This window comes from Mus caroli, unplaced genomic scaffold (genome assembly GCF_978045245.1).
Source record: "Mus caroli unplaced genomic scaffold, Mus_caroli_1 scaffold_9, whole genome shotgun sequence".
In the NCBI taxonomy this organism is placed as follows: domain Eukaryota; kingdom Metazoa; phylum Chordata; class Mammalia; order Rodentia; family Muridae; genus Mus; species Mus caroli.
Window position 1 is genome coordinate 21,160,288 of NW_028227264.1, and position 71,783 is coordinate 21,232,070.

At 42.6% G+C, this 71,783-nt stretch overlaps 3 protein-coding genes across 4 annotated transcripts; all 3 read left to right on the forward strand.

Annotated features, from left to right (window-relative positions):
* Window positions 1-846: 846 nt before the first annotated feature.
* LOC110303935 (vascular non-inflammatory molecule 3) lies at window positions 847-13,390 on the forward strand. The gene is made up of 7 exons (XM_021175176.3): window positions 847-1,187; window positions 1,300-1,430; window positions 5,486-5,678; window positions 8,048-8,339; window positions 9,219-9,589; window positions 10,676-10,849; window positions 13,066-13,390. Exons 1-7 carry the CDS (start codon window positions 975-977, stop codon window positions 13,192-13,194), a joined length of 1,503 nt encoding a protein of 500 aa, XP_021030835.1. The 5' UTR covers window positions 847-974; the 3' UTR covers window positions 13,195-13,390.
* Window positions 13,391-31,959: 18,569 nt separating this feature from the next.
* Window positions 31,960-42,548, forward strand: Vnn1 (vanin 1). 2 transcript variants are annotated; one of them, XM_021173955.2, is made up of 7 exons: window positions 31,960-32,213; window positions 34,432-34,562; window positions 35,491-35,683; window positions 36,651-36,942; window positions 37,793-38,151; window positions 40,582-40,752; window positions 41,673-42,548. In XM_021173955.2, the coding sequence occupies exons 1-7, from the start codon at window positions 31,998-32,000 to the stop codon at window positions 41,847-41,849; spliced, it is 1,539 nt and encodes a 512-aa protein (XP_021029614.1). In that variant the 5' UTR covers window positions 31,960-31,997; the 3' UTR covers window positions 41,850-42,548. The 2 variants fall into 2 exon arrangements, with proteins under 2 accessions (XP_021029614.1, XP_085698816.1); XM_085842690.1 differs by lacking the exon at window positions 31,960-32,213 and having other exon boundaries at window positions 35,513-35,683.
* Window positions 42,549-48,731: 6,183 nt separating this feature from the next.
* Window positions 48,732-58,688, forward strand: Taar1 (trace amine associated receptor 1). Its single transcript, XM_021175348.2, has 2 exons — window positions 48,732-49,071; window positions 56,439-58,688. The coding sequence occupies exon 2, from the start codon at window positions 56,497-56,499 to the stop codon at window positions 57,562-57,564; it is 1,068 nt and encodes a 355-aa protein (XP_021031007.2). The 5' UTR covers window positions 48,732-49,071; window positions 56,439-56,496; the 3' UTR covers window positions 57,565-58,688.
* Window positions 58,689-71,783: the final 13,095 nt, after the last annotated feature.

A 71,783-nucleotide genomic window follows, 5' to 3' on the forward strand; every position in this document is an offset into this window, starting at 1 on the left:
CCCTCTGGGGCTTTCCCCATCCCAGGTCTCTGACAAGTCCTAGAGACTCCTTCCCCCTACCATCAAGTATGGAAAACCTGGAAGGCTAGCCATGTTCTTGTATCAGTAAGCACACTCATTTGGACCTGGTATATCTATATCTATATCTATATCTATATCTATATCTATATCTATATATCTAGAGAGAAGAGGTGTGAGAATGGGGGTTGGATTTGTGTGTTTGAATAAAACACATTATAGACCTGTATGAAATTCTCAAATGAAACAAAAAAAGGATGGCTGGAGAAATGGCTTAGTAGTTAGGAACACTTGTTCTTTCACTTCTGAAAGATTTGGATTTGTTTCTCAATATCCTTGTGGTGGCTCATAACCCCTTGAAACTCCAATTCCACGGAGAAATCTGACACCATCTTCTGACCTTCCTGGATTTACCTGACCAGGCATGGACTTGGTACAGATACACACATAGAGGCAAAACACCCATACAAATAAAATAAGACAAATCTAATTAAAATAAAACCCTCAGGCTTTTCTTAGACTGTTTTGTCCCTATAGCAGCCAGAAGTATAAATCCTCAAGAAATTGTTGATGTGATAGCTGTCTTCTAGAACAGCATAGTATTTACTGTACTAATGGGAATGTTGGTGTGCTAGTATAATACCTTTAATTTAAAAATACACCAATTAAGAACTTGACCAGTGTGTTTAGTATGGACTCAACTGGTTGGTTCAGTAATTTCCCTTTTAGAGATGAGTTGGCCTCTGAGCAATGTCAACAATTGCTGCAAACCCATGCTCATGCAATTCTGTACTTCTGCCTGCCAATCTTGCATAACCCTGTTCCCCAATGCCGTGTTCCATAATATATTCACAGGCAGCTGGCTGACATCACGACTTGCGTCTGAATATTTTTTTTTCCCACTGAGATACAGTAGAAGAACCTTCTGATTTTCAGAGATCACTCTAATTTTAATTATGGCTTCATTACATTTTCCTCAATGGGCAGTGAGTTTTGTCCTCTTTGCCCAGGCTGTGGGGTCAATGGACACTTTTATTGCTGCTGTGTATGAACATGCTGTTATACTGCCAAACAAAACTGAAAGTCTTGTTTCCACTGAAGAGGCTTTGCTCCTGATAAACAAGAACATAGACATTTTGGAGAGTGCAATCAAGCTGGCAGCCAGACAGGTAACACACATTTTGTTCATGTCTGAGATGGGATATTGATTTGCAGCTAGACAAGAATGTAGGTATTTAAAAATGATGAGGAAACTTTTCTTTCCATGTCTGTTTTGAGCAGGGTGCACATATCATTGTGACGCCAGAAGACGGAATCTATGGTTGGATCTTCACCAGGGAGACCATTTACCCCTACCTAGAGGATATACCAGACCCTGAAGTGAACTGGATTCCCTGTAGAGACCCTAGGAGGTAACATCATGCCAAAGAGTAAATGACTCTGTCAACAAAGAGTTAACGATGAGCTAGAGCAGTAATGTCACCAGCCTTGACTTGTTATTTTTTCTGATGACTAGACAGTCGGTGGCACTGGCCTAATGCTTCATAGTGTCTGCTACTCAATGTGCCTTCATGTGGCAAATATCTTTGGATAAGAATACTTGATTCATTACGACAACAGTTCTCTTTAAAATCTAGCATGTGAACTGTTTCCCACAAGTATGTTTAACTAAGTTTCAGCCAAGTGAGAATGTTACTTCTGGAACTTGTGATCTCAAGCACAAGTCAGTGGGTTCGCCCAGGAGCCTTCATAGGAAGAGTAAAATGATTAAGGGGCCTGTGTGCCTTTTCCTTTTCCTTTTCCTTTTTCTTTTTTCTTTTCCTTTTTCAGTCATTGTTTCTAAGGTCCAGAGACACACTAAAGCAACTACCTATAACTGGCTGTAAAGACATGGATACAGACAGATGGACAGACAGAGCGATAGAGACAGAGAGACACAGAGACAGAGAGATAGAGATAGACAGAGACAGGCAGGCAGGGGCGGGAGGGAGAAAGGGAAGAGAGCGAGAAGGGGGTGAGTATCACGGCTGAAGGAAGTCCAACTGGAAACTGCTGAAAAATCTAAGGACAGCTTTTAGATAATATAAATATACCACCTGAGAGTCTACAAGAAGACACTGGTTAGGCTTGTGAGTGGATCCATAGGGCAGAGCACTGGGAAAACTGAACGGCTCCCAAGCTAACCCTTCCAGAGCCTGTGTTGCTAACACCGTGCCGCCGTCACCTTGGTTCCACAGTACTCAGTAAGGGGCATGGGAGTTGCAGGGGGCTTGGACAGGAAGCTTCCTTTCTGAGTCCACATCTTCCTACCTCCCAGCTGAGTGGATGGGTACACAGCACAAATGTTTCTCTGTCTATAATATGAGTGCAATGAAATCCCATCTCTATTTTCTTTATAGAATAGACAAGAATGTCAAATAAAATGGTGTGTGTGACCCTTTACCCTGCAGTGTTCTCTTTAACATCTCAGGTCACAACGACTTCTTTTTGGTAGAAATAGAAGAAACCATGTGTAAACTACTACAAACTTTTCCTTATAGAGATTTTAGAAATTATTAATAACTGTGGTTTGAGCATAAGTTCCTTAAAATATATATTTAACCAAGAAATTATGTTTATTAATTTAAATGAAGATGATCTAGATTATTTTTGGTGTAGCATAGTTCACAGGTGATTTTTTTTTTAAGTAGGGAAATTTTAAAACTGCTTTCAGTTGCTAACTTTATATCTGCATGTACCTGTTCAGACTCATCTCTATTGCCTTCAAGGCAGTGGTTCTCAATCCATGGGTTGTGACCCCCTTGGGTCAAACACTTTAACAGGGGTCATGTAAGACCATTGGAAAACACACATATTTACATTATGATTTATAACAGCAGCAAAGTTATAGTTAAGAAGTAGCAACAAAAATAATTTTATGGTTGAGGGTCACCACAACATGAGGAACTGTATTAAAGGGCCGCAGTGTTAGGAAGGCTGAGAACCCCTGCTCTGAGGACGAGCCTTTAGACATAATTCTGACCCCCTGAAGCCAGCTGGAAAGAAAGCCCAAAGCTCCCATACCTGAGCTCTGCTATTTGAGTCAAGCCTCACCTCGAGACCTCTACCTTTGGGAACATATTTTCCAAATGTCACATGATCTGTGTGTACAGGAAGCGCAGGAGAGTGACTCAGTGCCTTCTTCCTGAAAGCTTTTCCCAGCACAGGAGGCAGCCATTACTTGCTGTCCTTCTATTGCTTGCACTAACACATACCTCACTCTATGAGGTCACTCGAGCTGACACTCCTAAGAGACGGTGCCCGTAAATCCGGTAGTTATGCTTGCTTGAATTCAGTTAAGTCGGGAAGGTTTAAGTGGCTTATGAAATTCTAAAACTGAATTGTTCCAATGATAAACATTCAGCTCTGTAGAACAAAAAGGAGGAAATCAACTGGGTATCAGGGCTTATGACTAATCCTAGCACTCAGGAAAAATGTGGGAGAAATTGCTTCTCGACCTCAAAGGCAGCCTGGGCTACACAGTGAGATTCTACTTAAAACAAAGCAAAACAACAACCTGGAACTGTTAGGGAGGTAGCTCAATGGATAGGACACTTGCCAATTAAATGCGATTTCTGGAGTTCAGATTCCCAGAACCCACACAAAAGTCAGGCCGGCATAGAGGCCATCTGTAGTCTAGTACTTTGGAGGGAGAGATGGGGGATTCTCAGGGAAACTTAGCTAGTCACACTAGCAGGAATTGGCAAACTGTTTTGTGAAAGACCCTGTCTTGATAAACAGACAGAAAATGAATAGGCAGGACGCATCAATTTCCAGCTTCCACCTGGATACCCACACACAACTGCTCATGCGTGTGCACTTATACACATATGAACACACACACACACACACGCACACGCCATCTCTGTCCCGCTTGTCTTCTCATAATTACAGAAACCCGTAGATATGTTAGCTATTCTTTGTGAGTTTGTTGAATTCCAGTTGTATCTGGTATGCTGGGTGTATCCAATTTGCTTACAATAGCAAGGGTCACTATTTGTATGTTACCTATGAGGAGAAAAAAAGGGAGGAAGGCTGTGTAATTAGTAATTAGAGGACTTGGAATTATAGCCATTTGATGGCTGGGGAGAGGCCTCAGTCCATAAAGTGCTTGCCTTGAAAGTGTGGAGCCCTGAGTTTGATCCTCAGAACCCGTGTAAAAAACTGGGACAGACGCACACATGAAATCCTGGCAGCGGCAAGTTGGGAGGCAGAGACATTTTAATCCCTCGTGTTTGCTGCCAGCCAGTCCAGCTTTGCTTGGTGAAGTCCAGGGCCAGTGAGAGATGCTGTGTGAGAGGCAGGCAGCAGGAATGGAGAAAGGAACTAAGAAATGACACTCGGGCTTGTCATCTGATCTCACACACGTACGCCTACACACCCACACCCACAAGTGCACCCATGAGCATACTCATACATACCCATCACACAGTCATTTGCATTAAGCCATGGTAACTGAATAGACTTGTTGCCACTAGACTACATGATACTGAAAATTATAATAACTAGCAAATATATTTATTCATGAAGAGTAGTCTGCTTTCTAATATTTGCTACCTGATTTTTTTTTTTTTGCAAATCTTCCTCCTTATAATATTGGCCTTTGATCTGTCTTGTTGAGTAAATTTTTATTCATAACATCACACGAGAGATGTTCAAATATTTGAAGCCACATGTTGCCTCACTACACTCCTTTCGTAGTCTGTGATAAAAATAAAGACCATTTCATGAAAATAGAAAGGAGGCTGCATATCACATTTTTTTTTTTTGGATGTACTTTTGCTTACGTTCCCACTGCACACGCTCCCCATAGAGGGTGGCCTGCAGAGGACCAACTGTTTTCTGCCACTTGCTACTTTGTTTTTGACCACGGTTTATAGCCACAAATGTGTAATATTCTAGGTGCAGTGGTAGGCAAGGCCTTTCTCATAGAGGAGTTTGCTAACTTTCAAGTCCTTGCATAGCGTCTCACCCCATTTTAAGATACAGTATTATTTCCTCTTCAGTCTTCTCTAGGCTTTCATCCTGGACTCTGGCACAATAGAAGACACTAGCAACCATAAAGACAAACACTATGTTCTACTCCTGTTTGAGGTAGAGCCTCTCCGCACCCTGGAACCTGTCACACAAGGCAGGCCAGCAGACCCCAAGTCTCTGGGTTCTGACTCCCATCTCCTTATGGCTGAGATCATAGGTGCATGGTGCTGGGCCTGCCATTTACGTGGGTTCTGGGATCTGAACTCAGGTTCTCACACTTACAAGGCAAGCACTTCACTGAGCCATCTCCCCGGTCTGCTTGTGAGTTCTAAAATCTTTCCTGCCGATTCTTGAACTAGAGCTTTTGCGTTATAGGAAATATATGACATCACTGTGATATTTAGGAGGTCGCTGTCATGACATCCACTTGAAGTAACATCTGTTGGATTAGGTTTGGCTACACACCAGTACAGGAGAGACTGAGCTGCCTTGCCAAGGAGAACTCTATCTATATTGTGGCAAATATTGGGGACAAGAAGCCATGCAATGCTACTGATCCTCATTGTCCCCCGGATGGCCGTTACCAATATAATACCAATGTGGTCTTCGATTCTAAGGGTAGGCTAACAGCCCGCTACCATAAGGTAAGAATTACCCATGCCTTCATTAAACTTGTTTTTTTTCCTGTTGTCTGTGATGTAAATATATATATATATATATATATATATATATATATATATATTTGTTTGTTAAATACTGATGATATAACTATTGCAGAAATTTTCATAACTATTACCATTTCTAATTGAAAAGGCAATTTCCTTTATTTGTACACCAGTTAAGGATTCTCTGTGTGAATTAATCATAAAGTAGAATGTAGTAAAATGTTAAAGAAGATGTGAGAATAGCCTTACAAAGATCCTTTGGGAAAGGGAGAAATGATGTTCCATCTTTGAGTTAATATCAGAGGATCTGGGGGTACACAATATGTTATTATTTAATACTATGTTGCCACTTACCTCAACATGATGCTTTGATTGCTATGAAACAAAATCCCAACAGAAACTGACTCTTTAAAACAGAGGGAAATATCCATGTGTGTGTGTGTAGCTGAGTATACTTATCCCATAGGAAGTAGTTTCCATTCCTGGAGCAGCCAGACCATTTCTCAGAGACACTATTCCCCTCTCTAGGTCTGATTAGCAGCTTTTGCTCAGGGTAACTGTCTGTTTAGAAGTCACTTGGCTACAGCTGCACAGCACAAAGTTCTTATATTTATGAACAAAGTCCACAGAGAGATGTGTTTCTGTTACTTGGGAACCCTGAAATGGCCTCCTTACTCCTTCATCCTATTGAGGTCACATGACTGTCTTGAATGACCCGTTCCCTGTTCTGTGTAGGATGCACTACCACAAAGAGGGTGAGTGGAGGAGCCAGATAGCCTCAGGAACACTAGGTTGGGGGTGGCTGATGCCAGGCCGCTCCAGCGCACACATCAGACTGAGTAGAAACCAGGCCAAGTCAATGTTCTGCTCCTGCCTGGGTGAAGCAGGAGAGACCATACAAAGCAAGGCACACTCAGCTGCCTGAGGAGAATAATGATGTTGCGACTAATACTGAGGACAAACTGCTGTTAAACTTCAGGAATCTTCAGTATCCCTGTCTTAGGGTTTTATTGCTATGAAAAGACACCATGGCCACAGCAACTCCCTTAAAGGAAAGCATTTAGTTGGACTGGCATACAGTTCAGAGGTTCAGGCCATTCTTGTTGTGGTGGGAAGCATGGCAGCGTGCAGGCAGACATTGCTGGAGAAGGACCTGAGAGTTCCACATCTGGATCAGTGGGCTACAGGAAGAGACAGTGAGGCAATGGGCCTGGCTTCAGCATCTGAGACCATAAAACCTGCTCCAGTGACACAATTTCTCTTCCTAATTGTCACTCTTCCTACACAATTTCTCTTCCTAATTGTCACTCTTCCTAATTGTGTCCTATCTTATGAGCCTGTGGGGGCCATTTACATTCAAATCACCACAGCCCCCTCATGGCTGTCATCAATATAATACATACACTGTAGAGTTAACATTCAGGCTGAAAAAAATAAGATAACTCACAGCTTAGTGTTAGCAAGACTTAGCAATTCCATAGTAGAAATTAATTTTAAGTCAACTTCATTTAATTTATATAAAGGCCACAGCAGACATGATAAAGTTTGTCAACACATGCTAGACCTCACACAGGGAGTACTGTTGATACTTAAAGAACACTGTGGAAACAGTTTCAAAATTATAGGACTCAAGAGTTCATCCCGTCTGTGGGCTTGAAAGACGACTCAGTAGTCAAAAGCATATACTGCACTTACAGTGGATGTTACTTCAATTCCAAAGGCCATATTGGGCACCGACAACTGCTTATAATAATTGTAAATCCAGAGGATCTGAAAGCCTCTTCTGGCCATTGGACCCCACACTCACATGCATGTACTTACACATTGACTCTTAGATATAACCAAAAATAATGTAAATGATTTTTCATTCTGCAGGGTTTTTTTTTTTTTTGTGTGTGTGTGTGTGTGTTTTTTCTGCAGGGGTTTGTTTGTTTGTTTGTGGTTTTTCCAGACAGGGTTTCTCTGTGTAGCCCTGGTTGTCCTTGAACTCACTCTATAGACCAGTCTGGCCTAGAACTCAGAAATCCCCCTGCCTCTGCCTCTCAAGTGCTGGGATTAAAGGCATGAGCCACCACTGCCTGGCTCATTCTGCAGTTTTAAAGATTGAAATATTCACATCTTAGATGTCATTTGAGTTCATTTGTTCATTGATGCTTAAGCATAATATGTTTGATTAATGTCACAGCGAGGAAACTCATAGATAGCTTATGTAACAGGCATGGCATTTGCAAATCTTCATGGAACTATATGCACTTCAATATACACGGAAGAAAAGATTGAGGGTACTGACCATATCTACTGGTATTCGTTCCATACTAATTTCCCGCGTTTCTGCTTGTCTTTGACAGTACAATCTTTTTGAACCAGAGATTCAGTTTGATTTCCCCAAAGATTCAGAGCTGGTGACCTTTGACACCCCGTTTGGGAAGTTTGGCGTCTTCACTTGCTTTGACATTTTCTCTTATGACCCAGCTGTGGTGGTTGTGAAGGACGCCCAGGTCGACAGTGTTCTCTTACCCACGGCGTGGTACAACACCCTGCCCCTGCTTTCAGCAGTTCCATTCCATTCAGCGTGGGCCAGAGCCATGGGGGTCAACGTGCTTGCTGCAAACACCCACAACACCGGAATGCACATGACAGGTAACTTGGCCAGCCATCTGTCAGGTGGCAAGGGCTCTCTTGGGAAAGACCTCCCCACTGATTATCAACTTTTCCTTAGTGACTCTATGACTAACTCCATTCTCATAAAATTATTAACACTATGGGTTTCTGTTTTGATTTAGTTTATTTACTTATGGGTTTACTTTCTGAGGACAGGCAATCGATTGCTTTGTTTTTGAGACTAGATCTTGGCATATAGCCCAGAAAGGCCTCAAATTTATGATCCTTCTGCCTTAGCCTCCCAAGTGCTGCAATTACAGCCATTCCCTGCCATGCCTGGCAAGTAGGAAAAGAAGCAAATCTAATCTCTGTGCTTCATGAGGAAAACTGAAGTTATAACGAGGTCAGGGATCAGGTAATGGGGGGAAAAAGTGGTGGTGGTGACTGGGGAGGTGACTCAGCCATTAAAGGCTAGGTTTATAACCAAGGATACAAAGAAAAGAAGAAGAAAGAAAAAGTCAATGCTAGGAACATTCCAGTCAACATCTATTGGTAGTATTGAAATGAAATCTTTTAGTGTGATGACAGAATTACTAAGCTTAATTGGTTTTAGAGTTTACTCTTGTAGTATCATTGGAGAGCAGAAAGTATTCTTCATATTTGGGAGAATTTTTGATTTTCTTGTTCAATTGGCTTAAAAGGGGAATTATTTAAACAAAACAAAACAAAACCTTCAAATGATCATTTCAGTACTTTAAGCAGAAAGCACAGTAAACTGAATTAACATCTTTTAAAAAGTCATTGTGCTTTAATAACATTATGTCTAACTGTATTTAATTTCCCATGAGAATGCTCTCTTTTGTCACCATAAAAAGTTTAGAAGCAACATTTGCCATCTGTTATCCCTCTTGGCCACAGGGAGTGGAATCTACAGCCCAGAAGCCGTCCGAGTGTACCACTACGACATGGAGACAGAGAGTGGCCAACTGCTGCTTTCAGAGCTGAGGTCTCGGCCCCGCCAGCATGCTACCCCTGCAGAGGTTAACTGGAGCGCTTATGCCAGGACTGTGAAGCCGTTCTCATCGGGGCAGGCAGACTTCCCAGGAAAGATTTATTTTGATGAATTCAGCTTCACCAAGCTTACGGGAAGTGCTGGCAATTACACAGTTTGCCAAAAAGACCTGTGCTGTCATCTGACTTACAAGATGTCTGAGAGCCGAATGGACGAGGTGTATGTCCTGGGTGCCTTTGACGGACTCCATACAGTGGAAGGCCAGTATTACCTACAGGTAGAATGCTTGGATACCTTATAGCTATGTTTTCTTCTAAGTCACTGCTCTTTATAGCTGTGAAGAAAGACCAAGACTAAAAGTAACTTAGGGAGGGAAGGGTTTACAATTCATCACTAAGTCTGGGCAGGAACTGAAGGCAAGCACTAACAGAGCCCATGGAGCAGTGTTGCTTACTGCCTTGTTCCTCATGGTTTAGTCTGTTTCTTTTATACATCTTGAGACCACTGCCCAAGGGTGGCACCACCCATAGTGGGCTGAGCCCTTCCACATAAATAATTATTAATCAAGAAAATGCTCCCACAGACTTGCCTACAATCTGATGGAATTCTTCAATTGAGGTTCCACCTCCAGATGACCCTAGCTGTGTCAAATTGACAAATAAAATATAAAATAATCAGCACAGGTATCCTAGTTTTTCCTTAAACATTGAATTAAATTCAGCTAATTGGTATAATGTTGCATTTATCATGGATTTGTTTGCAGCCCCAGAACATTTAACTTGTTTCATTTTAGCCAGAACAAATTCTTTTTCTTGGCTACAAGGTGAAAAGCATGAAGCAGATTGACAAGGTTCTCTGCAGGCAAGTTCAAGTTAACTCACTGCAACTTTGATGCATCCTCTTGTGACTTTGGAGACCTGTTTTGAGGGCTTCTCTGCTGGGGGCTAGATTAATTTGTGACCCAGTATAGCACATGGATGCATAAGTGAATTTAAAGAAATTTAACTAAAGCAAACGCCTTACAAAACGATCTAAATCAGAAGTATGCAGAAGTTTGACCTTTAAAATTCTATTGATTTTTCCTTCATTAAAAGTGTAATTGCCAGGTTTCGGTGTCACATGCCTTTAATCTCAATGCTTAGGACGCAAAGGCAAGTAGGTCTCTGAGACTGAGGCCAACCAGGTCTACAGAGTGAGTTTCCAGGGCAGAGAAACCCTGTCTCAAAAATAAACAAACAACAAAAAGAGTAATAATCTTGCCCCATTAAATCTGACTTAGTATTTAACAAGTTGCGACTGCTTAAATGGAAACTGTTCTTTGAAACTGAGCTATGCCTACTTTTTGTCCCCTCCTTTTACATAGATATGTACACTGCTGAAGTGTCAAACCACCAACTCTAGAACTTGTGGGGAACCCGTGGGGTCAGCTTTTACAAAGTTTGAAGAATTCTCTCTCAGTGGCACCTTTCGGACAAAATATGTTTTCCCACAGATTGTCCTAAGTGGGAGTCAACTTGCCCTGGAAAGATATTATGAGGTAAGAGGCCTTCAAGGGGATACATTTCTTTTGAATACATGAAGTAGACCAGCGTAATAAGGATCTGGTCTTTGAAATAAAGGGCTGGGCGACGGTGGCTGATGCCTTTATTCCAAGGTTTGGGAGGCAGAGGCAGGTAGATCTCTATGAGTTCAAGGTCAGCCTGGTCTACAGAGTTCTAGGACAGTCAGCTCTACATGGGAAAATCCTGTCTTAAACAAACAAAAAGTAAAACAAAACAAAAAAGCCACCCCCCAAAGCAAACCAACCAAATAAAAACCCAACAAACAAACAAACAAAAAAGAAGAAGAAAGAAAGAAAGAAGAAAGGGAGGAGTTATCGCCTAGTCTATGGTAGATGGGTCACAGGTCACATTAACCCTGAAACAGAACAAGCTGTAAACGCAGATTTACCCTGTGAGAGACAAATCTGGGCGCATTGTTCTCCAAATTGTGAAGTCTTGGGGGAGTTAACCTTTTGTATAAAGGAGAATCTCAGGTTAACCAGTCCACCACACGGTGCAGCTCTGTGGGCCTAGGAGAGCTACCTGTAATCTAAGCCACATAGACGACTGAGGTCAGATGGCTCAAGACAGGCTCAAGGCCTGCACAGGCTACCAAGCGTGTCTGAGGCCAGTGGAAACTGACAAGTTGGTGAGACTTCGTCTCAAAATGAAACTATAAATACTCAATCCCAGCACATTGAAGGCAGAGGCAGGTGGATCTCTGTGAGTTTGTGACCAGCCTGGTCTACATAGCAAGTTCCAGGACAGTCAGGACTATCTAGAGACTCTTATCTCAAAAACAAACAAACAAAACACACACACACACACACACACACACACACACACACACACACACACACACTGAAGGAATGGTTCAGCAGTCAAGAAGCACTTCCTAGTCTTGCAAAGGACCCAGATGTGGGTCCCAGCATGCACATCCATGACAGGTATTACAGCTGTGCCTGTAACTCCTGCTCTAGGGATGCTAATGCCCTCTTCTGGCTTCCTCAGACACTGTGTGCACATGATGCAAATGCAAATGTGCAGGCAACCATTCATACACGTAAAATAAAAATTAATCTGAAAAGATGGTTTAAAGCACTTGTTGCTTTTGTCAAGAAGCCGGGATTGATTCTTAATTCCTACACGGTGGCTCATGCAGATCTGTAACTCCAATTCTAGTGGAGTCGTGTTCAACATCCTCTTCTGACCTCCACCGGCAACAAGCATGTGTGTGGTGAACAGACATACATACAGGCAGGTCAAATATTCATACACATGAGACCAATAAATAAATCTAAAAGGTAAACACACATTTTAAGGAGTTAGGAATCTATAGATCATGATAGAGACTTTGTCTAGCATTCACAGGACCTTGAGTTAAGTGCTAAGTACGGTGGAGAACACTGCTTAACGCAGGCAGCTCACTCCATGGGAGAGCTGGGAAGCTGCTCCATTGCTAGCAATGGTTGTGCAGTGGCTCATGACTTTAAAGGATACATTTCCATTTACACTTGTACATTATTTAACTACCCTTAAAAGAAATTACTTGCTACATTCTTACCCCATCCCTCTATAATGAGATGCCCTCTATAATGAGATGAAGGTCAAAAAGCTAAGTGTTCTGCCATCAAATCTTGTATACTATAGATATACCACTCACTCCTGCTTTTGGCAGGATGTTTCTTTTTTCTTCTTCCCTTCCCTTCCCTTCCCTTCCCTTCCCTTCCCTTCCCTTCCCTTCCCTTCCCTTCCCTTCCCTTCCCTTCCCTTCCCTTCCCTTCCCTTCCCTTCCCTTCCCTCCCCTCCCCTCCCCTCCCCTCCCCTCCCCTCCCCTCCCCTCCCCTCCCCTCCCCTCCCCTCCCCTCCCCTCCCCTCCCCTCCCCTCCCCTCCCCTCCCTCCCTCCCTCCCTCCCTCCCTCTTTCTTTCTTTCTTTCTTTCTTTCTTTCTTTCTTTCTTTCTTTCTTTCTTTCTTTCTTTCTTTTGGGGTTTTGAGACAGGGTTTCTCTGTGTAGCCCTGGCTGTCCTGGAACTCACTCTGTAGACCAGGCTGGCCTCAAACTCAGAAATCCCCCTGCCTCTGCCTCCCAAGTGCTGAGATTTAAGGCATGTGCCGCCACTGCCCAACTTGGCAGGATATTTCTGAAGGAGGTACAGCTGGAAACTGAGCTTTGCATTGATGTCAACCCTTTGTGATCTGTCTTTCATCAGGTCTCAAGAGACGGACGTCTGAGGAGTCGAGGTGGAGCCCCTTTGCCTATCTTAGTGATGGCCCTGTATGGAAGAGTGTTTGAGAGAGACCCTCCACGCTTAGGGCAGGGACCTGGGAAGCTGCAGTGATCCCTTCATTGGGGACCCCACCCGCCCCGCCCTGACACAAGGGGCTGGGTCTGCACAGGATTAGCCTGGCAGAGAGCTCGGCTCTAAGAGCAAGAACAAGGGGCTGCAGTGTTCCATTAGGAGATACGATGTAAGCTGCTGAAAAGGCAAAGCAAGTGAGAGGAAACAATAAAATAAAAAAGCAATTGTGGTGCTATGGCCTGCATATGGTTTGTTACCCCCAAAATTCATGATCAAATTTAATTTCCGCCGTGAAGGACTAAGAGAGTGGGACATATAACAGGCCCCCAGACTACAGTAGGTACTCAAAACTTAACACAACTGACTCGATGATGGAAGTACCGTTTAGGCTGTAAAACGCAGCACATAGACACTTGGCAAAATTAAAACGAAGGTCTAATCCATCAAAGCCCATACAGCCCTGGGAAGGTCTCAGAAGGCACTGCTTTGCTTTTGACCTCCTGTAGTTCGGCTTTTGCCTAACTCTTCTTGTTAACAGAACGTTTTGTTTGTTTGTTTGTTCTTTGCCTTTTTGTTTGTTTGTTTGTTTGTTCTTTGCCTTTTTGTTCGTTTTTGCTTTTTGTTTTCTTGTTTTTGTGCTTAAAAACTTGTTCTGAGAAAGACTCGGGGCTATACTAGGATCCCGAACACCCAGTGTAGCTGCCAAACAGGTAATAAAGATTTACTGTTGGCTTAAACCCACGTCTGAGCCATCTTCTCTAGTGGATACCCTAACAGCAGGACACTTAATTCAACCACGGTTTTTAGAAGTGATTCTTTCAATAATCAGGGTGGAGACTCATAGTTGAATACTGTGGTTTTGTAGGTGTATTTGTGGTGGGCCAACAATGGGAGCAGGGCCTGACACAAGAGGCGGGGTCTAGCACATAGCTCCATTTCCTACCATGTGACATCTAACACTACTCAGAGACTTTGTTAAGAAAAGAGTATTACCAGATGTGTGTGTTATAGAGTTTGTGACCCCTGAGAAAAGACCATAGAATCAATCCCATTATACTTAGAAAGATTTATTGATTAGCTGCTAACAGGAAGGATGAACAATCTCTGAGCCAAATCTGAGATTACCTGGAAGGAGGGGTTTGGGAAAGGCCTTTAAAAATTTAGTTTTTGAGGATGTGGAGAAAGAAGAACACTCCTTCATTACTGGTGGGATTGCAAGCTGATATAACCACTCTGGAAATCTGGCTGGCTGGTGATTCCTCACAAAAATTGGGCATAGTACTACTTGAGGACCCAGCTATACCACTCCTGGGCATATACCCAGAAGATGCTCCAACATGTAATAAGGACACATGCTCCACTATGTTCATAGCTACCTTATTTATAATAGCCAGAATCTGGAAACAACCCAGATGTCCCTCAACAGAGGAATGAATACAGAAAATGTGGTACATTTACACAATGGAGTACTACTCAGCTATTAAAAACAATGGCTTCATGAAATTCACAGGCCAACGGATGGAACTTGAAAATATTATCCTGAGTGAGGTAACTCAGTCACAAAAGAACACACATGGTATGTACTCTCTGATAAATGGATATTAGCCCAAAAGTTTGGAATACCCAAGATTTAATTTGCAGATCATATGAAGCCCAAGAAGGAAGACCAAAATGTGGATGCTTCAGTCCTTCTTAAATAGGTGAACAAAATACTCATAGGAGGAAATATGGAATCAAAGCATGGAGCAGAGACTGAAGGAAAGGCCACCCAGAGACTGCCCCATTTGGGGATCCATCCTATATACAGTCACCAAACCTGGGTGCTATTGTGGATGCCAGGAAGTACTTGCTGACAGGAGCCTTATATGGCTGTCTCCTGAGAGGCTTTGCCAGAGCCTGATGAATACAGAGGAGGATGCTCGTAGCCAACCATTGGACTGAGCACTGGGTGCCAGATGGAAGAGTTGGAGAAGGGACTGAAGGAGCTGCAAACCATGGGGGTTTGCAGCCCCATGGAGGGTGCAATAGTGTCAACCGGTCAGCTGTCCCTCCTCCACCCCCCACCCCCTCCCAGCGCCAGCTCCTGGGGTCTGTACCACCAACCAAAGAGTACACATGGAGGGACCCATGGTTCTGGCCAAATATGTGGCAGAGGATGGCCTTGATGGTCATCAGTGGGAGGAGAGGCCCTTGAGCCTGAGGGTGTTCGATGCCCCAGTGTAGGGGAATGCCAGGGAAGGAAGACAGGAGTGGGTGGGGGAGCACCCTCATAGAGGCAGGGAGGATGGGATAGGGGGTTTCCAAAGGGGAGACCTGGAAAGCAAGAAAACATTTGAAATGTAAATAAAGAAAATATCCAATAAAAATAAATAAAAAATAAATTTTTATTTACTTTTTATTTACTCACTTTACATCCTGATCGCTGTTCCCTTTCCTAGTCACCCCTCCTCTTCTCCTCTGAGAGAGCGGAGGCCTCCCCAGGTATCTCCCCAATCCTGGCATATCAAATCTCTATATCCTCCCCCACTGATCAGTCAAGGCAGCCCAGCTAGAAGAACACATCCCACGTATAGGCAACAGCTTTTGGGATAGACCCTGCTCCAGTTGTTGAGGGGACCTGCATGAAGAGCCAGCTGCACATCTGCTACATCCATTCAAGGGGCCCAGGTCCTGCCCATGTTTGTTTGTGGTTCAGTCTCTGAGAGATCCCCAGGGTCCAAGTTAGTTGACTCTGTTGGTCTCCCTGTGAAGTCCCTGTCCCCTTCAGGGCCCTCAGTCCTGGGGAAGGACTTTTAACAGGGAAAGCCACAGGAAGACCTTCGATATCTACGCCAGCAAGCAAAAGCTGTTCTGTTCTGCTCAGTGGTTAGGCAACTCAAAATAATCTTTGGTTATATGCGTAAGCAAGTTACAGAAGCAAAAAAGCAGTTATCCGTATCATAACAAGTAGATGGTCATGGTTGTGCATTTGGGGCGGGCGTCACTGGATCAGGGTTACTGGGAACTTGTCTTCCAGGGACTGGAGTCACAGACAAACAAACAGCTGGTGGAAGATGATGTCTAGCATAAAATGGAGCGTCTTTAGCAGAATAGTATGCCCTTCTTTTCAAACAAGCATTGAAAGGAAATAAAACTTGAGACCTGTGATTCATGTAATGTATGTCAAATAGCCCAAAGAGTTGTTTGTGAGCTTTGAAACCTGGGGCTGAGAACATAGCAGAACAGACCAGGACATGCCCGGGCAGGCCCATCGCCTCCCTATCTCCCACCCCTCTGACCTAAGTTAAATGTTAACAGGCTGCTGATGTTTAAATGGACCAATCATGTGAAACCGCGCCAATTCCCCCCCAGCCCCACTCCTTTTCTATAAAAACCCCTAGCTTCCAAGCCTCGTGGTCGAATCCACTGTCTCCTGTGTGAGATACGTTTCTACCCGGAGCTCCACCATTAAAATACCTCGTGTTGTTACATCAAGGTGTTGTGTTCTATTCGTGATTCTTGGGTGCACTCTGAATCGGGAGTTGAGTGGGGGTTTCCCCACTAGGTTTTTTCAGCATCACGAGCCAAAGTCAATTTTTTTCTTTATACTGTACCCACTGTAAAATACTGTGCTGTGAGCAAATGAAGACAGGCTACCGTAGGGTAGGCATATACGTGGGATAGCATCAATTTGTTAGTTGGAACTGCATTCAGCTTTCATGTATGTGTTCATGTAAATATAGAATGTGGACAGTGTATTTAGGAAGAGGATTTCTTTTGCAGGAACTGCACTGTTGTATATAAATACTGATTGCATCAGGTGAAGGTTAACTTCATGGTACCTTGACTAGACAGGGATGTTCAGTAGGGTGGTAAATCATTTCTGAGTATGTGGCAGGGACATTTCTGAAAGATAGTAGCATTAAAATAGGTGGTTTGGGGCTGGAGAGATGGATCAATGGTGAGGAACACTAGCAGATCTTCCAAAGGACACAGGTTCAATTCCCAGAACCCACATGGCAGCTGACAACCGCTTGCAACTCGTGTTCCAAAGGATCCGACTCCCTTACACATGCAGGCAAAGCACCAATCTATATTGAAAAAAAAAAGAATTACTTTCTACAAATGTATGCATTAATCCTGGGTGAGGAAGGGCTCAGAGAGGCAGACACAGAAAGCAGGGGGCCCAGACACTCATGGGGCAAGAGTGCAAAACTGGAAATAGCCATAAAAGCCCAAGAAAAGCACCCACACAAACCAGGAGTCTAATGGCTTTGCACCTGAGCCTGGCAGATGGACCTAACTGTCAGTTACTTACTACGTCAGAGCCCAAGGACGCTGAAGTTCCAAGAGTGTGCATTACACCCACAGCTCTATGCCCCCTCCTGGTTGGTTAGTTCTCAGAAAGCCTTGAACATATGAAGATAGAACTCTGCCTGTTCTGACGGTAGTTCTTCCTACAGTTGCTTCCCACTCTCCTGGCACTCTTGGGAGACACCTAACTAAAACAATTATTCTGGGTTTGGGGCGTGGGTGTGGGGGACCTCTGATCCGGGACAATCTTCTACACCATAGAATGCAAAACCAAATGTGGCCAGCAGAGGGCCCTAATATGCAAAGAAGTATTAGTCTCAACCTGTGGGTCCCGACCCTTTTGGGGGTGTCTTATACCAGATATCCTGCACATCAGATATTTACATTACGGTTCATAACAGTAGCAAAGTTATAGCTTTGAAGTAGCAACAAAAATAATTTTATGGTTGAGGGTCACCACAGCATGAGGGTCACAGCATTGGGAAGGTTGAGAACCACTGCCTTAGACATTTGCTCTGTAGCAGCATAAACCAAAGGAAAAGCAAGAGTGAAAATATTCAGTGGAGCCTGCCTGCCTGCCTCTGTGCCAGTGACTGGCACTCAGCATCTTTCAAGGAGCCAGAAAGAACCTGGTGTGCATCATTCCTGCTCTCTACAAGGATTTGTACTGTATTGTGATTTTTAAGATGTTTTCTGTTTTTGTTACTTTTCTTCAAACAGTCATCTGGCTTTGTTAGTATGTTTTCCCATTATTGGGCAGTATTTTTTTCTTTGCCTTAGTTTTAGCTTTTTTTTTTTTTTTCTTGTTCTATACTTCTTATTACCTTGGTTTTATTTTATTGGTTTATTAAAGATGACTTTCATAGCCTGGCATGGTACTGTATGCCTTTGAACCTAGCACTAGAGATGCAGAGACATGTCAACCTCTATGAGTTAGAGGTTAGACTGGTCTATATGGAAAGTTCCAGACCAGGCAAGGTTGTGTAGTGAAACCTTGTTTCAACAAACAGACTAAGAAGCACTTGTGATGAATTCTAGGCTGTTAAGCTGACTACATCTGGAATCAACTAAACCCAAATGGCCAAGCACACCAGTGAAGGATTTTTTGTTTTCTCGACTAAGTCATGTGAAGCAGGAAGACCCACTTTTATCTGTGTCTGTTAGCAGGAAAGAGACTCCTTTAATTCAGATCTCTTGAGGTGAGAAGATCTACCTGTGGTCTGGGGCACATCTTCTGTGGCAGTCCACACAAAGGACACTGAAGAAGGAGGCTCACTCTTTGTCTGCTTGCTTTGTCTCTCTGCTTCTTTCTGTCTCTGTCTCTTTGTCTGTCTCTCTCCACATATATATCTCACTGGCAAGCCTTCACTGACGTTAGAGCCTACTTCTTCAGGATTCCAGCAGCTACAGAAGGCCAGCAGAGACATCCATATTCCTGGGCTGAACAACTACTGGACTCTTGAAACCTTCGTTGGTAGACAGCCATTGTTAAACAAGCTGAAACTCAGCCTGTAAGCTATTCTAATAACCTCCATCTCTCTATATATTTATATAAAAATATACATTTATTCTATAAGTTCTGTTCCTTTATGGAACTATGACTAATACGGAACTCATGTTTTCTCATATTTATCTAATTTTGTTTTTGAATTTTTTCACAACTGGAAATCCGTCTGTCTTTAGTTAGGGTTTCCATTGTTGTAAAGAGACACTATTGCCAAGGCAACTCTTATAAAGGACAATGTTTACTTGGGGCTGGCTTATTGGTTCTGAGGTTCAGTCCACTATCATCAAGGTGGGAAGCATGGCAGCATCCAGGCCAGCATGGCACTGGAGGAGTTGAGAGTTCTGCATCTTCACCCAAAGGAAGCCAGGAGCAGACTGTCTACAGGCAGCTAGGAGGAGGGTCTGAAAGCCCAAGCCCACAGTGACACACTTTGTTCAACAAGGCCACACATCCTAATAGTGCCACTCCCTGGGCTGAGCATTCAAAGCACCACGGTATTCTATTTTCCTTTTTATTGTTTCTAATCATTTACCCCCACCCCATACCACACGTTTCCACTGCAACTCTTTCTCCTTTTATCTATTTAACCTTGTTTTCCCTCTTTGTACACACACGATTGTGTGTGTGTGTGTGTGTGTTTATGTATGTGTGTATGGAGGGTTATGTGCATGGTTCTTGTGTGTGAATGTGTGTGTATGGAGGTGTGTGTGTGTGGGAGTGTGTGTGTGTGTGTGTGTGTGTATGTATGGAGGGTTATGTGCATGGTTCTTTTTTTTTTTTTTAAAGATTTTATTTATTTATTATATGTAAGTACACTGTCGCTGTCTTCAGACACACCAGAAGAGGGAGTCAGACTTTGTTACAGATGGTTGTGAGCCACCATGTGGTTGCTGGGATTTGAACTCCGGACCTTTAGAAGAGCAGTCGGAGCTCTTACCCACTGAGCCATCTCACCAACCCATGTGCATGGTTCATGTGTGTGAATGTGTGTGTATGGAGGTGTGTGTGTGTGTGTATGGAGGGTTATAAGTATGGTTCTTGTGTGTGAATGTGTGTGTATGGAGGTGTGTGTGTGTGTGTGTATGGAGGGTTATGTGCATGGTTCTTGTGGGTGAATATGTGTGTAGGGAGGTGTGTGAGTGTGAGTGAGTGTGTGTGTGTGTGGGTGTATGTGTGTATGGAGGGTTATGTGCATGGTTCATGTGTGTGAATGTGTGTGTATGGAGGTGTGTGTGTGTGTGTGTGTGTGTGTGTGTGTGTATGGAGGGTTATATGTATGGTTCTTGTGTGTGAATGTGTGTGTAGGGAGGTGTGTGGGTGTGTGTGTGTGTGTGTGTGTGTGTATGGAGGGTTATATGTATGGTTCTTGTGTGTGAATGTGTGTGTAGGGAGGTGTGTGGGTGTGAGTGAGTGTGTGTGTGTTTATGTATGTGTGTATGGAGGGTTATGTGCATGGTTCTTGTGTGTGAATATGTGTGTATGGAGGTGTGTGTGTGAGAGTGTGTGTGTGTGTACATATAGAGAAGCCAGAGAACAACACTGGCAGTGCTGCTCTATCACTTTTCACATCATTTCCTTGGAGGCAGTCAGGCTAGAGGCCCAAAAGTTCCAGAGATCTTTGTCTCTTCTTTTACAAGGATGGGGTTATATGAATGCGTTTGACCATCCTGTCACAGGATTTTCCCTGTCCAATTACATTAGAACAAAAGAGGTCTGTCACTGGACAGGGAAAAGGACTCAGCACTAAGAGTTGCAGAGACAGGGAGCTATCAGGGTAGGAGGAGAAGGAAGATGGCTGCGGACGAGAACATGCATGGCGTTTACCAGCCACATGCAGTTGTGGTATCGCAAGGTTAGATTTATTGGGATAAAGTTTTTATCATTATCAGTTGACTCGGAAATTATTGTATTGGCATCTTATAAATTGTGATTCAATTGATACATTTATCTTATTGGTTAATTAAGCTTTAAGAGTCCTGATTTTACCAGGTTACTGGTTATTGTGATATGTAACTGTGAGGTTGGCGGTTCCATTTAGTTACTGGAATGTCGGATTGCCAACTAACATGGGTTTATGGCTAAGGAAGAACTAGCAGCTCCCAGGACAAGTGACGAGAGTTGCTGGTGGTGACAGGAGCGTGGGAGCATGGTCCAGCCAGGCGGAGAGCTGGCAGGTTTGGGGCTGGCTTGGGCTATATGACACTTTGTCCCAAACACAATAACAAAGAACTGATAGGCTGACTTAAGCAAGGGTCTACTTTAGGTAGATGCTATGTTTTGGGTATAAAATGCACCCCACCTCACCTTATGTGCTTTAACTCAGTTCTTAGCAGGTGGCAATGTTTTGGGTGGTTGTGGCACCATTAGGAGACAGACATGGATAACTGGGTTCCATAAAAGGACATTCGAAATGGGTGAGCCTTGAGGGTTACAGCCTTGGGGTACATTTCTAGCCTGAGCAATCTATGCTTTTTAGTCGGATGACATGTGAGCAAGTGGCCTCATGGTCCTGCCTCCTGACAGAAAATCTTGTCTTCCTAGCTATGATAGCCTCTAAATGGGGAGCACAAGGAAACATGGCTAACCGGGCGTGGTGGCGCACGCCTTTAATCCCAGCACTTGGGAGGCAGAGGCAGGCGGATTTCTGAGTTCGAGGCCAGCCTGGTCTACAAAGTGAGTTCCAGGACAGCCAAGGCTATACAGAAAAACCCTGTCTCGAAAAACCAAAAAAAAAAAAAAAAGGAAACATGGCTAAAGAAACAGTAAATCACGTATCAGTAGCTGGCACCCAGTCTTTGGAAGGCAGAGGAGCTGAAAACAGGTCTCTCTGCCTGTGTGAGCTGGTGCTCAGGCCTTTATGTCTAGATTGATGTCGACACCATGAACATTCGAGTTGTTAGGCCTGCAGACTATGTCTATGTCCTTCATAGTCTCTAGTTGTTAGATAGTAGATCATGATCCTTCACAGTAGCCACAATTGTGTGGGCTACTATTTTATGAATAACTCCTCTTCTCTCTCTCTCTCTCTCTCTCTCTCTCTTTCTTCCATCCTTTTGACTTATTACTGTCTTAATTAGGGTTTCTATTGTGGTGAAGAGACACTGTGACCAAGGCAACTCTTACAAAGGACAATTAATTGGGGCTACTTACAGTTCAGAGGTTCAGTCCATTATCACCATGGTGGGAAGCATGGCAGTGTTCAGGCAGACATAGTGCTGGAGAAGGAGCTGAGAGTTCTGCATCTTGATCCACAGGCAGCAGGAAGAGAGAGTGAACCACTGGGCCTGGCTTAGGCTTCTGAAACCTCAACATCTACCCCCTGAGACACACTTCCTCCAACAAGGCCACAATAATAATGCCACTCTCTGTGAGTCTGTGGAGGCCATTTTCATTTAAACCACCACAATTACTCTCCCTCCCTCCCTCCCTCCCTCCCTCCCTCCCTCCCTCCCTCCCTCCCTCCCTCCCTCCCTCCCTCCCTCCCTCCCTTCCTTCCTTCCTTCCTTCCTTCCTTCCTTCCTTCCTTCCTTCCTTCCTTCCTTCCTTCCCTCTCATGAATCCTAATATACATAATTTATAAATATACGAGGTGAGTTTTGTATACACAAAGAGGCATTGGCCTTAAAGAACAAGGGTATCAGGTAACTATGAATACTTTATGGTTAAGCAAGTGGTTCCAATGTCTTGTTATTATAGCCTTAAGTTAACAATAAAGAAACAAATTGTCCCTTTCAGAACCCTTTCTTTTCTTTCTTTTTTTTTTTTTTGAAGCTACTGTAGTCCAAATTTCCTGACTCCACTGAATCACAGCACTCAGGGATTTACTGTGGCTTGTGCTTGCCCAGAGCTTCCTGGAAGACACCTCACCTTTCCTCTAGTTACCTTTAGCTTGGCTCTGAGAGTCTGTTTCCAGGTTGATCATTGATTAACTTAGGGAAGAGTTATTGTTTTTTTTGTTCAAATGAAAACAGATGACTTCTCTGGGTTGTACGATGACAGTTGAGGTTCACTGAATTCAGAGACACCTCTGATCCCTACAGAAAATGACAGAGAATTTCTAGACTTTCTTAAGTTTGTTTGGTTTTTTTTTTTTTTTTTTCATCCACTATCACTTACTTCAGTACCTAGAAGTCAGCAACCATCTGGGAAATAGAAAATGCTTTTTGGTATGTCAAATCCCATTATTCTTCAGTTCTTTCTGCAGGAGCTATATGGTCCTCAGCTCTAAGCATGGCAGGAAACCAAGGCTTTGATTCCTTTTCAAATTCCTTTCTTGTGGATGCATGTGAGTTTCTTCTAGACTCCTTTGGGTCCTAGACAATTATCTGGAGTGAGTGCATCACGGTGATCTCAACTTCCTCAATATTGAGCAGCTTGTTACATACACAAATGTGCAGCGTTTTATTGAAGACTACGTTAAACTCAGACCTTAGAATCATTTCTCAGTTGTTTTGTTTTGTTTTGTTTTCGTATGGAGGTTTGAATAAAAATGACCTCCATATGGGCACAGAGCAGGTATAGCCTTATTGGAGGTGTGGCCTTGATGGAGGAGGTGTGGCCTTGATGGTGGAAGTAGCTCCCTGGCTGTGGGCTTTGAGGTTTCAGTATCACTCTCTTCTTTCTGCCTGTGGAATCAGATGTCCAACTCTCAGCTACTTCTCCAGCACCATGTCTACCTGCATGACACCGTGCTTTCTGCCATGATGATAATGGGCTAAGTAAATCTCTGAGCTGCAAGTCAGCCTCAACTAAATGTTTTCTTTTGTATGAGTTGCATGGTCACTGTGTCTCTTCACAGCAATAGAAACCCCAAGACAGTTGATTATTTTAGAAATAGTCTCACTATATAGCCCTAGATAGCTTAGAACTCACTATGGAGACCATCCCGGCCTTGGACTCATAGAAGCCAGCTTACCTCTGTCTCCCAAACACTGGGATTAAAAGTGTTCACCACCATGCCTCGCCTCATTTCTCAGCTCTTGCTCATCATGACAAAGCAACCGAAATCTTGAAACTACCTTGCCCCCACGACCAACACAGGCACATATACCACAGTGAGGTTTATCTTGCACCACACCCTACCCCACTGCCAACACACACCACAGTTATGTTTACCTCTGCAACCCCACCCCACCCCCCTGCCAACACCAACACATGCAACACAGTTAGACTTTTCACTTTATTTATCATGACTTACAAATGAAGAGTTTTGCCAGAAGTGATGGTTCATGCTTTTAATTTCAGCACTAGAAAGACAGCGGTGGTTGGATTTCTGTGAGTTCAAATCAGCCTGGTCTATCAATGAGTCCCAGGGCAGCCAGAAGTGCATAACGATGACCAGTTTCACCCCCTATACCTACCCCCCTGAGTCCAGCAAAACAAATGAAAAGCAAATTGTCAGGTCTAGCGGAAACTCCAATTCTCCAAACTCTTACTTCTGCAAATTCCAAAGGCAGTCCACGTATCCAGAAATGGGCTCAACCTAGTCCACAGAGGACTTCTGGAGGTTAGATAAAAGCCATCACTTCCCCAGGGACTGTGAAGCTAGTTCCTCTCTTCCAAACGGTCATTTTCCTTATCTCTGGCAGAAGGGACATGTGGCTACCTTTGGTGCCTATTAGAATGTCAAACCTCATGCTGGTCTCTAGGCTCCCTCGGTATCTCAAATACTTGTTACTCATCTTAAACTCCATGTCACTTCTCACCTCCTCCCTTTCTCTAAACTCCCTCCAGCTCAGACGCTTCCTTACCCCCAGCTACTCATCCTTCATATAACCCTGCTTTCTCTCTCTTTCTCTTTCTCTCCTATTGTGCTCTCTATCTCTCCTTACTCTCCCCTTTCTCACAGATAGCCCTGGCTATATTCAGTCCTCCTCTTTCTCTCTCTGCTTTGGACTCTTCCAGACAGAAGCCCTGGCTGTTACCTTCCTCATATCTACAATAAAACCTTCCCCTTGGTGCTGGTTTGAGTAGGAATGGCCCTCATAGACTCATGTGTTTGAACGCATGGCCCATAGGGAGTGGCGCTATTAGGAGGTCTGGCCTTAAATGTGTCACCGTGTGAGTGGGCTTTGAGGTATCATGTGATCAAGCTACACCCAGTGTGGCACACAGTGTCCTTCTGCTGCCCACAGATTAAGACGTAGAACTCCCAGCTCTCCAGCATCATGTCTACACAGTGCCACGCTTCCATGTTTCTTGCCAAGATGATAAAGGAATAAACCTCTGAACTGTCAGCCAGGCCCAATTAAATGTCTTCCTTTATAAGAATTGCTGTGGTCATGCTATCTCTCTCTTTACAGTAATAAAACTGTAACTAAGACACCCTTAACTGTACCATGGAACATCCAATTCTCAGTTTATATGCCAATGGTGAGCTTTGAAAACTTCTGTTCACACAGTTGTGCCTCTCTCTCTCTTCCAGACTCTGTGAAGAACAAAACCTATGATCTCATCTAATATTTCTGATATTGCAGAATATAACTAGCTAGTTAGAAGTTTTTACTTTTTCCCTTATGAGAGCTAATTCAAGATGCTAATTAAAAAACGATAGGGAATTATTGTTTGGGACTCAGGTTTTCTGTTCTGGGCTCCAGTGAAAGAAGACTAAAATCTTCCATTCCGAAGAGTCAACCCACCAAGGAGAAACTCCTCAGCTTATTCTACATATGCTTTGAAAGATCAGAATTATAGAGGTGACACCACTGCTAGGTGTCAAACCCAGGAAAAGCAGCTGAGGTGCCCATTAACCATCCTAATGGATGGAGGCCTTCAGGATCTCCCTGTATCCCTCAGTCCCTACGTGTTATAGTACACAGCTGGCATACCCCACCCTAAGCTACCCTAAGCTTCTCCATCCCAGGGTCTGGGCCGCCTTCTTCCATCTGTGCTTCCTATGCAATCCAGCCATTTTTGTTACCTGGTCTTTTTTGTCTACTCTCTTAGTCAATATCTTGGTCCAGGCTGCCCTTTTGGTTGGCAGCTCCTCTTCCCTCTCCCCTCAGAAGGCACAGCTCAGTCTGGTCATGCTCACTCTGGACTCTCCCAGATGATCCTCTGACTATGATCTGCAACACATCTACAACAAACCCCTCCTCCACCACACCTAGGAGCAGTTATGTCCTTCCCTTTGTAATTTTTTTTTTTCATTCAACAACAGAAACCCAGCAGGCCAGCTTCTCTTAACGCAGCAGTGACCTGTTTTCACCCGTTCTCCTAGGAGTCACCTGGAGCAATCCGATGTTAATCAAGCTCTTTCTCCTCCACATGGCCGTGTGCCTGCCCACATCTTACAAGGAAAGGGACTCAGAAGGATTCCCTTTCTGCCCTGCTCCAGCTTCTGCTGGCCTCTCTGTTTAAATGAACCGGATTCTGGCTAAGACAAGAGCGCTTTTGGACATGTTCCTTTCTTCTGAGAGCCTTTCTCTCTTAACCCTCATGCTTAAATCTATGTGAAAACATTTTTTTATTAAAGCCAGGCCTGCTGGCTCACACCTTTCATCCCAGCACGCAGGAGGCAGAGACAGGTGGATCTCTGTGAGTTCGAGGCCAGCCTGGTCTACAGAGGGAATTTCAGAGCAGCCAAAACTACACAGAGAAACCAAATCTCAGAAAAATAGAAAACAAATAAACAACAAAAGCGAAAAGGCATATTTATGAGTCTTCTAGCCCCGACCTCCAATGTACTTGTGCTCAGTCTACAGGAAGCTAAGTTTGTTTCGTGAGATGATGTTTTGACCAATTCTACAACTGAAAATACAATCAACAAAGATCTTTAAGCCACATGGTCATTTTGTCCCATGACAAAAGCATAATTCTTAGTGGCAACATTGAAAATTATAAAGGTAGCCAGAGATGCAGCTAAATGGTAGAAGATTTATAGAATATGCATGAGACTCTGAGTTTGGTACACGGAACCATTACAGAGGCATAAATAAATTCTTATATACAACTTTGTGGACTACAGTAAAGCTAATCAGAGAATCGCTTTGAAGTTATGATTAACATCTATATGTATTTAGCAGAAACACAGAGGCCAATGTCTAATCTTTTATCACAAACCTGTACACACCTGTCTGTACACAGTGCTCCAAGTTCAGAGTGCAAGTGGTTGTGATAACCTACTTGGTTCTCCTTCTCAACTTCTTTTCCCTAGTGTATGATGGTTCTGTCTGCTTACATGGTCAGGAGTCGTCTCTGAGGTCCTTGTGGGACCTGCTACCCCATGAATGTCAACACTGTTCTCTCAGCAAAGACCAGAGGAGTCTAAGTCTCTGTCTTTCCCTTTCCCCCCCTTTCTTAAAATTAATTAATTTATATCAAACACTGCCCCCATCATCCCAAAAGAGAGATCCTCCATCTTCCTTCCCCATCTCCTCTGAGAGGGTGGGGATCCCCCGGGGCATTCCCTACTCTGGTGCAGTAAGTTTCTGCCAGGGTAGGCATCTCTCTGTGTCTGTGTCTGTGTCTGTGTCTGTGTCTGTGTCTGTGTGTGTGTGTGTGTCTGTGTCTGTGTCTGTGTCTGTGTCTGTGTCTGTGTCTGTGTCTGTGACTGTGTCTGTGTCTGTGACTGTGTCTGTGTCTGTGTCTGTGTCTGTGACTGTGTCTGTGTCTGTGACTGTGTCTGTGTCTGTGTCTGTGTCTGTGTCTGTGTCTGTGTCTGTGTCTGTGTCTGTGTCTGTGTCTGTGTCTGTGTCTGTGTCTGTGTCTGTGTCTGTGTCTGTGTCTGTGTGTGTGTCTGTGTGTGTGTCTGTGTGTGTGTCTGTGTGTGTGTCTGTGTGTGTGTCTGTGTGTGTGTCTGTGTCTGTGTCTGCGTCTGTCTCTGTCTCTGTCTCTGTCTCTGTCTCTGTCTCTGTCTCTCTTTCTGTGGAGTTTTATCATGTACTATAGATCCTTTTCATGTACTTTAGATAGTTCCCAAACTTATGAGCATCGACTGTCTGCCAGGGCAGGCGCACCCCTCCCCCCTTTGTAGGTGGAGTTTGACCATATACATTAGATCATTCTCAAACTTATGAACCTCCTGCCTGGATGCCTGGATGATTGTGTATGCCATCACTCCCAGACTAAAGTGATCTTGCCCCTTTTCTAGGGAGAGTTATGTCTATTTTGTCCTCAAAAAAAAAAAAAAATGTGCTCCATCCTTGCAAGTTAGTCTGGTGAAGTCTGAAGGTTGCTGGGAACATTTCTCAGCATTTAGAGCCTTTTGACTACAGATACCACCCCTGGGATGGTCTCTAAGAGCAGAGTGCCTATGTGTTGCTACACATAGCCTATCAGGCTACAGAAGAACAGATCCCAGGGGATATCACAGACATCAAAGATCTGAAGGCCCAGCAGAAGAGTTCAAAAGAAGCTACTGGTGCCTCTGGTATCCAGGTCAAGCCCATGCCATCCAAGAGCTGCAGCCTCTGAAGTCTTGCTCCTGTCTAGCTATGTTTAGTAGTCCAGGAATGTTGGATGGATACGCTGGAGGCATGTAGGGCTGTGGGAAGTATTCTCTAGTCCTGTGGTGGGGCCTCAACCTTTCCCCAAGTCTCTCCTCAGTCTGCACTGCTCTATATGAGCCTCCAGTTTCCTTCTGTAGCTGAGGCAAAAACAAGGTAGTGGAGGCGAGTAACCCCCTTGTCAAGTTTAGAGGAGCTGGGGTTGTTTCCCCTTTCCCACATGGATTAGGCTCTCATGAAACACTATGTAGCCCTGGCTGTCTTAGAATTTACTATGTATCCCAGGCTGGCCTGACTCAGAGATCAGCTTGCCTCTGCTCCCAAGTGCTTTGATTAAAGGTTTGTGTTTGCTTTGGGACCCCAGGACAAGGGACTGAGATGCATATTTTACATATCAGAGAGGACTTGGCCTACAGGTTCTCCCAGCATCCCTCAGTCCCTACCTGACACACATTGGTCCTAACCCTGAACTTTCCAGTCCATGGGCTGGGCTGCCCTTCCCCCAGAGGCTCTTTCCTATATAATCTGAACATTTCCTGCTCCTCCCCCTCCCTCCCTCCCTCCCTCCCTCCCTCCCTCCCTCCCTCCCTCCCTCCCTCCCTCTTTCCCTCCTACTCTCCCTCCCTGTCCTTCTTTCTCTGTGCATGAACCCTTTCTCTCTTTCTTTTCCTCCTGCTTTTCCTCTTGCTTCCTCCCTGCCTCATTCTCCCCATGGTGACTTCCCTGAGCAAGGTCCAGCTTCCCAATAAACCTGCCTTTAATATATTCTATTCTGCCTTGAATTGGCTTATTTTACTGGTAGAGAAATAATCACACCAGGCCTTGAAATTTTGTGGTTTTTTTTTTTTTTTTTTTTGGAGAATAAAAATGGAAGGTTCTGGGCCTTTTTGAAGATGAGTTCATCACACCCTCCCTTCTCAGCGCCCTATGGGGGGAAGCTTTAGGGGATTTTTAAAATCTGTTTGAAACCTAGTAGGGCTGCTCTAGGTAAAATTATCACTGACAAAGGGATGCGTCTCCTTAAGTCCCTGCAGAATTTTCACTCATGAGAAGGTCCACAGCATACTTTTGCCTGTTCACCAACCATGGGCAGTGTTGTTCCTGGAGGGTCGGCTCCAGCATTGGGCTCCGCTGTCTCCTTTACCTTTCTCTCCAGTTCAGAGGGTTACAGACTATTCTAAAGGCATGTAGGGAGTTCTATCTTGTGCTGAGATCCTTGGTAAACATCATACACTTTAGAGGAGGAATTCAATGTGAGAGTCTTTGTAAAATATTTTGAGCCAGGTGTGGTGGCGCAAACCTTTGAACACAGTACTTGGGAGGCAGAGGCAGGAATTTCAGGCCAGCCAAGGCGTGTTACACAGTGACACTGTGCCTCAAAAAAATATGCACATTAAAAAAACAAACAAACCTTAGTGGGTCTAGGACTCATCCTGGTTTCAAATTTTGCCCAGAGAACTCATTCCTAAACTGTTAGGTAGTGACTACTTGTAATAGTTGGGTGGTTCTCTACCTTCTGCCAGTTCTCTGGGTCTCTCAGGAGGAGTGACTGTGGCTACAACCATGTGTTGGCTGTTTCTGGTCACTCTTTGCAAAGTGTGTAGTCTCCTATCCACCGAGAAGGGGGCATGCTGCAAGAGGTCACCACTAAGTGAGCTGGGACTTACCTGTGCCCAAAAGTCATTCAAGTGTTCACATGGAGATAGTTTAATAACTTCAAAATTGTAAAGCTAGTTACTCTTTACACTACTTAGACATGTTGAAATTCTAAAACACAGGTGTTGCAAGAAAAAAAAATCCTGTGCCGAAATCCAGTTCATCAAGATGTGACCACGTGCTCTATTAAGCAATAGCATTCAGGATACCATCAGTTAAGAGGAGGCCATACTGGAGTGGACTGGGTACCACATCCACTGTGTGGTGACTTTGTGAAAAGAAGAAATCTAAACACACACATGCTCATCCTTTGGAGACACAGGAGGAAGGCAGTCAGGTACATGCCAGAGAGAGAGAGAAAGAGAGAGAGAGAGAGAGAGAGAGAGAGAGAGAGAGAGAGAGAGAGAGAGAGAGGAGCAGGTCCCCTCTTACAGCCTTGGCTGGATGCTCACTTTGCTACCAGGATACAATATGCCCATGTTCTTCACATTGCTCGCAGTACGACGTAGCCAGGTAGCAGGCCTGGGTACTTTACCTAGGACCCCTTACCTGTTCCTCATTTGAGAGAGAAGCTCTTTTGTTCTCTTAGAATAATGTGAGGATGCAATGTTTTCTTTCTTTCTTCTTTGGTTTTGCAGACAGGATCTCACTATACAGCTCTGGCTGTCCAGAAACTCACTGTGTAGACCAGACTGGCCTTGAACTCACAGTTCAAGTGACAGCTGAGTGCTGGGATTAAAGGCCTGTGTCACTATACTCAGCTTCACAATGTTTTTTCACCTTTCCAAAACAAACAAAAATAAAACAAAACTTGAAGACAGTTTTATTTGAATTTAAAGAAAACCCCAGGGCAGGCAAGCTGTAAATGTCAGAAGCTGTGCAGAGGAGGGGTGGGGGGCAAAGTTACAAAGCCTTGTTGTTTTGAGTTAGGCTTGGAGGTTGGACACAAACTGCCTCTGGCCAGCATCTGAAAGCAAGAGAAGAAGAAGAAGAAGAAGAAGAAGAAGAAGAAGAAGAAGAAGAAGAAGAAGAAGAAGAAGAAGAAGAAGAAGAAGAAGAAGAAGAAGAAGAAGAAGAAGAAAAGAGAGACAGACACAGAGAGACAAAGACAGACACAGAGCTAGCCAGCCAACCAGCCAGCCAAAGACAGTCAGCCAGCCAGCCAGCCAGCCACACACACACACACACACACACACACACACACACACACACACACAGAGAGAGAGAGAGAGAGAGAGAGAGAGAGAGAGAGAGAGAGAACAGCTTTCTGAGCCAACAGAACCTTAAGATGGCTTTGGAGCAACCGCCCTCTTAGCATAATATTTTTTTAAGGGATGATTGTTCTTCCTGTCTCTTTAGCGTGGCTTAAAAAGAATCCACCTTTCTGAGGGGCAGCGCCTTGGCTAGGTGATTGACCTTCCCACGCCCAGAAGGACTATTAACTCTTATCTCGTGGGTAGTTTGGAATGTTAGGTATCCCCCAAGCCAAAGAAATAGCTTTCCACAGTGGGCTTCCACGGAGCCTTAATCAACGCTTCTGTAACTTTCCCCTCTGACGGGATAATCATAAAATCTGTTTGGAGATGGGCTGAAACTGGGAGATAGCTATAACACACGTTTACACTGAAAATCTGGAGATACGGTTCTAAAGCTTTCACCAGACAGGGACTAGATTCCTGTCCCAGCCTCACGTGTGACCTCCAGGCAGTGGGTGGGGGCTCACTTAGGAGGCGATAAGTAACCTCTGTTCTCGTCTGCATTCCTGACCAGAGAACCAAGGACATTTCTGAAACTGTTGCTTTCAGGGACAAAGTTTTCTTAAAATTAACCTTTTAAAAATTTTTTTTGAAGCTCCCAAGGTCTGGGAACCACGTGACTCATGCCTTGTTTATAAAAGTATCCTGCAAGGTTTTGGTTTCCCGCAGTCTTTGGACTTCAGCATGGGCACGTCTTGGTGGCTGGCGTGTGCTGCAGCGTTTTCTGTCCTCTGTGTCTTAAAAGCCAGCTCGCTGGATACTTTCCTAGCGGCTGTTTACGAGCATGCTGTGATCCTGCCTAAGGACACCCTGTTGCCAGTGTCTCACAGTGAGGCTCTGGCATTAATGAACCAGAATCTGGACCTTCTGGAAGGAGCTATCGTATCCGCAGCGAAGCAGGTATCCTATCTCCTCTCTCCCCAGTACCGAGTCCTGAGGATGGGGGCGGGGCCGTGTGGTAGAGATAGGGGTAGCTCTCTCGGAAACAGGGTTCCTGTCGGGGGCTGGGGGGTCAGTTCCGCTCACTTCATTAGCATAGCCAAGGTGCTTTTTTTTTACAATTAGAATCCTCTCATCTCAAAATTATTAAACACACTATTACACATCCGTAACAAAGGAAGGGAATAGAGTTTGAAAATAACATTCTGCTCATTATTTAAGCAAGACTTTGAGGAACGAAATAGCATTTTGGTTTTTCCTTTCTGCTATATATAAAAGGAACGTTATAAACACAGCAGAGACCATTTGCTATTCCCTTTTGGAAAAATGGTTATTTTATGTGTGTGAGTGGTTTGCCTGCGAGTACACACCATATGTGTGCCAGGTACCCACAGAGGTCAGACGAAGGTATTGGATCTCCCGGAACTGTTCCAGGAAGTTGGGAGCTGCCCTGTGGGTGCTGGAACTTGAATCTGGGTCCAGTGATCTCTGCCACTGAACCATCTCTTGAGCCACGCCCCCTTCAGTTGCTTTTTTAAGACTGAAATAACTTCAGCATACCTTGTTTGGATGCATTTACAGTTTGACAAGATCTGGGGTGTTCAGCGTGTATGGCCACAGACATTCAGCTTACAGCCTGAAATAATTAAACTGGTTACAAACTCCTTACACTAAGTATTATAGTCATCCGTTCATTTTAATTGCACTATGTCGGCTAAGTGTGAAGTTTAAAGCAAATTTTGCAATGTGAGTGTGGTTTGGATAGAAGAGTTTAAGTAAGAACTCAGAGGTCAATTATACACCAGGGACATGTGAAGTAAGGTTATCAGTAACCAATAGAAACACACCAGTGTGGTGGGTATAGCAGCATATGCTTTTACTCCCAGGGCCCCCAAAGCAGGTACATCCCTGTGAGCCTCAGGCCAACCAGGGTTACATACACAGTGAGACTGAGACCCAGTAGCTAACTAATTAATATATATCTATGCATATATGTGTGTGTATGTGTGTATGTATTACTATTATATAGTAATATATATTACTATTATATATATATATATATATATATATATATATATATATACATATAATTACATGTTGATTTTTCACCCTTAGTCCAACTGTTTCTTTAAAGGCCATAGCAATCTTCAAGGTGGTTTTCCAATCCCAAAGCTCCCATTGCCTTTAGGCAAGGGATAGGCTAGGTGACCAGTGTATGGTGTCCTGAGATGCAGGAGAATTCTGAGGTAACAAACAGGGATTGAGTGATGAATCAATCCAGTTGAGCCAGGCTCAATTGACCAAAGTTCAAAGAGGGGTTGATTGGGGGGCGGGGAGAAATGGGTTTATAATTAAGGGGTGGAGAGGATTGCAGAGCTCTGAATGGCGTAGACAGCTGTTAGTGTGCATTAAAAAGTCACCAGTGTGATGATAAGGGAAGGATTAGAAAATGAAAGTGGCCAGGCGTCGTGGCTCACGATCCTGTGGCAATCCCAGCACTCGGGAGGCAGAGGCAGGTGGATTTCTGAGTTCTAGGACAGCCTGGTCTACAAAGTGAGTTCCAGGACAGCCAGGGCTACAGAGAAACCCTGTCTTGAAAAAACCAAAAAAAAAAAAAAAAAGAAGAAGGAAAGAAAGGAAGGAAGAAAGAAAGAAAGAAAGGAAAGAAGGAAAGAAAGAAAGAAAGAAAGAAAGAAAGAAAGAAAGAAAGAAAGAAAGAAAGAAAGAAAGAAAGAGTGTGGGAAACACAGATGCATACATGTAATCTCAGCACGTGGGAGGTGGAGGCAGAGGCAGGAGGATCAGGACTGTAAGCTAAATCTATGCTATATAGACAGTGAGTTTGAGGCCTGGGTGGGCTACATGAGATACTGCCTCACAACACAACACAACACAACACAACACAACACAACACAAGCAAATAGCTTGGGAAAGGAAAAATAGAGAAAACTGAAGAATATGATTGAAAAGTACCCATCTCCCTCACCCTGTCTTCTTTTGAGATGAGATCTCTCTATGTCACCTTGGCTGTCCTAGAGCTTGCCGTGTATTCTAGGCTAGCCTTGACTCACTGAGCTCTCCTACCATGCCCAGCCAGCCTCTCAGTCCCTCAACTCTTGCAGCCCACCCCTGCGAGTTAGTGTGCCTGAGAAGTGTTTTAACTCTCTGTTTCTAACAGGGTGCACGCATTATTGTGACTCCAGAAGATGGCATATATGGTGTGCGTTTCACCAGGGATACTATCTACCCATACCTGGAGGATATCCCAGACCCTCAAGTAAACTGGATACCCTGTGATAACCCTAAAAGGTAAAATTAACAATATACAGAGGGTAGCGAGTAGGGGGAGACGTGAGGAGGAGAGTAAACAGATATGATCACATTACACTGTAGACATATAAGAAATTCTCAAAGATAAAAAAACAAAAACAAAAAAACAAGCCCATGCCCAGCTCAGTTATGACCCTCTTCTTGTTTTACCGAACAGGAGTTGAAGACACTCCTGTGTTGGTCAGATCTCTGTTTCTATCACTGGACAGTGGAGATAAACCAACTTAAAAGGCTTTAATCTGTGCTTACATGACCCAGTCCTTTAGACTCATGGTGACATCATACATCAGAATGGAGAGGCATGGCAGAGCAGGGCAGTCTTACTACAGGGCAGCCCGCTAGGGCTGGGGCTGGGCGGAGAATAGCCACTCATAATCAGCACAGAGTTGAGGAACTTAACTGCCTTGTGGGCCATTGAATGGACTACAGAGTTGCAGACTAGTCAGTACAGGTTCTGCAGTGCAGTTGTATCTAGGAGACAGGTTCGAGAGTCTTCTTTGTTCTGCTACCTTCCCGTTTCCCTCCAGTTCTGAATTTTGGATCATGAATTTATTTCCTAGTTCTTCCTAGTGCGTCTCCTATCAGGCCTTATTTCATGAACAGACCATGGGAGGATTTGCTTTACAGTGTTCAGAGTACGCTGCAGACATTCTACAACTGCATGTACAATTACATATTGACACACAGTATGATTCAGAAATAGGTATGGATAGATTCTTAACCCCAGAATATATTTCTACAGCCAAATTCCCACTATTGGCGTCCTCTGAAGCCTTTTGTTGTCTTAATCCTTTTTTCCCTACCTATCATTTTGAATTGTTGTATACACCAAACCATAGATTTTTTTTTTGTTAAAAACTAATCCAGACTTTAAAAAAAATTCTCTCCCAATGGAAATATATACCAGATTTGGCTCTACCCCGGTGCAGGAGAGACTCAGCTGCTTGGCCAAGAACAACTCCATCTATGTTGTGGCGAACATGGGAGACAAGAAGCCGTGTAACACCAGTGACTCTCACTGTCCACCTGATGGCAGATTCCAGTACAACACTGATGTGGTGTTTGATTCCCAGGGCAAACTGGTTGCGAGATACCATAAGGTACAGTTAATTAATTGATTAATTAATTAATTAGCACTCATCAATATTAATGCTCATTAATGGAGATAGTAGGTGATATTCATCAATAATAATTAATCTACATCAACCAATGTATTAATTAATACCAAGCAACAGTAATTAATATTAATTAATCAGTAGATGTTAATAGTAATTAATATTAACTAATTAATCAAATACAAGTGAGCAGGAGAGCAATTATTATTTACAATAATAAATGTGCTTTAGAGTGGAGTAGTGACAGCAGAGAGGGCAGTATTTAGATGTGATGAATTCCTATAAGGAGACCCAAGGCTTTCCCAGTGTGCTCAGTAATCCAGGAGCAGGCCATCTGGGGTGGGCGACAATCACTTGGACCCATCTTCACTGAACCACTCTGTCTGTCATCTTTTGGGCTTTGACTTTTTTTTTTTCATTTTAAAGATTGAATTATTATTATGTATAAGAACACTGTAGCTGCCTTCTGACACATCAGAAGAGGGCGTCAGATCTCATTACAGGTGGTTGTGAGCCACCATGTGGTTGCTGGGATTTGAACTCAGGACCTTCAGAAGAGCAGTCAGTGCTCTTATCCACTGAGCCATCTCACCAGCCCGGGCTTTGACTTTTAAAACTCTGCTGAGGTAATGGGTCAAAGGTGAACTAAAAAGACCTTATGGGAGAGATTTTGTCCTGAGAAAGGAGCGAAGGAAGTTCTTTGCACAGTGAGGGTGAGGTGCTTTGTCAATAGTTGTCTGTTTCACTGTTACTTTTAAAATCCGAGAGTGTCTGTATAGACAAGTGCACTGGCCCTCACCGTCTGTACTGAGAAGGGGGTCATTGGCTCTGGACTGTTGGAGCGGCTCTGGTGGTCACACATGAAGTGTTGAATGAATATGGTTTATGTGAACAGGAATGCTTCAGGAAGCCTCCTGGACTTTTATTCCCCTGAATTGTTTGTTCATTACAGCAAAACATTTTCATGGGAGAAGATCAGTTCAATGTCCCCATGGAGCCTGAGTTTGTGACTTTCGACACCCCCTTTGGAAAGTTTGGCATCTTCACCTGTTTCGATATTCTCTTCCATGATCCCGCTGTCACCCTGGTGACAGAATTCCAGGTGGACACCATACTGTTCCCAACCGCCTGGATGGACGTCCTTCCTCATTTGGCAGCCATTGAATTCCACTCAGCTTGGGCTATGGGCATGGGGGTCAATTTCCTAGCAGCTAATCTACATAATCCCTCAAAGAGAATGACAGGTAGGTAATATGTGCTCTTTACACTTTAGTTAGAGAGGCCATCTAAAAAATTAGTACGTACATCTTTTATTTTCTAACTCATAAATTTTAAAGCTAATGTAGTCTTTTAATAGAAACTATTTGTTTATATATATATAACTATATATGTATATACGTACATATATTGTTATATATATAGTATGTAGTAAGAACATATATATACTAATTCAATATACTCATATATATGGATGTGTGTATGTGTGTGTGTATTATGCCTGCACGTATGTCTGTGCAATAGATGTGTGCAGTACCCTTTGAGCACATCAGATTTCATGGAACTGGAATTACAAACAGTTGTGAGCCACCATATGAATGCTGGAATCAAACTTAGGTTCTTAGGTCTTCTTAGTGGAAGAGCAGCCAGTGCTTTTAAACACTGAGCCCCCTCTGTAGCCCAACTCCTAGTTTTGAGTATTTAGTTGGTGATATGCTGTCCATTCAATCTCTAGGTAATCTATTTTTCGTCTCTGTGTGGGATATTGCATAGTTGTAATTCCAGGATTCAGAAGACTAAAATAATCCAAAGGAAATAAAATAATAAACATCAAAATAATACATGTCCCCATTTGCTAGATTTATTTAATATTACTCAACTGGAAAGTGAACCTTTCCTTCATTTTCAAAATTCTAGTGTATGTAAAACTCTGCTTATTGTCATGTCCCATTGAATTTCATCTTTCTTTGTCTCTGCCCAGTATATTTTAAGGGAATTAGTATAATATGCTGCTTAGAGGGAATAAGACAATGAGTTTTAGATACCAGTGATTATCATGAAATTTCTTTATTTTCCTGCTTCCTACTGTATTTCCAGGAAGTGGTATCTATGCACCCGATTCTCCAAGGGCCTTTCACTATGACAGGAAGACTCAGGAAGGAAAACTCCTCCTCGCTCAGCTGAAATCCCACCCGAGTCACTCCCCGGTGAACTGGACTTCCTACGCCAGCAGTGTAGAATCAACCCCAACCCAAACCCAGGAATTTCAGAGTATTGTCTTTTTTGATGAGTTTACCTTTGTGGAGCTCAAAGGGATCAAAGGAAATTACACTGTTTGCCAGAACGACCTCTGCTGTCACCTAAGCTACCAGATGTCTGAGAAGCGGGCAGATGAGGTTTATGCCTTTGGAGCATTTGATGGGCTGCACACCGTGGAAGGGCAGTACTACCTACAGGTAATGTCAGCGCCGGAAGATCCAATGACGAGCAAAACCGAATGTCAATGATAATCAATGGAGATAGTTTTCAGCACAGTATATGTACATCTCATTTCAGGAAGTATTTTAGTTAGGGTGTCTATTGCTGAGATGAAAGACTAGGTTAAAAGCAAGTTGGAACATGTCTTGGTCACTATTGCTGTGAAGAGACACCATGACAACGGCAACTCATATATAAGAAAGCTTTAATTGGGGCTTTTGTAGGGTTTCAGAGGGTTAGCCCATTATCATCATGGTGGGGAGAGTTGTTAGCAGGCAGGCAGGCAGACATGGTGCTGGAAGAGTAGCTCAGAGTTCTACAGCCAGATCTTTGGACAGCAAGAAAGGAGTCACTGGGCCGGACTTGGGCTATTGAAACTTCAAAGGTTACCCCCAGTAACACACTTCCTCCAAAAAGGCCACAACTCCTAATCCTTTCAAATAGTGTTACTCCATGGCAACAAGCATGCAAATCTATGAGCCTGTGCCTCAGGCAGGAAAGGCTTTTTGTTTTGTTTAGCTTAATTTTGTTGTTTAGGTTTGGTTTTTGCTTACATTTCCCAGCCAGTGCACGTCATCTAAAGGAGTCCAGGCTGGAACCGGCGAGAGGAGCCGATACAGAGGCAACAGCAATATTAAAATTATCCAAATTTCAGAGAAAGGATAATGTAGTACCTAGAATACGTCCTGCGTGGACAAGTCTAGGGATTTCCTGTGTGCTCATCAATGCCTGTCTTCCTTTACAAAGAACTTAAACCAAGTATGTACTCAATGCTTAATATAGATGGAGTTGCCCCCGAAACTGTTAGGCAGAATGAGTTACTGCTGAGGTGCAGGTATCTCCCCGTCAGCAGGAAGAGGAGGGCTTAGAGCCTGTGTTTTGATTCCTTAGTCTGGCTTTCAGACCATTTTACTCAAAACACTACAGTGTTCTCCTCAAAGGGCTATTCACTGACAGTTTTTGCCATAACTAGTCCTTATACTATTGCAAAATAAATTGCAATGCTTTTTCTGATTTTATGATTTTCTTAATGAAAATTCCTCACTAAAGTACTAATTGACACATCAAATGCTTAAGGGACTCAGGAAGGCTTGGTACGTGCTCTCTATGCTGTAGTCCTTCACGCACGCACGCACGCACGCACGCCCTCAGCTTCCATTCCCAGAAACCGTAGACTCTCCACTTGTTAACAAGCTGCTATTCCCTTTTTGATGGTGGCTCCTGCCTGCTTACCCTTCATACCACTTCTGGTTGTTATCTTTGCCATAAAGGATGCTTACTGCATCTGCAGGACCTCTGTCACGCCTCAGCTAGGTTAGCAACCTCATTTGTATATTCCCAGAACATCTTTGCTTGGCTTCATTAGAGCCCTACCACGACACATTAGTCACATACTTGAGGACTAACAGCTCTGCAGTGCTACAACTGTGTTTGCTGGTGACATATTGCTTACTGTGTAAACATGTCAGCCATGCTGCCTCCTTTTCACAAACATTCAGATGTTGTGTACTAGGTGAGGACTAGGTGAACAGCATTGTTAATGATGCAAAGGCGAGTGTATCGCCCACTTGAGAAACAGTGCCCAGTGGAGTAGAGAGACACGTGAGAGGGTAGTTCTGCAGGAGTGACCCATGAGAGAACATCCTGTGTATGTTTTGCTGGAAGAGTATCTAGTTGCTGAATTTAATCTAGTCTAGAGATCCAGGGAAATTGTCTATAGCTGTTTTCCCTGACAGTGTATTACAGGGAGCACTGAGGACTGAAGTAATTTATAATTAAGTATATTAGTTTTTCAGCAGTAAACCCGATTATTATAACGAGGAAGAAACATTTTACCCACTAAAGATGCAGAGGGAGTTTTCTAGAACAGAGTATTTCAACTGACTTCTTTCTTCCCTCCCTCCCTCCCACCCTCACTCTTTCCCTTCCTCCTTCTCTCCCTCCCACCTTCTCTCCCTCTTTCCTTCCTTCCCTCCTTCCCCTTTTCCCTCCCTTCCTCTCTTCCTCCCTCCCTCCTTCTTTCCATCCCTCTCTCCCTCTCTCCCTTTTTCCCTTCCTTTTATTATTGTTGTTATAAAAATAGGTTCCTGTTATGTGGCCCTGATTATAAAGTTCAGATTTGTCTTGAACTCTTGGTTCTTCAGACTCAGTCTCCAGATTACTGACATTACAGGCATATGCCACCATATCTAGTTTATCTGATGACTTCAGTTTTTTTTTTTCTTTTTGTGAGTAGATAGCATCAAGCTAATGAGTGAATTAAAACATCTTCACACACCTTTAAGGTGTAGCTAACATATGGCACACAGCATGGCATTTTGATACACGGCTACATTGCAGAGAAATTTGATGGGGCTAGTTCTACATTTGTCTTGAGTTTCATGTCTCTGTTTGCACTCCTTGTCTAGATCTGCATTCTGCTAAAATGTAAAACTACCAATTTACGCACCTGTGGTAGTTCAGTGGACACGGCTTTTACCAGGTTTGAAATGTTCTCGCTCAGTGGCACTTTTGGAACCCGATATGTCTTCCCTGAAGTGTTGCTGAGTGAGGTCAAACTTGCACCTGGGGAGTTTCAGGTAACAATCTTCTTGATGTAGCCAATTAATTTAGTATAGGAGGCGTTCGGACATCAAAACTTAACTCAAATTCTTCCAAATATAAATATCCTTCCCCATTTCAAAAGGGTAACTAGCATTGTCTTTGAGGATCATGAAAAATACCGAGCTGGCTGAATTTCCTGCCTGAGAATTAATGTAATGGGCATGTCCTTTTTGGCTCCTGACAATGAAGAAAGCTTATTGGGGCACTGCATGGTGGAGTCTGGGTTGTTCAAGTAGGAAAAAGATTCAGTGATAGTTGGGTGGTTCAGGACCAGACTCAACAGAGAAGTCCCTTAAAAGCACTGGGTTTAATGCCCAGTAAGATGACAGGAGAAAAGGAGGAAAGGAACGCTGAAGGAGAGAATTCAGGAGTGGTTACTGTTTGCAAGAAGGAAAACCTGCAAATCCCAGAAATAATGGCCTGCTCTACAACCTAACATGTTTTCCCAACAACGTTCTTCCTTCACTGCAAAAGTCCCAGTCTCAGTCCCCTTTCCTGATAGAAGTGGTTGCAGGGGTGAGGGAGCACCATGGCAGGCTAGGGACAGTGGGGAGCCAGTGATAGACATGGTCTAAACCCCACCTCTGTCCACTGCTACTGACTATTTGTGGTGGCCTTAATGGGTCTGAATAGACTGGATTGCAAACTACCACCCCTGATTTTTTATGCTTATTAATTTATGGGGAAGCTTCCTCAGACAAGTATATCATTAGGCACTGATTATATGCATTAATTTATAAAGGAATCAGTATCAAATTTTCTTATACTCTGCAACATTTTTAAATATCCAAAGAACAAAGTTAGGCCATTACTTTAGGCTATTTCTTTTGTTTATTAAAAGCACTATGGAATTTTTGTAGCTTAAATAGACTTTATGTTTCTGTGTTTTAATCAGGTGTCAAGTGATGGGCGCCTGGTTAGCCTGAAGCCAACCTCGGGACCTGTGTTAACCGTTGGGCTCTTTGGGAGGTTATATGGGAAGGACTGGGCATCAAATGCTTCCTCAGACTTCATAGCACACTCGCTGATAATAATGCTGATTGTGACGCCTATTATACATTACTTGTGTTGATGGAATTTTTACATTTTTTATTTTATTTAGAAAATTTAAAATTGGTGGATGCAAAAAAAAAAATAACAGTTTGTCAACAGTGGACTCGGGTGTAAGCAAATAGAGTGCCCCTTCTTTACAGAAACATGTGTACACCAGATACATTTCAGGAAAATTAATAAAGCTTTGAGCATTGGTCTATTTTGGAACAAGATGGAGGGCCAAGTAAAGGTCGCATGTGTTTTATTCAGAAGAAATAAAAATTACAGTTAAAAGGCACTTCAAACCATCATAAGATAGATTTACAAGAGGTTTGAATCTATTATACATCTTACTCAGTTATGCTTAGAATTTCCAATGTGTTTGTTCATTTGGGCTATTAAGTATTTATCTCAACATTCCCATTCTCTTATGGACCAAATCCTGTAGCTTTAATTCTTCAGTTCAAGTCCCAGTTTCCACGACCTCAGAACGTGACTGCCTTGGTGTCTTTGGCAATGAAGACATAAGAGGCATCATTCACATGGACTTTAATTCAATACGACTGATCTCCTCAGAAGAAATCAGGACAAAGACTAGCATCAACTGAAGCCCTTGTGAACACAGGAAAAGATGGTCATGTACAACAAGAAAAGGGGCCTCAGGAGAATGCAAACCTGCTAACGTGTTGAACTTCCAGGTCTCCAGAATCATGAGACAATAAATTTCTGTTTTAAATGGTCCAGTCTTTGGCTCTCTGTTATAGCAACCCAAACATACAAACAACAGTAACAAGACCAACACAGTTCTCTCCTTGGCCCCATTTTCAAATCTAAAGACTTGGACAAAATGGTTTACTTTGTAGAGTGTCTAGCTAGTCTAGTCCCCAAGACTCCAACAGACTCCAGGAGAAGATGGCTCCTGCATTGATGGTACAACCACCAGATCACTGAAAATCTAGAATTAGGAAACAAGAAAGCCACATTTTTGAAAACATGTGTTTAATCTAACACTACATGTTCTTTTTCAGTAACAGCAAAATATTTAGATACTATACTACCTAGCAAAACATAGGGAAATTTTTAAATAAAAAATGCAAACACATGCATTCTCTTGTTTTGTGAAATGGATGTGCATATGTAGAGGTCAGAGGACAGCCTTAGGTTTCATTCTTACCCTTCACCTAGTTAGAGACAGGGTCACTCTTTGTAACTCATTGTTGGAATTGCAAGGCTGAGTAGCCACCAAGCTTCTAGAGAATCTCTTGTCTCTACCCCCACCTAGCTACAGGAGAACTGGTATTACAGGTCATGTGATCCAGTTTCTGGCTTTTATGTGAGCTCTGGGATTCTGAATATAGGTCATCAGGCTTACATAGCAGTGTTTATCCTCTGGGCCATCTCCCTACCCAAAGATACTGATTTCTTGTCCAGTGATTATTAATGCCATGGCACAGTTCTTTGCCTTTATAAGAGAGAGAAGTGACATTCCTCATCATCAGAGAAGGCAAAAGAGAAAGTATATAATCAATATCTACATACACATATGTCCTAGAGCAAAGATCAAAGTGGATTGATCATATCTGTTGATTTGTCACAGAGAATGAAATCTTGAAATATGGAGAAAACAGTTAACATGAAGAAAGGAAAGGTTCCAGGTCTAAAAGGATATTTTATAATGATCAGTGAACAGTCAGTAAACAAAAAGCATAGTGAGCCTGCTTGTTTGCAAGTCCCTCTTCAAGCCCTCCTTCTCTCTCCCTCTCTCGGTGTGTCTGTGTGTCTGTCTCTCTCTGTGTCTGTCTGTCTCTCTCTGTGTGTCTGTGTCTCCCTCACTTGGTGTGTCTGTGTGTCTGTTTATCTGTTTGTCTCTGTGTGTGTGTGTCTGCCTGTCTGTCTTTCTGTGTGTGTGTGTGTGTGTATGTGTGTGTGTATGTGTGTGTGTGTATCTGTCTGTCTGTCTGTCTGTCTCTCTCTCTCTCTCTGTGTTTGTGTGTGTGAGTGTATTCAATGCACATGTGCATGCTTACGTGCAGGTCAGAGATCATTGTTAGGTGTCTTCCTTGAACATTCTCCATCTTGTTTTTTTGAGGCAGGGTATCTCCTTTAACAGGCGCTTGCTGAATCCTTTCGCCTGGCTGGAAAGCACGCTCTGCCTCTTCAGTGCTGAGATTGTAGGGACACCACCAGGCCTTGCTTTCCCTGTAAGTATAGCATAGCCCATCCTCATCAGGTCCTCATGTACTTCAGGTCCTCATGCTTGAGTAGCATTTGGCTGACAGAGCCATCTCCCCTCTGGAAGAGTGCACCCTTTTAATTTTCTGTTCTGAAATTGTTCTTTCTGGTGGAAGAGCTACATGGATAGCAAACATGGATATCATCTTGATTAGCTATTTAGACAGCAATACTTTCTATAAACTTTGACACCATGCCAAAGCAAAGAGGGCTTGTCACTGTGGTGGTAAATTATCTGATACATAGTTGATGTTTGGTCAAAGTGCATGTAGACATGTTAATTGACTAAACTTTGAATTGAGTTTTGGAAATAGAGTATCACAGATTAGGTGTTAATTTAATGAAATTTGTGGTAAACCAGATGACATCTTTCTTTCCATTTATGGTAAAACCTTACTTTTTTTTAAACCAAAACAATTAATTGAGGGTTTATTTGCTGTTACAATGTAAGTGAAAGTGAATCAAAGTCCCTGCTTTAATGTGCACTTAGTACTAGGGAGGAACGTATTGTAAAAATTAATTATAAAAACACCATAATAAGAAAATAACCTGATAGCCTGGAATTAGCTTTTTTTCAAGAACATATGTAACAACAGAAAGATGTAATATTGCCTTCAAAGATTGCCATGGAAATATATTACATTACTCTTAGTGATTAGAACAATTTTGAGTACTATTTTGTAATAAAAATACCGTTTTATCTCATCTGCTATTAACATCGATTTCAAAAGAATCTCCTACTTGACCAGATATGGAGATGCACAGCTGGGCAGTGTGCAGAGAGGAGAAACTTTGGAACACTCAGTCCTACATGGGATGTCTCCCTCAAATCCCTCCCCCTCAGTGGTCAAGGAGCCCTGTGGACGAGGAGACAGGAAGATCATAAGAGCCACAAGGGGTGGAGGACACCAAGAAAACAAGGCCTTCTAAACACAGCAGAACCGATGCACATATGAATTCCAGAGACTGTATCAGCATGTGAAGGGCCTTGTCTTAGTTAAAGTTTTACTCCTGTGAACAGACACTATGTTCAAGGTAAGTCTTTTTTTTTTTTTTGTTTTTTTGTTTTTTTTGTTTTTCGAGACAGGGTTTCTCTGTGTAGTCCCGGCTGTCCTGGAACTCACTCTGTAGACCAGGCTGGCCTCGAACTCAGAAATCCGCCTGCCTCTTCTTCCCAAGTGCTGGGATTAAAGGCGTGCGCCACCACTGCCTGGCTTCAAGGTAAGTCTTATAAAGGACAACATTTAATTGGGGCTGGCTTACAGGTTAAGAGGTTAGCTCCAGTATCATCGAGGCGGGAACACGGCAGCATCTAGGCAGGCATGCTGCAGGAGGAGCTGAGAGTTCTACATCTTCATCTGAAGGCTGCTAGCAGAATACTGACTTCTAGGCAGCTAGGAAAAGGGTCTTAAATCCACACCCATAGTGACACACCTACTCCAATAAGGCCACACTTCCAAATAGAGCCGCTTCCTAGACCAATCATACTAAAACCATGTCAGGCCTACACAGGTCTGAACTGGCCCAGAAGACTTGAACACAACCCCTCATCTCTAACCCAGAAGCTATTTCTGCTTGACAAATGTTTGCAAAGGAAAACATAGTTTTTCCATGGGAGTCTCATTGGGTAACAAATTACCCTTAAGGGCAGGCTCGCTTCCAGATTGTCAACTTAATGGTATTTTCGGAGGATTTTTGTCTCTTAATTTTTTGATGCTTTGTCTGAGTTTTTGGTTTTTTTTTTAACCTTGCAGGTTTATCATAAAATAAAATAGCAATAGCTTCATGATAGAAAGCTACTTGAAAACCCAACAAAACGTATCAACCACTTGGATAGCTAATTTTAAGGTCAAAGCAAAGAGATACTGGGATACTTTTCAGAAGACCAAACTGGGCTTCTTGACAACTTGGTTTAGAAATGACCATTGGTGTGTGTCCTGTTTGAAGGAGAATTCAACTGTGGACAGTACTGGGTCCACTCTACAATATCACAGAGTTGAAATCTGTTAACCAAAACCTTTCTCTGACCAGCCCAAACCTGTCCTGGCTGGGATGTTTTCTCAAGTATTGAACACGTTATGATTTCCTTATGTTATTTAATGGCAAATAGCACTGGGCATGGTCATCCTCACTAACCTGTTGAATATCCAAGGCCTCGGACAACACATGGAGAGAAGTGTGTGAAAATCCAAAGAAAAGGTCTCACTACCTTTTTAATAGTTTATAGCATTTGTATATTCTTGTGTGGAGTTAGCATTTTCACATATAGTGCATCAGGCTCTAATGTCATTTTCTTGGTCATTTTCACAATGTCAGGTGTGGGTTCCATGTAATGGACTGGTCTTAAATCCTATTTTAAAAAGTGATTGGGTTAGGGCTAGGGTTAGGGTTGGGGTTAGGATTAGGGTTAGGGTTAGGGTTAAGTTAGGATTAGAGTTAGGGATAGAGTTAGGGTTCGGATAAGATTCCCATACTTTTTCCAGTCTTATACAAGGATGTCCTGCAGGCTGTTTTGTGTTGTTTTTCTCAGGTTTTGTGGCTGGGTTATATTGAATATAACCTTTCTCTTCTGATAGTGTACTGAGAGCCTTCTAGCACTCTGAACACTAGTTAGAAGGGTTAAAGCTTCAGGTTCAATGTTTTCTTGCTCGATGAACTGAGTTAGTGTTGTTTGTTGTTTTGTTAGTGACAACCAGTCTGATAGGAGCAAAATGGGATCCTAACATAGTTTTAGTTCACATTTTCCCCTAAGACCGTCTCATGTTCAAGTTGTTTTCTTTGTTTTATACCCTGAGCCCCTCAGTCTGTCTAGTGTTACTTCCTTCCTCACTTTCCTTCCCTGCAATGTGTTCAAAACATTTATTCACCTGACTACCTCTTTTTGTGGTCCAGATCTGTTTGAAGCAGGTCACGAGAATATCACCTTTAGCCCTGGCCCATACACAGCCATCACACTTCCTTTGGGTGACAGCTACCCTGTCTTCTGAGATTACTAAATGCTCCCCACACTTCTCTGACAAATCAGGCACCTTCATCTTATGCACTGGAGAGTCTTATTCTCATTTTTCTTACAGATCTTTTTTTTTTTTTTTTCAGAACAAAATGTGAATGAAATGAATTAAAGCAGCTAATAATAGCTCTCCTCACTTAACTTTCATTTACTCAGTCCAGTTTAGTAAAATTTCTATTGTTTAAGAGGGTGTATGAGACCATAGTAACTGTAACCCCCCCACCCCATATGGAGCCTAGGCTAGCCTCAAATTTTCTATGTAGCCAAGAATAAGTTGAATTTCTGATTTTCCTGTCTCCACTTCCCAAGCAATAAATTACAGCCATGAACTACCAAGGACAGTTTTGTGAAGATCTAAGGATAGAGCTTCCTGTGTGCCAGGTGGACACACTAGTGAATAATAAGTGCAAACACCACAGTGCCTTTTCAATTATCTACTGCTAAACACAGATAACTGCTTCTTAGTTTATCTCACAGTTGGAGAGTTATAGGAAAGTGGAGAAAGCCATTTAAGGTCTCCCTACTTCCTATAATCTGTAGAGAAGTAAAAATTACCAAGAAATATATCCAAAACTTCCTCCTGAGGACCTGTTTGAATTCTAGCACGGACAAAATGGCTCACCCTTTTTTGAAAATCCTCATCTCTGGGGATCCATCGCCTTCTTCTGGCTTCCTCAGGCACTGCACACATGTGGTACACAAACATACGTGTAGGCAAAATACCCATAGATATAAAATGAAATCACACTCAAAGGGCGGGGATATACCTTTCACCCCCAATGAAACAGAGACAAGGTGTGAATTTTAAGAGCTTAAAGAGCTGGCAGTAAAATTCAGTCATTCCTAGCATCACATGCTTCCCACGTAACAGTCTCGAGCAGATGAGAAGCCCCGCTTGCAGCTGTTCTGGTTAGCTCCCGTCCAGGCAGGTGCTCCATGACTGACAAAGGGATCCATCTGGAAATTGTGTATGTAGGAATGAAATAAGGTCATAGGTAAATGTTTGTGACCATATAACCGCAAAGAAATGCAAGGCATGGTGGTTCACACACTGGGGAGGCAGAGGCAGGTGGATCTCTATGAGTTTGAGGCCAGCCTGCTCTAAAGTCCAGGGCAGCCAGGACTACACAGAGAAACCCTGTTTTAAAAAGCAAACAAACACCCCCCTAAGAAAGCCAAGAAACAAACTAAAACAGAAAAAGAATAGAACAGCAAATACCAGAGAAGATTAAACAGAGCAAAATCATTTTCCTAAAGTCTCCACTCCCTCACACTTTTGCTTTTTACCTTTATCTGTACTGGGTCAGGATATAAAAAGTTTTCTTTTTAGCTATTATTATTATTAATTACATAAGAACTCTATCTTTGTTGCATTTTCTAACTGTAAGATATTTTGGGTTTCAGTTTATTCTATGTACCTAACATCTGCACCTGTAATGAATACGTTTCTGAGTACCGGCTGTTTCCTTTGTACCGGTGTGTAATAGAGAAGTCCTTTGCTTTCAGATCAATCAACAATTAAGGCAGGCAAAATGGATATGTGTTTTCATTTATATTCTGTTAACACTGATGGCTGTGATTATGGATGGCCCATCCCTGGAGTTATTTTTAAAGTCGTGGTAATATTTACCCTGGCTATTTAGCTTGCTCACAGCGCACTTCCGGATGGTGGTTAAGAAATCAAGCGCCTTCCTGCTGTACTGATTACTCGCAGGTACCTTGTTTCAGGAAGATTTATTATCAGCTTATCTGTTTCAGATTTTAATATTCGTGGCATTCTGTGTGTGCCGGCTATCTACCGTCATAAACTGGTAGCGGCTCTTGTCAGTAGCACGTGGACAAGCGGCTAAGAAAGGCAACCTGGTCCCCAAGGCAGGATTTCTGCTGTGGGCTCCAGCATGGGCTCTGCCCATTCTTCACCTAGAAGATAGGTCTGCAGATACTCAGCAGCTGAAGCAGACCCTGGAGACCCTCCCTCCGTCCTGAGCTGTGGAGAGAATTTGTGGAGAGCATGACAAAGGTAATGAGACCCATCGGTGGCTCCGTGCTTACTCGGAAACTAAAAAGTAGCATTATCTAGTACATGGATAAGCAAGATTGCTATAATTTAATTATGTAACAGTTGCTTTAGTAGAAGAAGGATGCTTTAAAAATTATTTTTCAACAATGTGCTCCACGCGGGACCTTGCATCTACCGAAAGCTAGGAAGCCCTGAGAAGTGAAACACTTGGCAGCTCTTGTAAATCAGTGCATTCCGTGTTACAGTTTTGCTAGTTTGAACTTATTCGGATAATTTCACAGATTTTTTTTTAGACATTTTGAAATTATAATATATCTTATCATCACCCTATACTAAACTATGGAACTAAATTATTAAAGTATTAATTGGGGTATTTATAATGCTAACATAATTTTGAGAGAAAATGTTGGCATATTTTCAAATTACCTCAAGCGTGTGTGTGTGTGTGTGTGTGTGTGTGTGTGTGTGTGTACTGGTTCAAAAATCTATTCCCCACAGAAGTATCAGCTGACACCCATTTATGAACCTCATGCATGTTAGCGTAGCAGAAGCTAAGTCGCTATACTCTAGGGGGAGTGTTCTTAATCTTTTTCTGTTGGTCTCTATTGATAGTGAGGACTCTAGTGAGTTTTGCCACCTCTCCTGCTCTGTGCGATGGGATGGTTTGCTTCTGGTCATGTTCCTTCTCTGGCATGATGACTTCAGCTGCATCCCCTGCCTCTTGTTTCTTTCCTCCTTCAAAAATTTTGTCAGAAATGGTCTCGTTATTAGAAGAAAGGATACAGGGTGAAATACAGAGCTGTAAAATATTTTAGAATAGAGTAATTATTAGATCCATAACTAATTTTATTCACAAATTTGTCTAGTGGTAAACAAGACATGAGTTGAGCTGAGAACCTTAGCAAAAGTGTGATTTAAATATAGAGGTAAAAGGACAAACGCTTCATGAACAGAAGTGTCCAGGCAAAAGAAACAGGTCATTGGAGTTTGTTAATAACAAGTCCTCGGCAATATATTTTAGACTATGCAATATCTTTTACTGGATACGGTGGTAAAGAATTCATAGAAGGAACCCTGAATTCGAAAAAGAAGAAAGAGTAACTGATGGCCTAGGGAAATCTATGGCTAAGTTTGGTGTTAGTGCCTCTCTTGTTATGGTTTTATCTGTTCAGTTTCAATTTCACTATCCCGAAGAAAACAGTACTGTGAACTTAGATTATACAACTCAATGACTATTTTCATACTTATGCAAAAAAGCATATTAAATATGTTTGTATAAAATACTGTAAATGAACTTAGCCTATGAGGTTTTGAAATACCCTAACAACCCTGATAATAACCCTAATAAAAATGTTACAATGTTTTTATTTTCTTTATTTTAAAAGATATCATTCCACTTTTAGATAAAAGAACTAGGTCTTTGTACTTAACATTTTATTGAATATACACCATATATATCTAATGATACATATCTGAAATAAAGTCAGACTGTTTCAGATACTTTTGTTGGTTTAAAAACTGTTACAATGAACATTTACTGAGTTACAATATGAACATTTTAAGCTTTAAAGTAATAGTAATAAAACCAAGTGTTGGGTGTATTAGTTCTTAGATCAAAGCAGGAGGATGCCAAATTCCAGACCAGACTGGACATTGTGAAACCTGTCACAAACAGCATCTCACAGTCCAGTGCTGAGATTGACCTGCAGTTTCTTGAATCCAGTGACTAATGAACTGCACATCTTCCTGACACCTCACTTTTATCTCCTTCACTCCTGTGGCTTCTTCCTTTCTGGGGCATATCAAAACAGTTCAAAAGGTAAGTTCTAGGTTACCATTAAGGTTTCCTTAAAGTAATGAATTGACTTATTCATTGTTTCATTTATTGAGATAGAATATCATGTGGCCCAGATTGACTTGGAACTCCCTATGTGGGCTAACCTCAATCCTTTGGCTTTCCTTTCCTAAGCACTTCAATTTTAGGCATCACTAGATTAAAAGAAAGAGCTACATTTTAAGTTTTTCAATGCTCAGAATTGAAGTCACCCATGCTAGGTAAGTGCTTTTAATACTAAGCTACATCAGTAGCTTCAAAGTTCTTTTTTTTTTTTTTTCAGTTAAAAATCCTCATGCTATGCAAAGGCAATGCTTTTTAATTTAAAATAAATATTGTAGTCTGTGTGTGTACCTGCTGTGGTGCGAGTGTGGAGGTCAGCAAGCAGCTTTGCAGAGTTGGTTTTCTCCTTCCACCTCCAGGGGTTCCAGGGGTTCCAGGGGTTGATCTTAGGTCAGCATGGCAGGAGCTTTACCCACTGAGGCTTCCCTGCACCCTTGAGATTCTTTTCCATACTGGCCGTGAACTCACAGAGCTCTACCTGCCTCTGCTTCCTGATTTAAGGCATGTACCCTTACTGGACACACAAACTTTATATGCCCCAGTACAGGGGAACGCCAGGGCCAAAAATGGGAATGGGTGGGTAGGGAAGTGGGGGGGAGGGTATGGGGGACTTTTGGGAAAGCATTGGAAATGTAATTGATGAAAATACGTAATAAAAACAAAACAAAACAAAACAAATATAAAAGCTAAATAGTAAGGTTAATACATTTGGAAACTTTCCCAGGCCTTTGATGGATTAGGTCTTTATTTTAGTTTTGGCAGCCAGTGCTATGTGCTGAGTTTGGCAGCCTGAGTGATGTGTCTATCATGGAGTCCATCATGCTAAGGTCTCACGGTCTACTAAGGTCTGTGAGGCTGTTACAAGGCCATATTCATGTAAAACCTACACAGATGTGCCATTCTATGAAAGATGGTTACATAACAGATACATCATGATTTACTTTTGGGTTCTCTAGATATCTGGTGTCAGTCATTTTGTGCTGACTCATGGTGGACCTGAAAAAGTATAATGTAAAAGCAAAATTCTAGGCCTTTAGGTCCAGGCTTGGGAATGTGACCTCTGTGACTCAATGCTCCAAGGTATGCTAATCATAAAACAGACAGCGACATTCCTCCACCCACCCGCTTCCTGGGTTCAAGGAGTGTTCATTCGAAGAAAGTCACCCTGACCATTGCTGGAACCCTCTATGCAAATGTGCTATTGTTAGGGGCTCTTAGAAACTGTCTTGAGAAATAACCTGCACAATTACCAGGTATTCCTTGTGACTCTTGTGACTTTGCACTTCCTTGTGACTCTTAACTGGTATTTTTGGTATTTTCCAACAACGCCCTTCCCACCCCCTTGAGTTGTGGTTTCTTCCTTTAAATACCCCCTTGCCCAGCTACTTGGGGCGCCACGGTCCTCTACCCCTGCGTGGTGTATGACCGTGGGCCCGAGAGCACTCTTGAAATAAAAAGTCCTCTTGCAGTTTGCAGCAAGACCATTTCTCGTGAGTGAGTTGGGGTGTCGCCTCTCCTGAGTCAGAACATGGGGGAGTCCTCATGTTGTGGGTCTTTCAGTCCCCACTCCCACATCCAGCCTTCGCCATTTTGATCCATTCCAGATTCTTGTATCAGAACCATGTTCTTCTCTAAGATGCCTGTCACTCACTGGCATTCGGCAACCTTCATCATTGTTGGTTTGTAAACAAGTGTGGGGATGTTCTTTGACATTTTCATTTCTATAATGTTTAGTACATTCATGAGATTTTTTCCACTGTCCATCAGATCAGTATGATATTTAGTCACGATTTCATTATTCGCTTTTGTACTTTCCTGGAGAAATTAAAACACCACATACCGTTTCTTAGACCGTTCACATTTACCTTCGTAGTGTGCTTTAACTGTTTTTGGCTTTAGATTTTCATTTCTCTGACTCCACAGTCTTTTCTTATTTGATTTGGCTTCTGTCTGATGTCATTCCACATTGCTAATGGTGTTTTAATGTTTCTTGGCAACACATCTCAGGAGCATGGGATTTGGAGCATCTCTAAGATTCTGCTTTCGGGGTCTCTTCAGTAGATTCTCTTTCACTGACAAAGCTCACTGTCAGTGCTTGAGAGCTCACTCCACACTTGGTTGTTAAACATGCAGCTCTCCCGTGATTGCATTTGTATTTTAAGGCAGAACTTCTTGCAATTATTGAAACACAATTCTCTTTGGTTTGCATAGAATTAATTATTATTATTATTATTTTAGAATCCAATTCTCAACATCTTAATTTTCCTGTCTTCTTCAAGCAATAAAAGACACATAGGTGTTGTATCTTGTGATTCCTTGATTCTGAGAGACATCTTTCACACTCACACAGAGACATTTCTTTGTTCTTTGTTAAATATTCTTACATTTAACATTCTCTTGTTTTAAACAAGTTCCTTGTAGCTCTCTATGTTGTGTCTTATTAAATGAAAGCCTCAGCATTCCTGAGACATTTAACGCTATGTGACTCTGGGAAAACACATTAATTAAGGACTGCAACTGTCTGGAGAAATGTCAAACAACATCGACTCTACTGGAAAGTCCAGTTCTGGGTTGTATGAGCTGCTGATGTGAGTCCCTACTAGCCGTCTGTTCTAGTTAGGGTTTCTACTGCTCTGATGAAGCACCACGACCAAAGAACTTGGGGGAGGGAAGGGTTTAATTAACTTACATTTCCACAGCAGTGCTAATCATCATCAAAGGGGATGTTAGATCAGTAACTCACACTGGGCAGGGACCTGGAAGCAAGAGCTGATCAAGAGCCCACGGAAGAGTGCTACTTGCCTAGTCTTAGGTTCTCATGGGCACTGATTGTTCAATAACTATCTCTGCCTTTACACATTTGACGTTAAATTTGAGAACAATACGATTTGTGGGTCCACAGAATTTTATAACTCATCTAAGACCAATAAATAATCATAAAACAATAGCCTTTGCATTAAAGCAAAGTTTAGTTGCAATTATTTTAAAAGAAGTCTACTCACGTCTAAAAATTAGACTATCATCGCTCTCATCTGCTGGAAATGAGGAATAGCCACGGGAGACTCCAGTGTAAGCCAAGTGTATTCTGGGATCTGAACTCCAGGCTGTGCTTTAACCACTGCGCTATCTCCCAGGTGCAGTTTATGATGAATTTTCCTACTTGATTGCAGAGAACAGCACTCTCCTCTGCTCCATACCATCTGCTAACCATGTCTTATATATAGTTCCTTCATGACCTTCACCTTCTATGAAGAATGGAGAACAGGGAACCAATCCACTCTTTCTTAGCTTAGATGTCCACATCAAGAGTCAGGAACAAAGCAAAAGCGAGTTCAGGCTGAGAAATGCACAGCTTTGGAGAAAGCTTTCCTTTCAGCCTCCGAGGTCTTAAGGATGAGCAGAGTTGTCATGATCACACCTGGATTCTGGAAGTTTTATTTGTACTCTGATTAGTGAAAAATCCCACAAATCTATCATAGCTTCCTTAGATTTCACCTCTAAGGCTGTGCAATTTCACTAAATTTCACAAAGCATCTACTTGAATGGTAATGAAAAAAGTCACCTAGTTTGCATAAACCACAGAAGTTCTTGCGTGTAGTCTTCTCTGTTGCCCTCTTTCTGAGCACAGGAAGATGGTGATAGCCCAGCCACACGAAAATAGACCTCAGAACAGAAAGAATGAGAGGTTTAATGACTCCATAAGAAGTTGGTCAATGGATGCAACACACACATGCACGTTAATGAGAACAGTTCCTGGGGTACATTTCGCCATGAATATGGCCTTAATAGAAAGCAGGGGCAGGTATGAGACATCACTGGACAGCTTCCCTGAACCTCTAAGCCCTGAGTGGGTCCCATGGCTGCTTGGGATTGGTTCTGAGAACATATTTTTTTGTTATTATTCTTTTTATAGTACGTCAATATTTTGGGAAAATACAATTAACATGAGTTCTTCCATAATAATGTTGTTTCCTTGGTTGGTATCCTTGTAAGGATACTAGAAAATACCTTGTAAACCAGCTGGGAAAATGTCATTAGCATCTGACAAGTGGCTTGGATCAGAATGGCTATCAGTAGAAATAAAAAGTGGTCTAGTCTTAGATATATTTTCCATGAAGAGCCAAGATAATTTTTTATCAGGTAGATATTTTTAGCATGAGAAAAAAAGAATTTCATCAAGATTTTGGATTGAGGAATGTTATTATAATATTATTGTTGTTGTTGTTAGTGCGGGCATACATGCTCTGTCTCTGTCTCAGTCTCTCTCTTTCTGTGTGTGTGTTTGTGTATGTGTGTGTATATGTGTATGTGTGTGTATATGTGTATGTGTGTGTGTATGTGTGTGTGTATGTGTGTGTGTGTGTATGTGTGCATGTGTATGTATGTGCATGTGTATGTGTGTGTATGTATGCATACATGTGTGTGTGTGCATATGTGTGTGTATATGTGTGTGTGCATGTGTATGTGTGTGTGGTATGTGTGTATGTGTGTGTATGATGGAAAACACATCCAGTTAAGATAACCTTGGGAGTATTCTCTCCTTTTACTTCCTGGCTTCTGGAATCAAATTCCAATAATCAGTCTAGCATGAAAAGCATTTTTATCCATTCATCTAGGATCCGGATCAAGTACTCTCAAACTGGACCTCATATTTCCAAGACATTCAGGTCAGAGAAAGAGTAAGATTTGGGCAAATGATGAAAAAGAGACAGCCTGACCTAGACATTAAGAGTGATATTTTCCAGCAAGCAGGAAGCTACTCTGGTGTTGCGAGGGAAGATGAAGGCAGATGCTTGTATTAGACTTGTTGGCTTGCAGATTACACAAGCTCATGAGAAGCTGTCTGAAGAGAAGGTGCAGAAGGGAACTGGGGCTTATGGGAGGGGGAGGACACAATAGCAGCTGGGACTGAAGGCATCAGCTTGTCAGGTGCCAGACTTGTAAGGGGTGTTGACTTAGGAGCCAGAGGAAGGATCTATCTGAAAAAAATGACGAGATCCCAGACAAAACGTATTTGGAAGACTTACCACTGAGTTTGGTAATCCAATAGTAAGTTGGCTAAGAATGACGTTGATAGAGTATTGATGGAAAAATGTCTCCCGGGAAACACTTAAAGGCTATTTTAAATCTACCTTCTGCTCAGGTAACTCTGACACGTAGATTCTGTCTTCCTTCAGACAAAGACTGTTCCCTTGATGGAAATACAGAATAGTCATCACTTGACTCTCTTTGGCTTATGAACATGGAGATTTTATGTGCTGACTTTATTTTATTCTGAGCTTTATATTTTAGCAGAATGTCCAGCCCCAACTAGGTGTTAAACATGTTTTAAACTGAAGCATTACACTGACCCTGTAAGTCAAATTTCCAAAGCAGATACTCTTCAGCAAGAACGTGGAAATATGGTATAAAAGACTGAGTTAGTTGCTGACTCTTTCCTCATTTTTCTTCTCCTTTTCTCTCCTCTCAGATTTCAGGGACAGGTACGTGTCCATAAAAATAAAAGAAGGTGGAATTCTAACCTGACTATGAGTTCTGGAGAAGCATTGCTCAACAGCCAAAGGGAAAACCCAGCCTGTGTTGAGTTCTCTGCAGTGATGCATCTTTGCCACGCTATCACAAATATTTCCCACAGGAACAGCAACTGGTCAAGGGAAGTCCGCGCTTCCCTGTACAGCTTAATGTCACTCATAATTCTGGTCACTCTGGTTGGCAACTTAATAGTAATAATTTCCATATCCCATTTTAAGCAACTTCATACACCCACCAACTGGCTCCTTCACTCCATGGCCATTGTCGACTTCCTGCTGGGCTGTCTGATAATGCCCTGCAGCATGGTGAGAACTGTTGAGCGCTGTTGGTATTTTGGGGAAATCCTCTGTAAAGTTCACACCAGCACGGATATCATGCTGAGCTCCACATCCATTTTCCACTTAGCTTTCATTTCCATTGACCGCTACTGTGCTGTGTGTGACCCTTTGAGATACAAAGCCAAGATCAATATCTCCACTATTCTTGTGATGATTCTCGTTAGTTGGAGCCTTCCTGCTGTTTATGCATTTGGGATGATCTTCCTGGAACTGAACTTAAAAGGAGTTGAAGAGCTGTATCGCAATCAGGTCAGCTACCTGGGCGGCTGTTCTCCCTTCTTTAGTAAAGTATCTGGGGTACTGGCGTTCATGACTTCCTTCTATATACCTGGATCTGTTATGTTATTTGTTTACTATAGGATATATTTCATAGCTAAAGGACAAGCAAGGTCAATCAATCGTACGAATGTTCAAGTTGGATTGGAAGGGAAAAGCCGAGCACCACAAAGCAAGGAAACAAAAGCTGTGAAGACCTTAGGGATCATGGTGGGCGTTTTCCTCGTATGCTGGTGCCCTTTCTTTCTCTGCATGGTCCTGGACCCTTTCCTGGGCTATGTTATCCCACCCTCTCTGAATGACGCACTGTATTGGTTTGGGTACTTGAATTCTGCCCTCAATCCGATGGTTTATGCCTTTTTCTATCCCTGGTTCAGAAGAGCTTTGAAGATGGTTCTCCTTGGTAAAATTTTCCAAAAAGACTCATCTAGGTCTAAGTTATTTTTGTAATGCAATTCGCGAAACCCATGTATTTTACAGTTTTTAAAAGCAGTTGGTGATTGGGGGCTGAAGAGATGGCTCAGTGACTAAGAGCACTGACTGTTCTTCTAGAGGTCCTGAGTTCAATTCCCAGCAACCCCATGGTGGCTCACAACCATCTGTCATAGGATCTAATGCCCTCTTCTGCTGTGTCTGAAGATAACCACAGTGTACTCATATACATAAACTAAATAAAAAAAAGTTGGTGATTATATTTATGAACATAGTGAGCCAACTATAGGCACCGATTTCATGGTTTTTTAACATCAGTTATTTGAATTAAAATATATATGTAAGTTATACTTTGGTGTTTGTATATAATCTGTTACTTGACATAGAATAGATATGATCTTGGACATTATTGTTATGTAGGTTTAACTGTGGTAAATCCAGTATTAAGAATTGCATGTAAAAAACCTTTTTCTGCCCTTAGATGATCTTTTGTGAGCTGATGGTGATTGTTCATTCAGAAATTGAAATCACAAGGCTGAATTTAGAGTGCAAATCAGAAGGAATTTGTCATATATGAGTGTGTATATATGTATGTATATGAATATCTATATGTTCATATATATATATATATACACACACATATATGTTATTTTTGTAATGCAATCCATGAAACCAATATATTTTACTGTTTTTAAAAAGTTTGTGATTAAATTTATGAAAATGGTAAACCAACCATAGGTTTTCATATATCTATATCTCTCTATCTATCTCTATCTATCTATCTATCTATCTATCTATCTATCTATCTACACATGAAAACAGGGGCAGAAATAGTGGTTTCCAAAAAATACCCTAAAAGGATGTAGGGAAATATAAATTATATTCATTAATTTGAAATTAAGGTATTTCTCAAATAGATCTTACAGAGTTAGTTTCAAGTTAAGTATCACTAGAAATTTGGATTTATTTAATGACAATGAAATTTTCATGAACAAATTCATGACAAAGAAAGATAGCCAATTAAAATTAAGATAGCCAATTAAAATCTACATTCCACTGTCTGTTCATAAACATGAAGATCTTCTAAGGAGGTAGTAAATTCTTCCATCCCCAGACACAGTGGCTCAGATCTGCAATCTCAGTACTGATGGCAGGGGCAGGGGCAGGGGCGGAGGCGTGGGCAGGGATGGGGCAGAGAAATTGTCATTGAAGGCCAGTTAGGCAAACAGCAAGTTCCAGGTCAGGCAGGGTTTCACCATAAAAACTGTCTCAAAACAAACAAACTAGTAACAACTGTAAAATCCTTCCTTCTGTTGCAATCCATTTCAGGATTGGGTTGTCTCACTGATTGGGCTAGAGTTTGCACTAGCACATTTTTAAAAACAGAATAGTTGGCCTTTGACAATATTACATTGTAATACAAGTCTAAGAAACTATTTTGAATTCCTTCACCCATGTGACCAATTTTTTCACCACTGCCCGGCTCAAAATTTCAAAAAGGGAACATGCATTTTTGGAGAATCATCTATACTTTACAGAGAGTTTCTGTGGCTTTATTTATTTCAAGATGTTCCTTACAGATTATTTCCAGATGTTGTATAAATCTTTTAAAAACTGTGGTACTGATTCACATGAGAAAAAAGGCTCTAGAAATGAAGAGCCCAAGATCCATAAACAAGTGTCTGGGTTTATGAGCAGTCGTGTAATCAGAGGACGATTAGGTACAGTCTAAGGGGAGTAGCTGAGTGAAACGGAAAAAGACTAGTTTTTAACGTAACCATTATTGCCACTATTATATATGTTATATAAACAAGGTTACATATAAACAATAAAGTTTATATTATATTTTCACTTGTTTTGTTTCTTGTTTTATAATAAATAGGCATATTAAACTTTACATTGTTTTAACTTCTTTTAAATAATTGCTATTATTTGTTTGAGACAGGGTCTTAGTATATAGCTTGACTAGCCCAGAAGTCTCTGTGAAGACTAGGATGGTCTCAGACTCAGAGAGATTTGCCTGCCTCTGCTGAGATTTAAAGTATCTAGTCATTAAGGTTTGTATATACATTACGTCTAGCCATTGAGGCTTTTATATTCACCACATCCAGCTGTTAAGGTTTCTAAGCACACATCCATTTCTTACTCTATCAGTCAGAATTTCTAGAACAATACTGATATTAAGGATGGACCTTTATTACTTGGGTTTTTATTAAGCCTCTATCAATCTACTTTTGAACAGGTTCATGAGTCACATAATTCTACATGTTTTGCTTAGTCTCCAAGCCCTTACCACTTGTCTTTCTTTGTAGTCTCTGCTTTACTATTCGTGAGAGATAGCCAGCCCATGTGGCTAGACAGGAGGGTTTCACACTCCCAACTTTTCAGTAGCCTGTGTCTTTTCAGGGAGAAGCCCTTTTTGTTTTGCTTTTCCAGTCCCCAGCTGAAAACCAGTAAGTTAAAAGGGGGTTTCCCATTTCAACTGGGCAGAATCTCTTGTAATTGTCATCCTACCCCTGGCCTCTGGCCTTCCCCTTTAACTGCACAGATAACTGCATGAGCTCCTTTAAAAATTTCAGAAGATTTTTTTCCAGAATCTTTATAAATGTAAGCAGGCAGCGATCCCTCACATTATCATTAGCAGGGACTAGCCAAAGGGTGTAGAGTTCCAGTCTGCACAAGGGCTAAGGTCATGGTCAGACAGCTCCCTCTATGTCCATTTCCAATGTGAGTTACGAAACTTCTTACCAAATTCATGAGTTCCAGACAGCCTTCCAAGAAAAGTTTTTAGTTATATCAATGGAAAAGATAGAATCTGGTTGTAGCAAGAAAAACAATTACAACAACATCAATACTTATTTCTAAGCCAATTCGTAACAAAAATAATTTCATTTCTCAGGTTCTACTGAAAATATTCATATAAATGTTCATTCCATATCAAGTAGTAATGTGTTAGTCAGGACTTTTTTGTGGAAATGGATCATTAACAACGGTGCTTTCTTAAGAGGTTAGTGAGCTAGGAGGTTCCATCATGATTTTAGACTACATCTGAAAGTCAACAATCCAGTCTTGGCAAAGTCACACATATTTGTCAGAAAGTAGGACAAAGTGGGTAATCTCCAATCCACTGAGGATTTTGGTAAGTCACAGTTTCTGCTTAGCTGAGCCAGCGTCAACAAGAGCTTGAATGTTAAGTGTAGAAAGATGCATGAAGAATAGTGGATTTCATTTTTTCTAAAACAGTTTGCTTTTAATATTTATTTTAGTTATTTTTTTGGGGGGGGAGGAAAGTTTATTTAGCTTACACTTTCTTTTTTCTTATTTATTTATTTTATTAGATATTTTCTTTATATACATTTCAAATGCTATCCCAAAAGTTCCCTATACCCTCCCTCTGCTCTGCTCCCCTACCCACCCACTCCCGCTGCTTGACCCTGGCATTCCCCTGTACTGGGGCGTATAAAGTTTGCAATACCAAGGGGCCTCTCCTTCCAGTGATGGCCGATTAGGCCATCTTCTGCTACATATGCAGCTAGAGATATGAAGTCATTAGATATGCACTCACTGATAAGTGGATATTAGCCCAGAAACATAGAACACCCAAGATACAATTTGCAAGACACAAGAAAATCAAGAAGAAGGAAGACCAATGGGTGGATACTTCATTCCTCCTTAGAATAGGGAACAAAATATCCATGAAAGGAGTTACAGAGACAAAGTTTGGAGCTAAGACGAAAAGATGGACTATCCAGAGACTACCCCTCCCAGGGATCCATCCCATAATCAGCCACCAAACCCAGACACTATTGCATATGCCAGAAAGATTTTGTTGAAAGGACCCTGTTATAGCTGTCTTGTATGAGGCTATGCCAGTGCCTGGCAAATACAGAAGTGGATGCTCACAGTCATCTAATGGATGGAACATAGGGCCCCCAATGGAGAAGCAAGAGAAAGCACCCAAGGGGCTGAAGGGGTCTGCAACCCTATAGGTGGAACAACAATAGGGACTAACCAGTACCCCCAGAGCTCATATCTCTAGCTGCATATTTTAGTTATTTTAAAGTTGTGTGTGCATGTGTGCATGCGTGTGTGTGCGCAAGGGAACAGAAGTGTGGGTGCTAGTAGAGGAATTTCAATCCCTTGCAGCTAGAATGACAGGGAGACTTGAATTGCCCACAAGATTGCTAGGAACTGACTCTGGGTCCTCAGTAAGAGCTGCATTTTCTTCAAGGCTGAGCTCTCTCCATCACACAGAGTTGGACCTGTTGAAGTGGTTTTAAAATATATTTGTGTGTGTGTCATGGCATGTGATGGGTGTGTTCATGTGTGAAGCTCTCAGATGCACAGGTTGAGGACAGATGAGGACTTCTGCTGTTCCTCTGTTACTCTCTACCCTGCCTCATTGAGACAGGTTTTTTTCACTGAAACGGGAGCCATACTGGTGACCAGTGAGCCCGCTCAATCCTCCTGTTTCTGCCCTTTACCACTCTGAGGCTCTGGCTTATGCCCTGGGTACTGGTGATTCAAACTCGGTGCTCACAGCTGTGCAGCAAGGACGTGTGCTCAGAGGCATCCTCTGAGCCCCCAGTTTTGTTTGTTTTAAGATAAGGTCTCACTGTGTAACCCTGGCTGCCCTGGAACTCATTCTGTAATTAGGCTTACTTTGAACTCTCAGGGATGATCCTGCCTCCACCTCCTGAGGGCTAGGATTAAAGGTGTGCACCACCAGACCTCACCCTTAGTACGTTTTAAGCACAAGAACCAAGAGAAAGACACTCAGAAGCAAAGACACACCTGGGAGCACAGATGTGCGCTTCTTTGAGTCACACAGATGTGCACTTCTCTGAGTCACTCTTACATTTGAAGATTGAGCAGACAACGATGTGTAACAAGGTGGGTCTTTAGCAGTTGAGCAGGGCGCTCAGATTACTCACATAATCCAGGAATCAGAGTGCCTTTATCTTTCTATTAATTTTTATTTTTAATTCTATTTCTTTGCTTCTTTTTGTGGTATTGGAGGTCCTGCCTCAGGCTCTGCACGTTGAGCTAATACTGTAGCATCGAACAATGTCTCGCAGCAATCTTTGCGTTTTTTTTTTGTTTTTTGGTTTTTTTTTTTTGATTTTTTGAGACAGGGTTTCTCTGTGTAGCCCTGGCTGACCTGGAACTCACTTTGTAGACCAAGTTGGCCTCGAACTCAGAAATCCGCCTGCCTCTGCCTCCCGAGTGCTGGGATTAAAGGCGTGCGCCACCACGCCCGGCAATCTTTGGCGTTTTAAGAAGGGAAGATGAATATGTAATTTTCAGACCGTTTGACCATAGCTCGTTGGATATATAAACAGTTGTAAAAACAAAGAATGCAAATTTATTTTGGACAGATCCCTGCTATTCTCTTCTCTCATATCTTCTTTTCCTAAAATTCCTTCCACAAGGTTTCAAGCTGCCGGTGAATGTATGACTTTTTCCCCTTTTGGATCATCCTTCTTGAGGCTAATTCTACAGTGAGTCATATCAGCCTCTATGCCTAATTTGTATCTGTCTTTGATTTTTCCTAAGAGGAAAATATTGCTGACTCATGAAAAATTTTACAGTTCTTGTGATATTTGCAAAAGACAGTGTCATGGGGTTTCCATTGCTGGGAAGAGACATCATGGCCATGGCCACTTTTATGGAGGAAAACATTCAATTGGGCCTGTCTGCAGTTCAGGGGTTTATTTATTTATTTATTATTATTTTTTAATTTTTTTTGAGACAGGGTTTTTTTGTATAGCCCTGGCTGTCCTGGAACTCACTTTGTAGACCAGGCTGGTCTCGAACTCAGAAATCCACATGCTTCCGCCTCCCAAGTGCTGGGATTAAAGGCATGCGCTACCACGCCCCGCTAGGTCAGGGGTTTATTATCATCATGGTAGGAAGCATGGTGGCATGTAGACAGACATGGTGCTGGAGAAGGAGCTGAGAGTTCTACATCTGGATAACAGGCAGTAGGAAGAAACAGTTGAGCTTCTGAGATCTCAAAGCAGTGATACAGTTCCCTCAACAAGGCCACACCCACTCCAACAAGGCCACACCTCCTAATAGTGCCACTCCCTATGGGTTTATGGGGATTATTTTCATTCCAAACATCACAGTGGGTGACACAGCGACTTAAAGTTAGTTCGCCCACAATGATGTGTTGATGTCCTCTGGATAAGTGTATCCATCCTGTTTGCAGCACCCGACATGATCCTGTCCACAATTTGCTCATGATCAGTGGTTTTACAATGCGGTACAGCCAAGTAATGCTTTTTATCCCTGGCTCTCCTTGGAGCACTTTAAAATAATGTGGGCACTCAGAGCCACGTCAAGATGATGATCATTGCTTTTCCTGGGGCTGTGACAAAGTGGGGACAACTATTCGTTATCCATTTCTGCAAGGAGATGGACTAGAAACTGTAATCATTTGAGCACACTAATACAAAGCACACCTCAGAAGCACATGGCAGGAAAAAGTGTCTGCAGACTGTGAAAACAGACAGATATGGACTCCAATGCCAGTTTTCCTTTAACGGTCAGTTCTTTCTCCCTTTATGTTCTTACTTCAGCAGTTCTGTCTGCCTGAAATGTCTCTTACCCATGCCCACTTTGTAACTGGGTAACATCTAAGCACTCTTTTGAAATCACCTGTATATAGACCCTTGAAGTCAGGTAAGCATCTTTCTCCAAACTCCCAATATATATCATGCAGTATCTGGTGCCCTCACTAACTATATGCACTCATTGGCCATGTGCACACTCAGGTCATGTGCACACACTGGCTATGTGCACACACTGGCTATGTGCACTCACTGGCTATGTGCACACACTGACTATGTGCACTCACTGGCTATGTGCACACACTGGCTATGTGTACTCACTGGCTATGTGCACACACTGGCTATGTCCCTCACTGGCTATGTGCACTCGCTGGCTATGTGCACTCACGGGCCATGTGCACTCACTGGCTATGTGCACACACTGGCTATGTGTACTCACTGGCTATGTGCACACACTGGCTATGTGCACTCACTGGCTATGTGCACACACTGGCTATGTGCACACGCTGGCTATGGGAACTCACGGGCTATGGGCACTCACTGGCTATGGACACTCACTGGCTATGTGCACTCACTGGCTATGTGCACTCACTGGCTATGTGCCTCCCTGGCTATGTGCACTCGCTGGCTATGTGCCTCACTGGCTATGTGCACTCACTGGCTATGTGCCTCACTGGCTATTTGCACTCACTGGCTATGTGCACACACTGGCTATGTGCACTCACTGGCTATATGCACACACTGGCTATGTGCACACACTGGCTATGGGAACTCACGGGCTATGGGCACTCACTGGCTATGGACACTCACTGGCTATGTGCACTCACTGGCTATGTGCACTCACTGGCTATGTGCACGCGCTGGCTATGTATACTCACTGGCTATGTGCACACACTGGCTATGGGTACTCACTGGCTATGTGCACTCACTGGCTATGTGTACTCACTGGTTATGTCCCTCACTGGCTATGTGCACTTGCTGGCTATGTGCACTCATTGGCTATGTCCCTCACTGGCTATGTGCACTCGCTGGCTATGTGCACTCACGGGCCATGTGCACTCACTGGCTATGTGCACTCACTAGCTATGTCCCTCACTGGCTATGTGCACTCACTGGCTATGTGCACACACTGGCCATGTGCACTCACTGGCTATGTGCTCTCACTGGCTATGTGCTCTCACTGGCTATGTGCACTCACTGGCTATGTGCACTCACTGGCTATGTGCACTCACTGGCTATGTGCACACACTGGCCATGTGCACACACTGGCTATGTGCTCTCACTGGCTATGTGCACTCACTGACTATGTGCTCTCACTGGCTATGTGCACTCACTGGCTATGTGCACTCACTGGCTATTTGCACTCACTGGCTATGTGCACTCACTGGCTATGTGCACTCACTGGCTATGTGCACACACTGGCCATGTGCACTCACTGGCTATGTGCACTCACTGGCTATGTGCACTCACTGGCTATGTGCACACACTGGCCATGTGCACACACTGGCTATGTGCACTCACTGGCTATGTGCACTCACTGACTATGTGCTCTCACTGGCTATGTGCACTCACTGGCTATGTGCACTCACTGGCTATGTGCACTCACTGGCTATGTGCACTCACTGGCTATGTGCACACACTGGCCATGTGCACTCACTGGCTATGTGCTCTCACTGGCTATGTGCTCTCACTGGCTATGTGCACTCACTGGCTATGTGCACTCACTGGCTATGTGCACTCACTGACTGTGCTATAACATCTTTTATCCCTGGACATCATAATCTTATCCTTCTTTGTACTCTTGTGATTTTGGTTACCAGGTTTCAGAGGACATTGCCAGATGTGTTCCAGGATTTTTATTTTTTAAGAAAGAATTGCTTGGTGTCTTAGGCATTGTTCTGTTGCTGTGAAGCTACAACACGACCAAGGCAACTCTTATGAAAGAAAATATTTAGTTGGGGGCTCACTTACAGTTTTAGAGGTTCAGTTCATTGTCATTATGGTGGGGAATGGGGAAACATGCAGGAAGACACTGGAGCAGTCGCTGAGGCTTTTCAATTTGAAATTTTATTTTTATTATCTATAATTATGTGTATATGTCTATGAGTACGTGTGTATGTGGGTATGTCTATGTGTATGTGTGTATGTGTGTGTACAGTTGCCTGCAGAAGCCAGAGAGTCAGATCTCTGTGGAGCTGGGGATACATATGGTTGTAAGTTGCTTGTGGTGGGTGTAAATTCAGGACCTCTGGAAGAGCAGTATGTGTTCTTCACCACTGACCCATCTCTCCAGCCCCAGCAGAAAGGTTTTTGAAATATTCTTATTTGACAAACCTGTTTGTTTTTCCATTAAAAACTTTGTGAACTCTCTCAACCTATTATGCCAGCCTGTTAATTACCTGATGGAATGAACAGTGAGTATAAAACAAACTTGGGAGAATGTAGTTTGCAGGTAAATAAAGTCACAAAGAACACTAAGAACTCTCAGAGAGTTCCCTGGGAAGAACATGAGCAAAACAACAACAAACTTTCTAAACCATGCCTGTAATGCACCAGTGCTCGGCGTGACAGAAAAGTTTACTTTATTTAGTGCATGCAATATAGCTATGCATTTCAAAATGGAAATTATTTATGAGCAAAGAAAGAGGATATTTAGCTGAGGATTTTCTTATGGCAGCCAATCAGGGCTGAGGTGTGTGTGATGTTTGCCCAGTGCTTTTCTGGAGACTTCTGAGATTGCCCACATGGGGGACCCTAGTTTTGCTCACAATACCAGCTCTGGAAGCACCCTTGCATCAGAAATGGCAGGCGAAGGCCAGTCAATGCTTTGCAGTGTTTGCATCAGCGAAAGTTTTCTTTCTCAGTTTTACACTTGGACTTCACTTAATAGTTTGAGAATTCCCCTAGGCACTTAGTAGTTCCTCAAATGAAGCCCTGTGATAAATGTTTTCCCATCCCTATTAAGGGCAACTACTTGCCCAGGGACTTAGAAGATGAAAATGTTTTCCTTCAAGATGACACCAAACAGAAGTGTTAATGATACCCGCTGGTCTGTATTTACTCAGAAGTTTGGCAAATGAGAAGGAACTGCCATATAAACTTGTCTCTTTGGACTAAACTCTGGCAGTGGAGTGTGAACCAGCAAATAAAGTGCGGTGGGTATTGGTAAATAGCCAATCAACACATTTAATTACTCTGATTAGCAATTCTCTCAAGATGGCTTTGAGCAGACAGGAGGCCTTGCAGACAGTGACATCATATGCTTGCAAGAAAAGGATAGCTTCATTTTTAAATTGTAAACTTTTTAATATGCCTGCTCAATCTCCTAAGTACAGAAAATTGTGGAAAGTTTGGAGAACCAGGAAAGCGTGGGTTTTCTTCCACACTTCATAGGACTAGGAACAATAAAATGAAATCAACAAAGAGAAACTTAACAAAAAAAATCACAATAGTAACTCTTGTGTGTGCAGGCACACATGCGTGGAAACTAGATACTGACATCAGCTACATACATTTCTCTATTGCTCCCCACCTTGTTTTTGACACAGTGTATCTCACTGAACCCAGAACTGACTTTTGTGGCTGGAGTGGTTGATGAGAGCCAGGGTGGGGATTACAGGCAGCACCCCACATCATGTTCCTATCTGACCATTTCCCAAGCTCCCCAACTTACCTAACACATTTCCAATTTTTCCATCTGTAAAATGGACACTGCATTTTTAGGGTTCTCCCAAAGACTTGTTCATCATCTACTCATTCACATGACACACACTTATCAGCCAGCCATCGTTGTATTTGTATTCTAGAAATAGAGATGTAGGACCACCAAGTTTGCTATGTCTCTAGAATTTGCATAGAAAAGGAGTGTATAAAATCAGCATCCTGGAGGTGAAATGAAGTTAGACTGATCAAATGTTTGAACAGTGTTCAGGAGCATATGGTTCACAGCATGTGGTCAACAGTTAAGATTTACCATTCTCACTCAAATCCTCTTTGTTCTAAGAGTGAGTCAACCATTGCTGAAGAGATGGAATTTTAAGATGCATTCCTAGTACGTTTGAGCTCAGACCACAACACTCGATTGTGCCCTTTCTCTTTGACTGGCTGACCTCAGAGACCATTGTGATCAAACTCTGTATCACCTTCTAGCTTCTAACAAAAGTTTGTGTATCCAATGGTATAAAACAAGGCAGTATATTTGCCTTTTGGGTCTAATTTATGGACAGATATTTACATTTTGGGGGTCCTCAACAATCAAATCACCCAACCTAGGTACTCTAGTGAACAACACCAGGATTCTGCAATTGCTCTGCCTAGGAATTTGGAGTTGATTCTCCTTCCCACTTCACACACCCTGTCACACATGGGCCATGTGTTGCAGCCCAAGTGTTCCCTCCTGTGAACTCTGATTAAATCCCACAACTGGCTTGTGTTCTGTAGGTGCTGGCCACCCTGGTCCATTCTCCACTATGAAGTCACAGATTTGCCTGAAATTCAACCTGGGTGTTGAAAAGCCTCCTGTGACTGTATTTCTCTCATTGTATTACAACATAATGATCCACATCTTCTGGCTAACATGACAGTCTTCCAGTTGCCCTCTCACTTTCTGTCTGAGCCATCTACTATTCTTCATATCACATTTCAGAAAACCAATTTACCTAAATTGTCTGAACAGTCAGCTCTTCGTGAGAGCTCTTGGTCTGTGAACAAGCTGCTCCTAATCTTAAGAATACTTTTCACCAGATTCATTTGCTTGTTCTAGAAGCTTTGCTTTAAGCATAACTCTTTCCTGAACTTTCCAGGACCTGCCCTGCTCAGGTTCAGTCATCTCCCAGACTAACTCCAGTCTGGACCTAAGAGTGAACATGATGATGACATTGTAATAATTTGTCTTAATTTCAAGAAGTATTTTTTCCTATGTAAATTTCTTGCTTTTGTTTTCAGTGTGTGTGTGTGTGTGTGTGTGTTGAAATGTTTGTTCCTTGATGTTGTATTTCCTATGTATTTTGAGCATCATCCCATTGTTGGATATCCAGAGCTCTCTCCCTTTGGTATAGTGGCTTCCACACTGTTACTTGCCTCCTTTGTCATGTCTTTTAGTTTCCTATAGTCTCATCTGTATGTTTATGTTCCTGGTGTGGTGGTTTTGAGGTCACGTAAAAGAAATTGCCCAGGCTAAAGTCATAACCCTTCCTCATTGTATTTTATTGTTTTTGATAAATGCTCTTAATCTTGTTACATAAACTGCCTCTTTTTTTAGTTTGCACAGAGGTCTTATTAAACAGTATAAATCTATTTTAATTTAACCTTGTTCCTATTGAAATAATCAAATGATTGTTCTTCCTTAATTTGATATTCTGATATTTAAATTATATCCTAATGTTAAACTCTTAAACCATGTTTCTGTCCTAGGGATAGGCCAATAAAGACAACCTTTTCCATTTTTTCCATGAATAGTTCATGAGTTTAGACACCTTTGGATTCATGTTTCTGAGTAAAATTGAGCTCTAAATTTCCTATTTTGTTGATTCTTGCCAGGCTTTGTATCCGGTGGATGTGATATGTCAGCTTCATAAAGTTAATTGGAAAATCAACCATTTTCTGAATCTTGAGTAGTTTGTCTTTGTAGAGTCAGTAGAACTTGCCATTTGTATTACCTATAAGTCAGCTGGCATTTTCATTACATGAACAATTTTTGTAAGCTAATAAAAATGACAAGACAGGAAAATAAAAATACAAATAATTATTATAAGAATATAGGAATGAAGCTGTTAAAAGTGGTATGAGATGGGGTAGGGAGATGATGGCTCAGTCAGTCAAGTGCCTGCAGTCTGCACATGAGCTCGCATCTCTGGCACCTATGCGTGAGTATAGTAATAAACATCTGGCATCCCAGAGGCAGAGGCAGAGGCAGAGGCAGAGGCAGAGGCAGAGGCAGAGGCAGAGGCAGAGGCAGAGGCAGAGGCAGAGGCAGAGGCAGAGGCAGAGGCAGAGGCAGAGGCAGAGGCAGAGGCAGAGGCAGAGGCAGAGGCAGAGGCAGAGGCAGAGGCAGAGGCAGAGGCAGAGGCAGAGGCAGAGGCAGAGGCAGAGGCAGAGGCAGAGGCAGAGGCAAAGGCAGGGTGATCTCCAGTTTGCTGGCCAGTCAGTCTAGTCCTGAGTTTGTGAGACCCTATCTCAAAAGATAAAGTGGAGCAACAGCAAAAGATAGTGACATCAAATCCCGGCCTCCGCAAGCACACACACACACACACACACACACACACACACACACACATACACATGCATCTGTGTGCACACATGCACATACACACTACATGTGCACACACAAACATATATAGCAGTACCTAATTAATGTTACTAAAATTGATCCCTGCAGTGGCAGTGCATTCCTCGCTACCCACTCCAATGTTCTGGGTTCCCGAATGAAAGACACATGTGCACACAGCCTTTTTGGTTTTATATGCCTTAAACAGCTCAATGGCTGGGCCACCTCCTCATGGCTAATCCACCTCCACCTGATATTCTCAAATTATTACTAAAACCTATATTTCATCTTTGCTGCTATAGACCTAGTGTGTGTGGGTCCTCTTTGGGCTGCCCCTCCCTGGCTCCTGCATGGTGGCTGAGCCCTCTGTCCTGCACCTTATCTGCTGTAGTTTCTTCTCTCTTACACCTTCTCCCAGCATGGTGGCTCTTCTCCTTTCTCCTCCATCCTCCTGTCCCTTGCCCAGGAATCCTAAAAGTTCTGCCTCTGTCTCTCTGCCCAGACATTGGCCACTGGCAACTTTATTAACCAATCAAAACCAACTGGGGCAGGGTTCCTCACTGTCTGACATGTGAATGTGTGGGTTCGTGCAATTTTGGGGACCCAGATTAACATAATGCAAGTAATATTAGACCAAACGCACAACAAACATACACAAAAACATACAAGTGATGAAGGTATGTTTCTAGAATTGAATATATAAACAAACATATGTATAAGACATGTTTGTATAATATGTCACAAAGTTTGTTGGAAGAGAGTTAGAGAAGACCAGGTAAATATGGAATCCATCCATGTCACTGAAGGGGAAGATTCGATGTTATACAGGTATTATTGCTGTTCACTTAAAATGCAACATAGCTTTTGCAGAACCTGGAAAAACTGATGAATATCCAAATGATCAGAAATAGCCAGGTCACTTTAGGAAGAGGAGGAGGAGGAGGAGGAAGAGGAGGAAGAGGTCTTGCTCTCTTAAGTATGAGGACAGTGTGAGGCTCTGATAGCTAAGGCAACATGGCATTTATCTATTATTGAATAAGATGGTAAATGAAATTAGAGTGCTCAGAAATATATATGAGCTTTGATGTTCTGCATATCTGCATGCCAGGTCTATGGAGAAAAGTTAGGTCATTCAGTAGAGAGAAGTGGATAAAGAAGATTTATAAGAAAAAATTGAATTGCAACCTTATTTTGCCATAAACATCATATATAAACCAGTATAGCCATTTGGAATACAGTCCTAATTAGCTTCGGCTGTCAACTTGACACAGTCCAGAGTCATCTGAAGTAGTCAGTAAGGGTGGGGTTGCCTAGATCAGGTGGCCTGCGAGCATGTCTGTAGTGACTGTTCATTGATTGGTGTTAGGTGGTCCAGCCCACTGTGGGTGGTGCCTTCA

Coding starts and splice junctions, on each gene's coding strand:
- LOC110303935 (XM_021175176.3), top strand. CDS start 975: ATGGCTTCATTACATTTTCCTCAATGGGCAGTGAGTTTTGTCCTCTTT. Junction 1,188..1,299: donor TCAAGCTGGCAGCCAGACAG/GTAACACACATT, acceptor TGTTTTGAGCAG/GGTGCACATATCATTGTGAC. Junction 9,590..10,675: donor AAGGCCAGTATTACCTACAG/GTAGAATGCTTG, acceptor CCTTTTACATAG/ATATGTACACTGCTGAAGTG.
- Vnn1 (XM_021173955.2), top strand. CDS start 31,998: ATGGGCACGTCTTGGTGGCTGGCGTGTGCTGCAGCGTTTTCTGTCCTC. Junction 34,563..35,490: donor CCCTGTGATAACCCTAAAAG/GTAAAATTAACA, acceptor AATATATACCAG/ATTTGGCTCTACCCCGGTGC. Junction 38,152..40,581: donor AAGGGCAGTACTACCTACAG/GTAATGTCAGCG, acceptor CTCCTTGTCTAG/ATCTGCATTCTGCTAAAATG.
- Taar1 (XM_021175348.2), top strand. CDS start 56,497: ATGAGTTCTGGAGAAGCATTGCTCAACAGCCAAAGGGAAAACCCAGCC.